Here is a 71,753-nt window from a genome sequence, read left to right on the forward strand (position 1 = left end):
GAGGTCAAATTTACTTTTATTCAGGCAGTTTCTAAAAAAAAAAAACAAGCTGACAAATGTTTAGACTTTGTTTAGACTTTAGTTTATTCAAAGGTCACTAATTATTCTTTTTAAAATGCAAATTTGTTTAACATGTCCAATAGGCAAATCAGTAAACAATAATGCAAATCTACAAAGCTGTAATGCCCAAATAGGACGACAGAGGGCGACCTTTTCACCACGTTTTCATTTGATCCTGGAATAAAATGATTATCAGTGGAGGATTTTATTCTCTCGGGTCATAAATTACGTCACAAATGCTCACAAAGATAAAAGCAAAACCTGTAACTTTATTTTCAGTTTGAATTTGTACACGTCACTGAAGACACAAATCGTGTTTACAAAAGACCATTTCTCATTAAGTCTAAGAAGTTAGAACTAGGAAATTGGTGCGACACAAAACACCAGAGGGTTGGAGTTTAGCCCACACAGGAACATCATTAACGGGGTTTAAGAACTCCCAAAAGGGTGACCCCCCCCCCTGAATGTTCCTCTAAAAGCCGAGCACACAGTCTGTGTGAGCAAATTCACTTGAGAAGAAACATGCTGCGACACGAATGACAGGGAGAGCGGCACACGCTGTGCAGGGAAATGTGCCGGATCTCCTGCATGCAGCGCAGACTGCAGACAACAAGACAGGATCCTCTACATTCTGGCTAAAAAGGTGGCTGGATTTCCACATGAATTTAAGGCAGCTTTACACAGTTCATTGTTAAAAATAAAACTATTAGACAACAGCAGCAAAGTGCTTCAGTGCCCCAGAGGCTGACAGGATCCTGATGCCCTCAACACCTTCAGCAGGTAAAAATGTGCGTCCTCCGTGGTGGGGGTGAGGGGGGGGGGGGGGGTGCAGAAGCTCAGGCGCACGTCGGGACCAAACCAGGTGTCGGTCCTTCAAAACTACAAAAATATATTGGTAACATTTCATTGTGAGAAAGTAAAAATAATGTATTTTGACTAATTTGCCTTTTACATCAAGGCAGATGAAAAGTTCAGATTAAAAGAAGGAAAAAAAAAAGTCTAATGCCGCGAGCGTCCTCCTTCAAAGGCGTGATGCTCCATGTGAGCTGAAAGAGTCCCACAGATTGGTTAGAGTCCAAACATATTTGACCGAATGAAATCACATTTTGTTGATGTATTGTGGAAAAAGTGAAGCATTAGGCAGCCTCCATGAGAGTCATAGTCCATAACAACCATCGGATTTTTGGAATGTCTGCAGTTGATAAATATTTGTACAGATTTTTGTGCCTCTGCCTTAAAGTAAGCTTTGAAATTCTCCCTAGCAACCAACATTTTTGTTTTGAAAAGTATAACACGACACTAAAACGGATTCAGTACAACTATGCCATCTTGTGCTGATTATACAATGGTTGCCACGGTAACAGGTTTCTGATAAGGTGATGGTCCATAGCAACAATATTTTTTTTTCATATTTGAGGCTGATAAATGCATAAAACATTTTTCTTCTTTCTCTAGTTTAAAGTCCATATATTAATTTTCCTCAGCAACTTAAACGCCTGTTAAAAAAGACGATTACTTTTACCTCCATTTTAAGCCGAATACAACACAATTTGTTTATTTTCTTGTTGTCATGATGTGCAGTGTGAGCGGGACTTTGGTGCCTAAAGTAGTGTCATGGTTCAACACTAGAGCTTTAGCTCCAATGTTGACGTTCTTTCCGTAACTCTTATTTACCCAAAATTTACGCAGTTAACATGATTCCACGCAGAGAAAAGCAGCTTTGTGCCGATATGCGACACTTTAGGTTAGCAATGTGTTGCAAACGGAGAACAGCGCCCTCTACTAAAGTGTAATCTAGTTCTAACAGTCGCTCTTTTTCATGTCAAATACAAAACTAGTATTTTTTCCACATCATAAACCCGATTCTAGCATGAAAACAAAATCATTTTAGCATATTCTTGTAGTGTTGGTGGCGTGCACTGATGTCACCTTTGTTCTACTAAAGCAGAAAAGGGCTCCTTACATTTATAAAAAACTGCTTTAAAGGATATGGACGGCAGCAGCTCATAGACTTTCCCCAGGATATTTGCTTCGTTGGCGAGCGACGCCTCGCTGTTCCAAATCTGTACGACATCCTCCCGATCTCGAACGCTGACGCTCACGCCGACGACCTCGTCGTCTAGGAAACCATACGGTTAGCAAAGGCATCACTTCCTATTAAATAAGGGTTTCTGTAGTCCATACCAATGGCGCAGTAATCTGCAAACTGCTCCCCGATGGTGGCGAGCAACAACTCCTTCCACACGGCGGCCTGGAGGAGACAGAAAGCGGTCAGTGGCTCCGCTGCACCTCCGTGTGATGGGATGGATGGTTGGAAGTGGAGGACTACACCTACGCTGCTTTCTTTAGGGATCTTCATCTTCCACACTCCTCCTCTTGCATTACTCTCCTCCTCCCTGCAGAACAGGTTCAGTCAAAAATCTAAATAAAGCATCATGAGCTATTCAAATATTTAACATGATGCCATCAGGTTAAGTTACAGACTTTTCTAGAAATCCTGATTCTTTACTGATAATATTTCTGCTTTGTTGTTGGTAAATATTAAACTGTATTGAATGGTTCAGCTGCACAGATCTACGTCTGGTTTTGAGATCATCTAGATCTGGTCTGGCTCCACCCAGCTGGTTTCCTGTATCAGGTGTGTTCAGACCATGAACTGGACTGAGTGACCCCTCCCCCTCCCCCTCGCTTTCCAAACAGGAAGTACCCAGAATCCCATAGAGAAACAAACAGCTTCACTCTGTCATTCTGTTTGTCAGAATAACCATTCTTACTCTGCTACATTTTTTAACACGTTCTTGCTAATCCTAATTTATTTTAATGAAGTCATTAAAGCAATAAACCGGCCAATCGGATGCCCCAATAAAGTTCTGTGGTCTCACGTCGGACTCTCCGATTCTCCCGAGCCTGCTTTCAAGTGTTGGGGGTGGGGCCTTCCAACAAGCTGGCTCCCGATTGGTGAGAGTGGTTGCCATAGAAACATGGACTCAAACGGACTCTATCAGTGATTACTGACTTCTGGTTCCAACATGGCAGCGTTCGTATCGGAGACTGAATTGACTGAATTTCAGTGAAGCTGGTTTCTCTGAGTGACGTCACTGACTCAGTCCGGTTCTCATATCCGGTCAAAGGTTCTGATCCTTCTGGAAAGCTGTAAATGTGCCGAACTTGGAGGATGTTTAAACACAAAGAAAAAAATCAGAACTTTATCTAAAAGGCAATGTGGTGTTTCTTTATTCAAAATTTTTTTTAAATGAAAGTTCCTTCTTAGTTCAGTTATGAAAAGAGTAAAAACTATGTTGGAACTTTTCATAACTTAACCGAAGTGGTTTTAGGATTTTTTTTAAATCCACATGAATAGTGAACCTGCACAGCGCTAACCAGCTCTTCAAACGTGCCAACAAAGGTTTTGGTTCAGATCAGACGGCGGGTAACGTGGATGGCGCCTCACCACAGCGGCCTGCGCTCCCCGCGCATCAGATGGTAGCTGCACCTCAGCGGCAGGGCGGTGACCGGAGGGATGTTGTTGTAGACGCTCCAGAACGTCTGCACACAAAACGCAAAACTTCACTCACTCCACCTGCTGGGCAGACCGTGCTCCCACGTGAGGCAGCCATCTTTGTGAGGTCAGAAAAGCTCCACGGATAACCACGTTTATAAAGTAATTACCCAAGATTCACAAACGAGATCAGAGAACAGATTTACAGCAGAATACAGCAAATTTCAGAGAAACTCAGAAGTCAATCAAAACTTTGTGCCTCAGAAAAATGTGGGAAAATGTTTTTGCTGATTTTTATGAAGCTTAAAAGAAAACAAGAAAAAAGAACACAAATGAGACAGGTGAAGTTGCCATAGCAACAGGTTACACTGGTGCTGTTATGTTTAAATGTGAAACAAAGCTTTTAAGAAGGTGATGGTCAATAGCAACAACATTTAAATCTAATAAATAAATAAAAACATTCATTTTACTCTAGTTTAAAGTCAATCTGTTAACTTTCCTTAACCAGAATAGACGCTAAATAGTAAAAACTTTCACTTTCCAAAAATTAAATGGAATTAGATTAAACATATCCTAGCATCTGTTCTAGGAGAGTCTGGGATGTGGACCTAAAATCTTCTCTTCTTGGACCGTTTCTTCAACGGCGTCTGTCAAAGAAGTGAAAACTGAATCCAGCTCCACAGCGCCTCCTCTGGACAGCTGCAGTCTGCGGCCTTCAAAAGACGTCCTAGCTTGTTTGCTTTCTCCTCACGTTTGTTTAACCTCCAAACACTCGTGATGCAACAGTCCAGTTCTGAAATGCTCTCCTGGTGGCTGCCTGATCAGAACCCTCCTTCAGACTCACCTGAACGGTCTGCACCGTGTAGATCTTCTTCAGGTTGGATTCGCACTCCGCTGCCGTCGTCCCCGGTAACGACCTGCAACACCAGGAGGACCATCGGTTCAGACTGGAGCAGATAAACGGTGTCCTGCTACATATGTTACATCATTTTAAATCATTCGTTCATCAGACAAGCAGAACGTTTAAAACAAACATGAGCTTTTGAAGGTTGCAGACAGATCTAATTCATGCATTCAACACATTTTGGATACATAGAAAAACTAATCATGTTTCAATCAAATAGGAGCATTTTTTTGTTTTTTTTATAGGTCACAATTGGATCATCTCCAAACTAGATCGGATGAAAGGTGAAGTCATCTTAAAACTTTCTGACTTTCTGATAAAAGTTGTTTCTGCAGAACAATCAAGTGAAGGTGCAGAGCTCAGGTGAGGAATTTATGAAGGATGTGCCACCGTCATCTGAAACCACAAGTGTTTGATCGATGCACAAAATCGCTCTTTTTTTTTTAAAGCGGCTTCCACACACAACTCATTTTCATTTGTAAATCAGCCGTGCTGCTGATGACATTAAACCGATCGTCATCACATGGTAAAAGGTCGACCAATCAGGGACTAAAACTAATAAAAGGTCGTACAATGTTTCTGAAAAAGGAAGAGCTGCTGATTTTTGAACTGGTGTGAACAACAGAACTTCATAGTCCTTATCGGATGACGTCACATTAAGATTATGTGAGAAACTTGACTCGAATGCTAAACTGTCTCCCTTAAAATAAAACATTTTTGATCCACAAAAATCATACTTTCTGGATTTTTTTTAATCTATGCATGAGTTTAAAGAAATGGATAATTGAAGGACGGGGAAAAGACCCCCCCTCCTATGATAATGGTGGTTTTGGTGTTAACATGTTCATTTGGCATTTTTTTTCTGATTATGGATATAAAGAAAATAAAGCTAAAAACTACATTTGATTACTTCTTTACTTGTTGCAAATCAGAAAAATGAGAAAAAATGTCATTTGAAAAAGAGGTGATGTAGACAATAAAACGCTCCCTGCTCCACAAAGGGAGGGGAAGGGGGGAGCGGGGTTCCTCGGTGCCATCAGTTCCACCCACAACTCAGTTTCTGATGAACAACTGCTGCTCTGCAGAAACTATGTCCTAGAAAACAACACAGGTCTTTGAACTTTGGCTAAAAACTGCATAATCAGAGTTAAAAGAATGAAAATAAAGTTAAGAGAGTATCGGAGTGGGACTTTACAGTTGCTGCTCCGCTGTTTGGGTTTTATTTAGGGTGTCCTTCGGCGCACCCATGATGTTTTCCTTTGCAGAACAGAATAAGATCTTGCAGCTGCAGACCTTCAATTCTCCCTCCAGCATTCACACTGAAGCGAAGACTCAACCTCAAGAGGACCAAAGTTTTCCTGTTTGCTTTCTACCTCCAAACCATGAGGAGGATCTGTTGACTCTCACATTCCAAACAGGAAGTGGCTCCAAAATCCATTGAGAAACAAACAGCTTTTACTCAATCATTACATTTGTCAGAATAACCATTCTTGCTCTGCTGGAATATAAGTTATTAAAATTATAAACTGACCAATCAGATCCCTCAAAAGTGACGTTTGATTTACTGATTTCTATCCAAGAAAATGCACCTGGTTCCGAATCAGACTCCGAGACCGCTACCTCTGACCTCAGAGGGGTTCTCAGGTTCAACGTGGCAAGAAGAGGTTTGAATTATTGGAAAGTTACATTCTTGCATTATGTAAACCTAGAAACATATAAGATTAATTAAAAAAAAAAAAAAAAAGCCTGAAATTGAACTATACGTTAACCCTTTAACAGTGAATATAACCCTGGTAACACACCAGGGCTCGACATAGCCATTTGTCCGCTGGCCCGGTCCTGTTTTTCGAGCAGTACGGACCACAAGACTTTATTTTTTACTTGTCCGCTCGGGCCACTAAAATATCTAACAATTAATACATTTTTCACCTTTTACAATAAAGTATATTTTGCGAAAACGTGTAGATTTACCTCGTCTTTATAATTCACTTTTTCTGCTAGTCCTGTGTTCAGACTTCAAGGGTTTCTATGGGAAACCTTTTATCACTCTTCTCCTCCTCTCCCGCCTGCGCGTGCGGCTGTCACTGCCGAGCACCACGCGGCACGCGCTCACTCAATTTTTTTTTCAAACTTTATTGAATGTAACAATTCAATACTAAACAATGTTAAACAGCAACAACGAAGGAACAAGCCAGTGGGTTATTATTACATTTTAGGCAGATATATTTAAACTGACACACATATCAGCGCGCCCCCTGGTGGTTTTTCACCGCGATGATCATAAATCCAACACCGTCACTGAAGAGAGACTGAAGCATGTCAGAGATGTGGAAGACATGGCAGGAATAGATAGGAATATGTTAGATGGAGTGACGGGTGGAATTAGTGCTATGGACAGCAAGATATTTAATGAATGCATTGAAGATGAAACTGTATGCACTAAGCTTTAAGCTGAATGTCAAAGAATCAAAGGCAACTCAAGTATAAGGTCAAACTACTTAATTTTGTTTTTCTTTACAACACTGTAAGCAGTAAGTATTTCTAGTTAACAGTAACAAAAAGCAGAACTTTAAGGCAGTCAGGGCAAAAAAGTCAATAAAACTTCTTAACTATTGATTAGGAACAAATGTGAAATAGCAGTGATTAGAAGCAGCATGAAAACTTCTTAACTAGTGTTAACTACTACACTGCAGCGCTCTCTTCAAAACATCTGAAACAGACTAGAGCAGATTTAAGTTTGATATGCTCTATTTTTAGTCATTAAAAAGTGTATAAATAAGTGCTAGATGTCACCAGAATGCACCAAATTGCACCATATTAAAATTTTCCGGGGGGGCATGCCCCCGGACCCCCCTAAAGTTGCAAGCACCTGCGGAGCGGCGGGTCTCGCTGTGCGCGGTGTCGGGCCAGTAACTTTCAAAAACTACTGGCCCTGTGGGCCAGTGCAAATTTCTGGGCTATGTCAACCCCTGCACACTCTCCTCCACCGTTCATGATCAAAGTGAATCCACCGATTCTGACGCGGAGAAAATAGCAGCTTTTCATATCGATTTACGGTGATTGCGTAAACGACTGAGTTACAGTAGTTGGAAGCATGTAGAGAACTGGGACCAAAGCTACAGTGTAAAAAGGCTAACCACAATCTGCTCTTCCTTCTTGTTTTTGACTAGGCAAGTTCAGGCAAAATTAAGTAGTGACAATACAATCGTTTATAATTTTTACAGTCTAAATTGTTGATTATGATAAACTACTGGGAGTTGTAATGTCAAATGTAATTGTCATTTTTTTAATCATTCGACCCATTTTTGTAAACATGCGAACAAGATCAGTCTTTTAGACTTGAAATGAGGATGTTTTTTCCCCCAAAATATTCACTTACTGCAAAAAATTCATAGCAATGGTGTACGTTTACACAAAAAAAAAAAAACGAAAAACAAAACCCTGGGAGTTCCTCAGGGATCAATCATAGAGGCACTTCAGTTTTATATCTTGAATTTTATTTATTTATTTTTTTTATTTTAAAAATAAATTTATAACAACTGACTAACTTCGAGTACTTGAAAGAGTATCAACTCCTATAGGTAAAACTTTTATGTTGTTTAAAGTTTCATTTTATTTTTATTTTTGAGTCATTGGTGATTTTGTTCTAACAAATGTCTGTTCCAACTTTATCACATAAGTTTCCATGGATGTCCTCTAGAGACAGTTGGGTCCTAAACACTTACTGAACATTCAGTATTTGCTGCCTCAAACTATTTTCTAAATGTGAAGAAAAATCTGTGTGCCGACGTCATGACCATCAATATCACGTGACATAATGGCCCTGAATTTGATTTATTTTTATTATTTTATACCCTGCAAATTTTATGTGCGTGTGTGTAAAATCTAAGCAGCTATTTCTAGAAGTTTCCAAAAACTGAAGTATGTATGTGATGCATTCACTGAACCTCGAAGAATAACTTTAATCCAAGTAAACCCTAAAAAGCGGCATGGAATTATAAAAAATAAAAATAAAAAATAATAATAAAAACATTTAAAGTCTGTCAAAAGTGAGCCCCTCTCCCTGCTTGATGGTGGCGTGTCATCGGACAGTTCGGGTTAAACCGGGGTGAGACGTTCGTGGACGGATCGTTTGGTCTTTCCTCGACAGAAGGTCAAGCGAAACGCAACGGGTCCCTGAGGCCTTCAGAGGAGCCCTGGCCTCAGATGATGTCTGCTCCCCAACACCCCTCCCACAATGCCCCGACTCTTTGAACCCGGAGACGAGGCGGAAGAAGGCGAAGAAGGGAACAAAGTACCTGTCCAGCCAAAACGTCCAGGGAGAGTGCAGCGGCAGCGCCGTCGCGTCGTCCTCGCGGTGCTTCTTTGTGATGTTTTCCAACTCTTTCTCGTCGATGTCAATGTTGTTTTCGCAGGGAACGCTGTGGCCGCTCGGGGCGCCTCTGTTCGGCTGCAGGCCTGTCTGCCCGGCGGGAAGCGCCATGTTTCAGGCGCAGACGAACCTCGACGTTCGCCCCCCTCCTCCGGTTCTCCTGAAAAACACCGGTTCTGCGTTATCTCCAGTCCCCCCCAAACACAGCCGCTTTTCCGCCCACCGACTGATGACGTCATTGCGGACGTCGGCGTCGCTGTCGGTTCATAAAACAGATCGAGAGAAATACAGCGATGTCTCACTTTGATTTAAAAAAAAAGATGTCTCACTTTGATATTTTTTCTGACGTGTTCAGTGGTTCCTAAAGTAACCAATCTGCTGCGATAAACACTAGAATAATTTATTTAGGGAGCGTATTCACATCAAAATTCAAGAAGCAGTACAGTTATTCTTACAAGTTTTGTTTAAATGATTTTTTTCCTAAATATCATTATTGTTTTTAACGAATGCACTCCAGCAGGGGCAAAGCTAGGGTGACCCAAGGGGGGCTGCTGCCCCCCAACTTTTGAGTCAACATTAGAAAAATAATTTTCAAAGATTAAGAAATTCAAGCAATGGTAACAGCACCTCAGTTAAAAGTACTGTTGTTTTAATATTAACAAATTTAAAATGTTTGAAATATGTGTTTATGATCCTTTTACCTGTAAAGGCCTTCCAATCTGCTGTTCTTATTTGCCACCCTTTCAAAGTCTTCTGGCTGCCCTCCCTTCCCCAATATAAAATATTCTAGTTCAGCTACTGCACTCAGGTAAAAAATGTTATTTGAGTTGTCCACCTTTCAACCTATCCACAGCTTTCACTGATTTTCAGAGGTTTTTACGCCAGATGGCTTTCCTGACATAACCCTGAATTTTATCCAGGCTGGGGACCGGCACAGGAAAACCCAGACTTGGGCCTCCTTGTGGCTATATTGTAAAAGGGCCTATATCATGCTAATCTTAAGCATTTGAGAGTAAACAATATTTCTATATTATTTCTATATACAGGATCATGTATTGTTATCTTTGGCCTACCTGGTAGTAAGAAGAATCGATCTAAGGTACTGCCTTATGCTCCTTTTGGGTACCGCCCATTTAATGACATCAACCTGGAGCCAGGCTCGACAGCGTCTCCCCAACGAAAACAAACAACATCTGAACTTTCGCAAAGATGAAAGTTAATTTCAGTCTGTGCGCCCTGTGAGACAAGTCTTCTATGTATGCATATACTAAGAACCTGTAAATAGTTGTGTGCATACTATTTGTTGGTCTTATCGGTGTGTATGTGAGAACTAAGTCATGCAATATACTTGTGACACTCTTATGACTGTATTATTGTCCGCTCCCCCATAACCTCTATCTCCCCCATCTCTAACATCCCTCACTCTTCTTTTTTTCTGTCCAGTCCAAAAAAGAATGTATATAAACACAATTATTGTGAATAAAGCTTAGCCTAAAATACAAAAGGGGTTTTTACAAATATACACTTTGTTTTTCTGAAGAACCATAAACCCTTAGTGTCACGGTAAAATCTGTCCAACACAGGAGGCCTTCAGCCCTTATCTGCTTGGACAGAACAAGTTTTTAGGTAAAAAATAAAGTCAGAATTCGGACTTTATTCTCAGTCAGAATTTTCTATGCCCTTTTTTTTCTTTCTTTGTCCATGGCCCTAACCCTTTCTCCGTATTAGAGGGACTTACGTTCTTTTTATTAACATTTAGTGAGAGAAACTAGTGTTTTTGTATTGCTGAAAGAAGCTAACTAAATAAATGTTTTTTAAAAAAAATCTACTTTTTACCTTCTTTTTTTCCTTCAACTTCAACACAGGTAAAGCTGCAAAATCAAGGATGAGGAGCATTTCAAAGACATGTTTTTGATGATCAGAGACAGTCATAAGGGATAGCATGCTAGCAGTAATTATACTGGTTACTAACCAAAGGAGTACAGCAATTGTCAAAGATGTATCCCTCATCCGAGTCCACTTTTTGGGGGTTTGTGGGGTTGCTGGAGCCTAAAATAAATAAATACACAAAGAAATACTCAGAAGTTGAATTTTTAGCTTAATTTTCTAAATATATGTCCTCCGTTAGATAAAATGTCTTAAAAACAGATTAAAAAGCACTTTTTCTTTGGTATCAGACTGGGTCTTTAAACAGGTGTTGTGACCATAGATATTGGGGTTATCTATACCAGTGTTTTTCAACCTTTAATGAGCCACGGCACACTTTAACCTTAAACTGAGGCCGACTCAGTTTCTACATTCAAAGCTAGACTGAAAACATTCCTCTTTGGACAGGCTTATTGTCAGACTAGTTAGTATTCAGAGATTATTTAACTTAATGTTAGTTTGTTTAAATTAAACTTAATAATAACTATTTCTTTTAAAAGGCTGCTAGAAGTTGAAGCTGGGGTAACTATGGTACACTGGGGTTCTGTCCTCTTTCCTCTTTCCTTTTTTACTTCTACCCTTCCTCTCCTCTATTCTTGATCATAATTTATCATTTAGTTCTCCATGCCTCTGTTTGGTGCAGTGCGATTCATGTATTGTCCCTCTTTTCCTCTCCCCTCCTGGGGAGTGGGAGTGCTTCCAGACTCCAGTTGGCTCATCCGTGCTCCAGTTCCTGACCGTTTACCTCGCCTTTGCTCCTGCTCCTACACCTGGCTGTGGATCCTGCCTCTGGCTCATCTCTGGCTCGTCTCTGCTCTGTACCTGACCGAGTACCTCGTCTCTGCTCCTGCTCCTACACCTGGCTGTGGTTCCTGTCTCCGGCTCGACTCGCGCCTTTGACTGTCCCGATAACCACGGCTGGATGAAGCTCGTCTGCTGGACTTTTATATATGTAGTTGTAGATTTAGATAAGTTAATTCTTCTCTAAGATTTCTGGTAAATCGCCTGTCCGTCCTGGGGGAGGATCCCTCCTTCATGTGGGCACCCCTGAGGTTTCTTCGTTTTTTCCGGAATCCGGTTTTTTTGGGAGTTTTTCCTTACCGCGAAGGGGGGTCTAAGGGCAGGGATGCCAGTATAGCTTAGTCAGTTTGTTAGTTCATTTTAGTATTTTTCTATTGAACTCTTTGTATTCGTGATCCTTTTGATTTAATGTTTTACTTCGAAGCCCATCGAGACGACTGTTGTTGTGATTTTGGGCTATACAAATAAAATTGAATTGAATTGAATTGAATTGACAAAAATCCCGCGGCACACCAGCATCCAAAAACATAGATAAATAAAAAAAAAGAAAAAGCTCAGTCTGTATTGATCTACAGCCACTCTGCAATCTCACATGCATTTTTGTGATATTTGTTGCAGAAAACGCTGGAAGCTGCAGCTGTTTTTTCTAAAAGATGTATTAAAAATTGAGTCAAAAGATTCAAAAACTGTTTGATGTGTGTTCGTTGTTTTAAGACGTTAAGAGGAGAGACTCATTGTGCCCGTAATCCGCCGACCGCAGAAAGACCAGCATCTTTGAGCTTCATGGTTTTGTTCACTTGTTCCAGTCTGATACCAGATTCTGTGGAAAGCTACACCGCTAAAGACGAGCTTTAGCTGGTATTTTTGTTAGAACAGGGAGACTTTTTTGCGCTAAATCGAAACAAGGAAGTGAATACTTTAACCACTTCTGATTGGTCAGACTGATGACATGTGATTAAGTCTTCAAGAATGATTGGTGGAGACAGTTAAAGGGGCGGGACTTTTCCTTACACAGTTATAGCTGCAGCTAAATCGCGGTATCCTGTTATTCTTATCAAAATGTCTTTAATAGAATCATATAAACACAAAGAAAAAATAATTTTATGATATTTCATATTCTTAACTTCTCAGTGTTTTATCAGGGCTTGTTTGGATGAACAAAGAGCTGATTTCCTGGAGATGGTAATTGCTTTTAGATCAGTTAATGAGGGCAATTTCTCACGGCACACTTGACCATCTCCCACGGCACACTAGTGTGCCGTGGCACACTGGTTGAAAAACACTGATCTATATTACCAATATGGTGAACCAAGTTGAGCAAATGTGTCTTTATTGCTGTTCTGGTTTTATGTTTACTTGTAACTTCCTGTTACCATAAGGCCAAACAGGAACTTCAACAGTAGGTTTATTTCTTCATAATGGCCGATAGAGATGAGCATGACTCAGCGACTTTAGAGGTAAATAAATCCATTCGTTATCTGATGTTTGTGGAGCTCCACACCCCAAACTCCTCCACTCTTGTTGTTAGACTGAATAAACAACGTTAGTTTTTTTTGTTTGCTTTGCCTTGTGTGATTGGTCCAGTCTCAAATTACCCTTGTGCTGCTTCCACAAAAACATCCGCTCAGGAGACGCTTGGATATTAAAATAAAATATAAAAACCTCCTTTGCTTCTATTCTCAATATTTTTTGGTTGACTTATACAGGGAAAGTGGTTCTGAACTGTTCTTCAGTGGCAGAAGTGAATTTTTATCGCAGTCTTAATAGAACATCACCAGCATTATCCTTTTTTGTTGAAAAGTGTCTTATTTAAAATAAAATAAGTTAAATGGGTTCAGTTTTGTTTTTAATTGCTTTATGAAAGTATCTTTTGGCCTCTTATATGGCGTATATAGGTTCATGTAGGGGCTGCACGGTGGCGCAGTGGTCAGCGCTCTTACCTCACAGCAAGAAGGCCCCTGGTTTAAGTCCCAGGTGGGGGACCTGAAACAGAACATCAACCTTTCTGTGTGGGGTTTGCATGTTCTCCCCGTGCATGCATGGGTTTTGTCCGGGTACTCCGGCTTCCAAAAACATGCTCCATAGGTTTATTGGTTTCTCAAAGTTTTCCAGGTGTGAATGTGAGTGGGTGTGTGATTTGTGGCCCTTCGACAGGCTGGCAGCTCGTCCATGAGCGGCCGCGATGGGCTCCGGCAGACGCGTGACCTCAAAAAGGACAAAACGGGTTCAGAAGATGAACAGATTCATGTTCTTCTTCGTTCTCCCTTCACATCTGATTCTGGTAGAAGTAATCTGGTGTTTGAATATTTTACAAAAGTTTTAAGAACCCACTTTGATGAATTTGTGTTTTTAAAACGTGTGGCATTTTTCTCATGATGGAGGACGTGTTAAGAAATTAAGCTCAAATATTTCTTTTTTCAAATCGTTGTGAATCAGGACCAGATGAAAAAATGTCATTTGTAATTGTGTTGCACAAATACAATGGGCGGGCCACAAGCTCCCCGCTCTGAGCTCTCAGCAACAGGGACGGGAAGGGGGAAACGACTATAACAGCCTACCGTGTGCATCCCTTGCACACAGCCTGAATGCATGTTTTATTTTTCTCCCACATTTCAAAAGCGTGCTTTAAAAGTTGAGTGGTCTCTCTGAAAGGGGTTATTTTTATGGAGTCAGTGTTTCTGTGTGTGGCCCTGCAATGAACTGGCAAACTGTCCAGTGTATATCCTGCCATCCCCCTACAGGATAAGCTCCAGCAACCCTCCTGACCCTACACAGGATGAAACGAGAATAAAAGATGGATTGATGTCAGACCAAGGATACCATTAGCAGTTATATTAAGGCCATTATAGAAATTTCATTTTCCCTGTCAAGTGTTTGACAATTTATGCTCTTTACACAATTCAATACAAGCCAAGGTAAAGTCTTACTTATTTTGTACAAAAGCCAAAAACACATTTTCAACTGAAGGTTGAGTGGTTTCAGATACTTTCATCACACACCCTCCTGGCACTCTCTTCATTAGACTTATTCAGATGAAATAAGCTTTGAAAGCATGAAGTAAAATCATTACATTTATGTATAACAATAGTATTTAGGTGGGTATTCTGGTTTATACTCATTTTGGAGCTTAAAAATATCAATTTCTTAACAAGTGAATCAATTTTTTTAGATGTGAAACTGGTTAATATGTCTATGAAAGAAAAATGAAATTTTTCTTGAAACATCTGGTTTAATTTAGACAGAGGCATCATAAAGATTCATAATATATCTCTTCAATATGGAAACAAAATGCATTCAATTAAAAAATAAATAAATAAAAAGGGGATCTTTGTTCTAATTTTTCTGTATTAAAAAACAAAAACAAAAAAACAAGGGTTTTCTTTTGTTCAAAAGATTACCTGCAATTAAAAGTTGAAAAACCACAATGTATCCATGTCATAAACATGATCCGTGTCCGTTTTGTCTAGGAGTTCACGATATTGACCTTGTGAACTATTTATTATTGTTTGTGAGGCAATCCCGATGACAGTGTTGGGCACAAAGCTGTAGAGGTGACCAGTTGTGGGCGTGGCTAACTTTGTGGCACCCAGTCTGTTTTTCAAGATATTACTTTAATGATTTATGAAGGGTTTTTTTTTTTTAAATTTCTAACTATTTAATATAATTTTTTCGGATTTTCTATACGCCTTTTTTTTAGTTTTCAGCCAAAAATTAAAACAAAGATTACCCATTTTTCAAATGAATGCAGTACGCTTCCATACTTCAAAGTTACTATTTAAACCAAATAAACAGTTTTCTATGGAGAAGGAGTAAACGGTTGAGGTACAGGTGGACTAAAGCGGTGTTCTTCAGAGGAAGTAGTCGGGATACTTGTATGGAGAGAGACATTTAGAGTTGCCCTCTTCTACAGGAACGCATGACAGGTTAGGCAGGCATGGGCAGGTATGATGGAGTCTTTTCCCAAAGAAAGGAACCTACAGGTAGAAAATCATAACAAAATTAGTATGAAGTTTTACATTTTTTTCTCACAAAACAGATCCAGTAAAGTCCTGGCCACAAATGGATTATTTCGTAGTACTGTGTTTTCCGCATTAAAAAATACAGTTAAGACCCTTGATATCCCCCCCCCCCCCAACCATCAGTGCACCTCATGATCCAGAGCACCTTACATATATATAGACTCATTCTGGTTATGTTTGCTAAAGTTGGAGGGATTTTGAGAAGTACACGCCACTGTACTTATCTGCACTGTACTTGAAGAACTTATCTCTGACTCTTTTGTCTCACTTTTGTCTTATAGATTGATGCGCCTTATGTATGATATAAGGCATGATATAAGTTTGAACATAGACCATTAATTGATGTTGCGCCTATAATCCGTTTCACCCTAGGTGCCGAAAATATGATAAACGTTTTCCACACATCTTGTTTTTCTTTGAAATGATGGATTTATTGCTGCACTGAAGTTTGGTGATTGTCTCGCCTTTGGTGGCTTTTGGAAAATTTTAACCTTGTTTGTTTTTAAAGTCAAAAGAAGCATGAAAACCTCCTCAAGTCATCATTTTGAATTAGAAGTCGAAGCATTCGCCACCACCAAAGCACAAGGAATAAAAACCTTAAACTTGCGGTGATTAAACTCATTTTACCAACTTTAGCAGATGAGGCAATAAAAATAAACATGTTTGGAGTTTTTTGCCAATATTCCAAATATTAAAAATTATTTCAATTTCCAAGTGAATTATAAAGAAGCAGGAGGTGACTTTAAGTAACCCTTTAACACCAGAGATTTTGTTGGGGACACCCTATATCGTAGCTCATATCGTAGCTCAGACTCTTTACAGGATTGACGTGAGTCAGCTGATTCTGATGTGGAGAAAAGCTGCTTTTGCATCGATATGCAACACTTCACAAACAAAGTGTTGCATGACGACACAAAGCTGCTTCTCTCAGCGACAGAATCCTCAGATTTACATTGATTGTGTAAGCACTTCGCTACAGTAAAGTGCTGCTTATTATCAGTGTAAAGGCCCGTACACACCGGGACGAATTTCGCGCCCGATACTTGCCAACGTTTAACACCTCGTGACTAAACAAAGGGCACCAATGTGAGTGTGCACACCGATGCAAAAAACGCCACGCGTCAAAGCGTCATTTTTTTAAAAACGCCTCGGGTTCTTTTTTTTGGTTTGACGCGCCGCGTCAAAAACTATACGACCAATGAGAATGGCGCTTTTGCACACGTGTCTGGAGCTTCTGAAGTTACAGTAAAGCACAACTTGGGGGCGCTCAAACACAAAACTGCCTTTCTGAGCACATACCAGCGAAGAAGATAGACGCCAAGTAGCATCTACACTGCCGCAAAGAAATAATGACGGACATTCTAAAATATCCCCGAAAACGCTCATGATACATTTTCAGCTCTTGTACCAGTCGATAAAACTCCCCATGTTCTTCTCTTCTCGTAACTATGTGATGTACCCAAAATCAGCGTCTTTTCCGGCGTCTTTCATCATTCAACAGAACAATAATTTCTTCATCGCTGGAACTGGAGCTGGAGCTACTGGTGCTTGAAATATTCATGTTTTCTTTGTATGATTCTGAGAAGCGCGTAAATACTTCTCTCTTCTTCTGAGTGAAAAGCGACTTTAAGAAGCGTAAAGTTGCGCAGCACCACCTTGTGTACAGGAGTATTTCTGTTTTACATTAAGCGCCATTTAATGTCAGGGAATGAAATTGCATGTTCGCTCGGCTCATCGTCAGTGAAAATCGCCTGGGTGTGAACACAAAAAACGTGTTAAAAAAAGGCTGGCGAATATTCGTCCCGGTGTGTACGGGCCTTAAGGCTGCTCTTCTCTGCTTCAGAATCCACTTGAATCATATTTATTGTGTAAACAGTTTAAGAGTTACTGTTTTCAAAAGAATGTCAACACTGAAGATAAAGCTCTGGTGTTAAAGGGTTAACATACTTGTCCGGGTCTTAAACATTATATGAATAAAGGTTTACAAACACTATTTTTGAGTGGTTGGCACACAAAAAATAGTTAAATAAAAGTAACACTTTCATAACTCTAAATTGTTTGTTGATAAATTGGGCACAGGATTAGTCTGTAGTTATGATCCTTTGAGTCAACTTTACAAATAACATTGAAAAGGACATTTTACTGTAATGTCATGACGCTCTACACGTGGATAAACTTTTTTATCTGACTATGAAAAACAGGCTGTGATTTTCAAAAAATTTAAAAGAAATATATGGGGAATATATTTCTCTTAACTTTTTTTAACGGAAATTGCTCAACTTAGCCTGGTTGCCATGACAACCTTCTGCAACAGGTTAGAATCTAACAGATCATTTCTACGAAGCGTGTCGTGTTTTTATGAGCTAAAGCAGCGGTCCCGATTGACCCCGGGCCGATGGGGACCGGTACCGGCCCGTGGGTCATTTGGTACCGGACCGCACAGAAAGAATAAATAACTGACATTACTTCCGTTTTATTTATTTTGGAATTTGATAGATGTAACGATTGTAACGATTCTCTGTTACAATCGTCGCAGGCCAAGGCGCTCTTCTCGGTTGGTGATAGGTTACCGCAAGAATAAAACCCAGGAGCTACCAAAATGAGTAAAAAACAAACGTCTTTGGAAAGTTTCTTTGCCAAGAGGAAAACAGCCAGCCAGGAGACAGAAAAGGAGCCTTCGAATTCCACAAAAAGAAAGCTACATTTAACAGACAGTACTCTTTTTTGCACCATGAGTGTGGGAAGGGGAGAGGATGATCACACCTGTGCGATGTACGATGTCATGCGTGTCAAAATAAAAGTTCAAAGTACGTTTTGTCAGGTCTCTGTTCCTCCTTCATCGTAGCTACATCAATTGTTTGGCACGTCTTAAATACTGGTCCGTGTAAACTTTGAATGACATCAAACCGGCCCGTGGCATTCAAAATATTGGGGAACACTGAGCTACTGTACATGGGATTGCTTTAAAAAAAAAATTTTTTTCATGTTTGGGTCTGCAATGGACTGGGATAGCAGGGATAGGCTCCAGCAATGCAGTTACCCTAAAAATGGTATGGAGGGAGGGAGGGAAATTCATGTTTAAGAGAGACCCTCACCTTGTGGCTCAGTGGATGGCAGTTGTCTCCCTCCTGCCCCATGGGGGTGCACATTCGCAAGCTGGGGATCCACAAGCTGACGGCGCAACACATCCCTCCTCCACACTGAGAGTCCCTCACACAGGCCTGAACATAAAATACACAAAAAAATACACAAATACACGAAAAAAACATTCTCAACCCAATTCACTCGCATGCGACATCCTGAATACTTTTGGTACTGTGTTTAGGGTGGGCAGCCCCCTGAGACCATTTGGAAATTATGCTGCCAAAAAATAACTGCAGCGGTCCTCTGCAACCCCACCCACCACCTATTTGACCTGCAGCCCCCAGGACGTTGCTACAGGTCAGATTACACATTTCCATACTCCCTAACAAATACTTCCCCTGAGCTTTACAGACTCTAAACACCCTTTGATCATCCATCTGCTGATAGGGAACAGAGTATCTGGATGCTACACTTTATATTTATTTTCTGTTTTTAACCTACTACTGTGTGATCTTGAATGTTCTTGTATTTTATTGCCCTGTGCGTTGATGCTGGTTGACCACCTCCAATTTAATTGCCCCTGCAATTGCAATAAAGACTTCCAAGACGGGAATTGAAAAACCCTGCACTGACTTTGAACGACTGGTCCTGGGGGTGACTTAAGGTCAGAATGTGAGTGACATTGGCTATGATTTGGAGAGACGGACGCTGATGATGCATCTCTGCGTTTTGATCAGAGTAGACTGATCTGTCAGTATGAAACGGTATACATATCAAAGAGCATAACAAGATAAAAACTATCAGTATTTACTGATATTTCCTAAAGAAACTGTTTCCTTTTTTAATTTGTATTTATTGCAGTGATTACACATCTAATACTTTGACCAATAAGGTACACTATGGAGAAAATTCTGCAGTTGAGTTTTTATGCTCCAGGTTTTTTGAGGCGCTTGAACAGAAACCAACGTGTTGCCTGTTGGCGTGCACTCACCCCTGTGATGACAGCTGAAGATCCACGAGAAACCAGCAGCAAGAAGAAGAGCAGGGGGTAGAAGGACTTCATGGTGAAGGTTTGAGTTCCGGAGCCCTCCGGCGTGCAAAGCAGGGACGCTGATGGACCCGTCCGCGTGTGCATCCGTGAACAGAGCGGCGAGCAAAGTGGCCTCCAAACTGCTGGGGACTGGCGAGGGTTTTTATAAACCCACCCTCCATTCAGAAATGACTCACTCAATCTTCTAAAAAAGAAAACAAGGTAAACTTTGACACAGCAATGACCCTGCGTCATTCACAACCCGAAACAAAGAACTCAAAAACACTAAAGCTGGCCAGGGATTATTTCAGAAAAATTTCGTATCGTACTACTTCCTTCTTCCTCCCTGGCCTCCCTGGCAATACCTTTTGTGGATCCAAGGCCAGAATTTTGAAATATCTTTTCAAAGCTACGCACAGGGATGTTTGCAGTGAAAGCAGCTGGAAGGACGCAGATTTGTGCAGTCAGTTCAGTCCTGAAGATAGAGTTGCTGTGAAGTGACTCTTCACTTTTGACTGTAAGATTGATAACAGCTGTTTACAGATCAGGGATTTCTTTTAAATCATGCCACCTTTAGACATCAACTCTTTTTATTACAAAATTCATTTCAGGCTAATCAGGTTTGGTTTAACCCAATCTGTTTTTTGCTCCATTTTAGGTCCATTTCAGGCGATACCGCTCCTCATTTTAGTGAAGGGGTCTTCTTAGACAGGTAACATCGCTCAAGCTGGATTTACACCGCCATCGGCAATGCACATTTCACCACTTCCAATGAAAAGTCTGTGTAAAGGCACGTAAATTTTGGGGCTACTGCATCTACAACGCCCACATTCACGCATTGTTTCTAAAATTGTTTTCGGGCTCTGCAAACAAAGCGCTTGGCCATTAAAAAAGCATTCAAAGTTAAACCAAGCTGAACTTTTAACAATCAAGGACTCTGTTTTGTTTGTGACGTATGAATGGCGTCCCTTTTAATTCACATAAGTATTCACATAAGTGCCAACTGTTTAAAAATGTATCACGGAGGGGATATTAATAATTGCGATTTGTGTCCAGCTGGAATTATATGACATAGCTCCCTTCAGCATATTAGACACAAGAATCAAGGACTGATAACCAACCCTACCTCCCCTGTCTTCTGCTTGACTTATAATAGTCCAAGCTTTTATGACATCAGAGGTAATTGACGTCTACGCTTAAGAAACTGGAAAACTTAGACAAGGCCACATCAGAAGAGTGGTAGGGTAAGAATAACTGCCGTAAAGTCTTATTAAGTGATGCTGATTTAAACATTTAAATCATGTTTATGTTGGTAGCTAACATTTTGTGAATCTTTTTACTGAAAACGTGCAAAAATCTGAAAAGGTGTCCTCTAGAGCAGTGTTTTTCAACCGATGTGCCGCTAGTAGAGGTGAGATCGGGTCTAAAAAATCCAGCCCGACCCGACCCAGGCCCGCGGGCATTAAAGCCGAACCCTGCCCGAACCCGACCAATTAACTTGATTTGCAGGCCCGAGCCCGAAGCAAACCCGAAATTTCAATTTATCCAATAGTATTTTTGGCAGAAAAAAACGCAAGATTTCTTAAGGTTAAAAATAATCTACATATTTTTTAGATCATGATAAATGCGTTTGCACAATGAAATAACGCTGGAACACAGAATAAGAGGCCAGACCAAGAGAGTGAAAGAGAGATCTTGATGATGCGCCCTCGCTTAATTACGCGGAGAAATACTGCAGCCGCGCTAGTGCGTGTTTGCCTTTTCAGTTCCCCTGTCTTAAGTTTATCCTTGACTTCTTGCTGCTCCATACCGGGAATACCTAAACAAAATAGATGCGGACTTGCAGAGGGAAGATTACATTCACGACACATGGGCAAAGCGTGCCCTGGCTCTGCGTCTGCGCTTGCTGTTTAGTAGTAGTTCTATAGCAATTACCTTACAGCGCCTTCTCTGTTTTAACCAAATTGTTTATTTATAACAAGTATTCCTTAGTTTAGTATCCACACTTCGTTTTAGTATACATTTTTATAAACATATTGTAACGACCCAGAGTTTGGACAGAGCTGCGGGTGGCCGGCACCCCCCTCTTTCTGCCAGTTGCTGGACCACAGTGTATGTCAAGCAACGGTGGGCTGGTGACTGGTGGGATAGAGAGGGCGGGGTCTACCCGTGTGAGTGTGTGTGCGTTCGGTGAACGTTCTCCCTCTGAGCAAGAAGAAGCTGGCTGTGCCTTTCGGTTTGTGCGGTAACCGTTCTGACGTACAGGATTAATAAAGAGCTGTTTGACAACTTCCCGCCTAAGGAGCTTCTTTGCAGCCATTAAAATATATTTATCAAAAAAGTCATTGAGAGAGAAGCCCGACCCGAACATAATGATTGTCATTTTAGACCCAACCCGGCCCGAAATTCGGGTCGGGTCGGGTTCTGACTCTGGCTCGGGCTCGGGCTTAAGATCTTACCTCTAGCCGCTAGTAGGAGATGGTCAGGTGTGGCATGGGAAAGTACCCATTCACGGATCTGAAAAGATTTTCCATCTCCAGGATATCAGCTCTGCGTTCATCCAAACAGGCCCTGATAAAACACTGAGTAGTTAGGAATATGAAAGATCATAAAATACTTTTTTCTTTGTGTTTATTTGATTCCATTAAAGACACTTTGATAAGAATGACAGTACCACAGTTTAGCCGCAGCTCCAGCTGTTTTCGGAAAAGTCCCGCCCCTTTAACTGTCTCCACCAATCATTCTTGGAGGCTTAATCATACGTCATCAGCGTACCAATCAGAAGTGGTTAAAGTCTTCACTTCCTTGTTCCGATTCTGCTCATAAAGTTGCTCAGTTCTAACAAAAATACCAGCTGAAGCTCGTCTTTAGCGGTGTAGCTTTCCTCAGAATCCGGTGTCAGACCGTGGACAAAAGTGGACAAAAGAATGAAGCTCAGAGACATGAGTCTGTCCGCCATCTGCAGCAGTTTTTAGCACTAAATCTCCCAAATGCATCTGGTTAAAGTGACAGCGTCTCAGCGCTGCAACGAGTCTTCCCTGTTAAACGTCTTGGAAACCACAACAAACACACATAAAATCTTCTTGATGAAATCAGAGGTCAACAGTTTAGTTCTCCTTCAAGGTTTGTGTTTATTAACAGCCAAAGATCTCTGTGTTTGGTCCAAGTCATCTTTTAACTGAAACACTTTTCTAATAACATCTGGATTATTTCATACATTAAGCTTAAGAAGTAATAATATTTAAAAAACAGGATAAAGGTGAAGTGGCCAACAGACACAATTAAACTAAAATGAAAAAATTTAATCATCTAAAAAGAAATAAAATATTTTTGTTAAAGTTTTCAAAGACTTCATCTTTGATTAAGACGAGAGAAAAACTAATAAAACTTCAACATGTTCACGTTTTGTGTAGCTACAGAAAACATAAATATTATGTTAATCTTTTTGTGTAAATTTTATGAAACATACTGTATTGTGATCATTTTGCTCAAAAATTACAGTTGCCTTTGCACTAAAATTGAAATAAATAAATAAAATAATACATCACTACTTAGAAAGAATACATTTGGTTTTTGTGAGGTTACATAAAATTGCATGTTAATAAACTGGAGGAATTTCAAATAATTCAGTTGAAAATTATTACTAAAAACTAACGTCTTTGAGAAAAAACAGCTGCAACTTCCAGCTTTTTCTGCCACAATTATCACAAAAATGCATGTGAGATTGCAGAGGGACTGTACATCAATACAGACTATGAGTTTCTCCTTTTTTAATTTTTGGATGCCGGTGATTTTTGTCAAGGATGAAGTGTGCCTTGGCTCAAAAAAGGTTGAAAAACACTGCACTAGAGAAACTAGAAGCTTACAGACTAACGATGCATCTTTGTTGTGGCACGAGGGCACTGAACGACAGCATCACCTGTACGTCATAATTTACATCATCATCACGAAGACTTCATGTTACACTTTGCACAAAAATCGCATGCTCCATTTTCCACGACATCTACAAGACGCAAATGTGCCCCCTCGTGTCTATGACCCTCCACCCAAAAACCTTCAGCACCCACACAGGTCAAACCCATGTGACTAAAGCCGTAACTACAGGGCAATGAGACATAAGGGAGTTTACACAGACCTTGTAAGATCAAACATACTTTTACACTTGGTGGTTCGGTCTGTGAAAAGCTCACCTGATCTCAAGTGTGGATCAAACAGGACAATTCTGGTCTCTCTAAAGAAGTAGGTCTCAGTTTCCTTGTTAGTCTAGTCTGCTAAATTAACATTTACATCAACTCTGGCTGTGTTGTAGGGATAAGCACGATCAGAGATGGAGACGGAGATAAATATTGTTAATGTCAGCTTCAACTGTTTGGTATCAGTCATGAATTTATCCAGCTATAAAATTGAGACAGTGGTGTGTCAGTGATATTTGCCTAAATATTTGCATGAGAAAAAAAGATGCGTTCACTCACTGGTTTCTGACTGGCTAAGGCTCATGAATCCATCAACTCTTTACAGTTGGGAAGTATTCACACAATCCGTGTGAATCAGCTGATAGTGTTGCATTTGCTTTGCGCCATTATGCAACTGGTCAGAGGCGGTCAACCTCTAATCAGAACATTGCAAAAACTGAACCCCACATTGCTCCTGGTTGTTATAGGTTGGCGGTGGTGTTCAGCAGTGGAGCTGCTGTCAGTGTGTGAATGGGATTTTGACTGTAAAGTGCTTTAGGCTTTCAAACGAAGGTAGAAAAGCGCCATATAAGTAAACGCAATTTACCTCTTTTTTTATGTTTCTAATGTGTTGTATGTTGGTAAAAGGTCGACATAAAAAGCCGCTTTTCTCCGCATCACAATCAGTGATTGTAAATCAACAGATTTACGTTGACTGTGTAAACGGTTGAAGAATTACGAGCCTCTGTTATTTAGTTGTCGCCAGCAACATTACAGGTGTTAAAGAGTAACAAAAACTTTTCAAACATTTTCCCTTGGTAGTAAATCAGAGAAAAATACAAAACACCAAAAGAAAATGTACAAATTTTGTTCTTTGGGTTATTGTGAGCCCTATGGTCACCGGCGGGACCCGTCTCCAGAGTTCTAGACTCACTACATCTCCCAGCAACCCCAGCGTGCAGTTTCTGAGTGCTGCACTCCCGACTCTTGCCCAGTCAATCACAGTCCACGTAAACACTGCTCTGAGCCTCACTCAGTGCGATATATTGTTTGTGCCACTCTGCCTGCATTACAGAGCGTTATATCCTGATCTGATATTTCTGATTTCCTGACCCTGTTTTGTCTCTGATTAATTTTGCCTGCCGCCTGCCCCAAATCTCGCCTGGATCCTGACTACTCGGGTTTGTTTTCTGATTCTCCCATGCTCGTTATTGACCCCTGCCTGACCCTGATTTAGCTTTGTAGACTTGTAGCTGTGCTAATAAAACCCGCTGCAAGTGGAACCAGCCGTCTGCCCATTTGGTGATAATGGCATCCATATTAGAAATAAAATGGAAAAAGTTTGCACAAGTGTGGAGTTCCTCCCACTTACACTGGTTACAAAAGTTGTGGTTAAAATACACATTGTTTTGATAAAATGGAAAAATCGATGCTATGCACCTAAATAAACATTTTTAAATGTAAGTTTTTACTTAAAAAACTATAAAGTTTCTTCCTCCTCCTAATAGGCACTTTCTTCTGTCCACAAGTAACTATGGTGTTCCACATGGTTCTAAACTTGGCCCACTTCTATATTTACATCAATATTTTCTTTTGGAGAAGGTAATTAAAGACCCACTCCAATCATCTTTTGATCTAGTTTTTAAATGTTCCCAGGGGTCTTTAAATTATGATTGTCTTTTTTCAGCCAAAATCCAAAAACCTGTGTTGTTTTCAAGGATATAGGGGACAACCCCCTCTGTCCTGCTAGCCCACAGCCCCTCACACCGCCAACTAAACATTACTGGTGTAACAAAATATAGCGAGCAATGTTGGAGCCATCCCGCCGTCCAGTTTTGATCCAGATTCCAGCTCAGACAGGGAAAACAAAGGCATACATGGATTTAGTCGTCTGCAAGTGGATACATCAGAACGGAGCTAGGGAGCTTGTGTTTGCTGCGTCACAAATAGGATCTTTTACAAACGGTATGTTTTCATCTTCTCCTGAAAAAAGCAGAGGAAATAAAGAAATACTCAGAGATACTATTTACGGTTAATTTTCTTTAAATATGTCCTCCACAATTAGAAAAATGCTACAGAAACATGTTAAAAATATGATTATCATTGGAGTGGGTTTTTAAAACTTCAGTAAAAAGCAGATAATAACTTGTAAATTCCTGCAAAAACCAGAATTCAATATGAATCTGGGCAACATAACCCTGTGGGTGTCTGATTTTTTTTTTAATTTGTTTGAAGCGTCAGATGTATCTTCATAACCTTCCAGCATGATGTTAGACAACAACAGCTGCAACGCAGAGTAGATATTTCATGTGCTTGAGGATTTTTGGAGAGCGTGCCCTCCATGGATAGTTTTATGTCTATTGCTCATGCATGACCCAGCGAGGCTTTCTTTCGTCCTTTCCTTATGTTCTGGAGCAGCTGATGAAGGTAATAACCTCACACTTGTCACGTAAATGGAATGCGTGGTGAAAGCAATTTAAGTTTGAATTTTAGAGCCTTTGTTCTGAATGAACCACTCAGTTTTTCTTCCCTCATGCAGTGACATACATGTAGTGCATAAATGTCCTTGGCTGGTAAAACTGGGTGTTCAGGGCAGCATGTGCGCAATCACTGAAGGACAAACAGACACAGGTGCTGATTGAATATCAGGTCGTTCATAATTGCTTTTTCAAGGTACTGACGTTCAGCGTGACAGATTTTGCCTCTTCACCAAAGAGTCATTTTAGAACAACCATTCATAGCAAAATAAATATCTGAAAGTTCCCTAAATAATGAAGCCTGCCCAAATTTATATGATTCTGAATGAACCCTTTAATGGAAAGCCCATTTTTGGAAATAAATGCAAACATTGTCAAATTTGACATCTGTGACAAACTCAGTGAAACTTGCTAAAAAGTTTAGAATTGGTATAATAAGGTTTGCTTTTCTGCCCTTTTTGACTCCATAACATGATGAAATCATAACAAACACAAAAAACCCTTCATATTTATTAAATGAATGCCAAATGTCGTGAAAATCGACACACCTGTCGCACAAAGAGCTCTAAAAAAGCCTTTTGTAGAAACCATCTTGCGTCAAAGTGTGGCGCAGATAACGCATTCCCAAGAGTTGCTGTTTTTTCTTTTCATTTTACATTCTTCGCTCATGGGTGGACAGTATATTGTTTTGAATTTCATCATTACCAGTTTCCATGGTGATGCCGCCATGATAGGTATATTACATTCATTCGCTTTGAAATCACACAATGCTGGTGTGACCAGAGGAAAAATGATTGGAAATCATGCCTGACATGTCATGTGACCTCCAATCATACAATGGAGGTCAAGAATTATTTTACTTACATTATAGATCAGGAGTGGGCAAACTATGGCACATATGCGCGGCCCAGTAAACCAGTAAAAGTAAACCCATTTAAGCGTGCCCCCCAAACTGAAATAAATTGTTTTGATAATCCTTAATGTTTTATTTTCCTTGTAATTCTGGTGTCTACCCATAGATGGTGCACTATAAATACATTGACCTTTTTGTAGGTGAAGAAGGTTATTAGTTATTATTAGTACGGAGCCCTTGAGCTGACATGGGTTAAAAAAATAATAATAATAATTCATTCCCACCAAATAATAATTCACATGATAAGTGAAGTCATTCATAAACACAGATGTGAGCAACTTGGATTTACAGCGGATACCTTCACATTTCTGTCTGTGTATATTCTATTACAATGCATGGAAGACACTGAGAATGTATAGAGATTGGATTAATTTATTTTTTTAAAAAGCATTGGTATTCACGTATCCGTATCTGGGTTTATTCGCACTCCGTCCTGCCGCGAAAGCCGCTTTCTTCCGTGTCTCTGCGACCCACATTAATTCAAGAGGGGAAAAGTAAAAACAAGAATCAAACTAGGGGATCTACTTTCTTATTGTCTCGATGAAAATAAGAAAAATATCATAAGATTTAGGATGCCCGAGCTTGCTGCTTCCCCCTACTGTCGCTGCGGTATGGGATGTTATAGCTCAGAGTCAAACAGGAATAATAATACTCAGTTAACACTGAGTTAACTTGTTAGCGGTCGCTCTACATCCAAAGACTATATGCTACACATGCCATTATGCATCACACCTATCCCATAATGCATATTGACCAATCAACGTGTCACTGTAACTGAGGTGCATTCAAATGCAACAGGATAAATGTATATCAGAATATTATTGTTTCATGGGAACGAATTAATTATTTTGTGGGAATTAATAAATTTTCTTTTTTTTTACTCATGTCAGGTCACGGGCTCCGTAATTCTGCATTCATGTAGTGTCTGAAGATTTGTTGCTTTTTTGGGTTCATGTTTGTTTTCTGAGTAGGAAAGTCATTTTTCGACCATACGCACACCACATGAATGCAGCATTTCTCTGATATCTGTTTTTTTGCATTTGGTGCAATTGGCTGTGAAATGAGAACAAAACCTAAAGTTTTAAAATAAAAAAAATCCCAAATGTTCCGTTTTAAAAAATAAATTAATTTTCAATCAAAATAAAAGCTGTTTTCTTTTTCAAATTCCATGTTATTTCTTCTTCTGATAACCAAAAGACCTTTTCCAGCCCTTCTGTAAGTTTTTAGAACCTTTTGTGACCCATGAGTTAGCGTTTTCCCACCCCTATTCTAGACGTTTAAAGTACTATTCATGACTTACAGATTAACTTTTACACTTTAAGCTTTTATTTTTAAGGGTGATGCTGCTCTTACTTCAGCTCAATTTTTGGAGCTACTAATCAAATGTAAAACATTTTATTAAAGGAAGTTTGACATAAAAGTTTTGTTTCAGTTCCTGCACAGGATAACTGACCCCTTTTAAAAAAAAAAATCAGTCACCAGTTTCAAAAGCAGCTTTTTGTGACGGATTGACTCCTAACTGTTTAGTTCTGACTCGATCCGTCTTCCTCTCGTCTGCCAGTGACAGCAGCCGGAGATGGATCAGAGGACAAACTCTGTGGTTTCATCTTGTATTCCTGTTGCTGCCACGCTGAGGATTGTCAGAACAACAGCAGCAGCAGAACCCTTCACTCTTCGCTCGGTAAAAAGCGTGCCTGAGGGGGAAACGGCTGCATTATGTTTCCTGGTTTTGGAGCCGGCGTGGCAGCTGAGCCAGTGTGACAGATGGGCTTATGGATGTAGACGGAAGAGGAAAAAAACAAGAGCGCTTTGTCTTCACACTTTGCAGTTTAACTCAGAAGGACTCAAAATAAAATGCAACACTTTGTGACACATGTCCCAAAATCTGACACGAGAGAACATCTCACATACAGACAGCTGAACACATCATTCTTTAAATGTCCTTCAGATGACTTTTAAAAGGGATCCAAGTCCACAATTTTTCAAAAAAGAGATATTATATGTTCTATGGTTTCCAAGGGAAAAGCTATCTGATTATGTGCAAAAAAAGTCTGTTGTAATGTATTGACTATGCTTGACATTTAAAATGCATTAAGTGCAAAATTCCTGACTTGGGCCTCTCTTGCATGGGTTTTGCTTTGATGGCAGCACTAGTTATCCAATATGGCAGTGCCCCTGTTTAATTCATGAAGGGCCCAAGTCCAGAGACTTTAGTTTGCTTTTCCTCTGAAATTCTAAATGGGAGGTGCTTCAAATTATAGTATTTGTAAGCTATGAACTGATGCTAAATCTGGGTAAAGTATTAATCATTTGGTGTAACCTCCCTTTAACCCTTGTGCTGTCTTAGATGACCCCACCCTTACATTGACGTGTTCTCCCTACCATGACAAAGGTGGATAAAGGTGGAAAGACTTTATGTAATACATGGACAGCAGTGAGGTTCACAAATCATCTGAGAAAAAAGGTTCAGCGCACTGTCTAGTGGGTCTAGATGACCCAACTCCCAATGTTGAAGTGCCTAAGATAGCACAAAGGTTAAGCTATTTAATTCAAATCATTTCCTGGAAAAACAAACCTCTTGTTTTGGGCCCCTTTAGTACTAACCGATTCAATTATACTGTGGCATTTTTCTGTTGATGAACGACATATATTAGGAAACTCGAAATTGCATTTCTGATTATTTCTTTAGGAATCGGGCGCAGATAAAAAGATGACATCTAAAAAAAGATTGTACTTGTGCCATAGAACATGCATTGGATTGGGCACAAGCGCGCTTCTCCGGTCCATTCTGATGCATGGGCTTGTAGACGACTAGAGTTTTTGTTGTAACAGTGATGTTTGTTTGGGGGGTACGACCAGAGGCAAGTCCTAAAAGGGAAATGGCAAATGAGAACAACAGAGTGGAAAGCCATTACAAGAGAAAGGATCAAAGGTACACGTTTCAAAATGTTTTATTACATTTTTTTAGCTGAGATCCCATTTCTAATGGTTATAGAAGCTTTAAGGGATGATTATTTTTATCCTTTGTCAATAGAGACACAATTAATTACTCCAAAAATTGGGGGCAGGGGCAAAGCTTTTTGCTGGAAGGCCCCCTTCGTCTCCCCGTATCTCCACCTCTGCCTGTAACATATTGCATTTATTGCAGTCTCTGTAATAAATATCATTGTCTAATGCTTCTGTTTTTTTTTAATTCTTTTTTTTATTTAGTTCCTTCTTGATCTGTCTTTTATTCAAAAATTGAGATATAAATGTGTTTGAAAGGTCAAAGTTTAATTCCACATGAACTTGGATATAAGCTGGACACATAATTTAACCCTTGTGCTATCCTAGGCACTTTAACATTGGGAGTTGGGTCATCTACACCCACTAGACAGTGCTCTGAACCTTTTTTCTTCAATGATTTGGGATCTTCACTGGTGTCCATGGATTACATGAAATCTTTCCACCTTTATCCACCTTTGTCATGGTAGGGAGAACACGTCAATGTAAGGGTGGGGTCATCTAAGATAGCACAAGGGATGACAGTGAACGATAGAAAAAAGATTGTTTGTATTTTTTGTCACTCCAAATTTTTCAGACACTTTCTCAAATCTGAAGGATTGTTCCTGCTCAAACAAGCTGAATAAAACCGCCTTCTCACCAGATTATCATCCGCCCTGCAACCTGTCAGAGCTCCACCCCCAAGGCAGCATCCACCGACAGCTTCAGAGCCCGCTGGTGCGCGTTTCAGCACACAACGATGCACACATCACCTATGATTCCTGGAGGGGCCGAGAACATCATTGTGATCCCAGCTGTAATATATAATTACACACGGATCAATTAGTAACCTCCTCTGTTGGCTCATCCGGTGCACGTCTGATTAATGCTGTTAGAGGACATCAGTCTAATGATTGGATTGGACAGTAGGTAAATTCACTTTTAATGCAAGCTCTGCTTCTAATTAAGCAGTTAATTAAGCTTGGCTTTATTGAATTATTGGATGTGATGGGCCTGCATTTAATTAGCTCAGCCATGCTGTTAATGTAGTGCAGCTGAAGAACAGGGAGCCTGAGGTCATTGACAGGAAGCGTACAAGCAACTGCTGGATCTCATCGTCTTCATTCTAAATCTGCTACTCAAAGTTCGGTTTCAATCCAATTAGCTGTGGGTTCTGTTTTGTTGCTTTTGAGTGAGTCTCACTCTGGATCCAGTAGACACATGCAATGACGGTGGCTCCTCCCCCCTTGTATTCCAAGCAGGAAGTGCCCGCTGCCTTCAAAAAGCCAAAATCCCATCGACTTCTATAGAGAAAGAAACAGTTATTACTCAGTCTGTTACCTTCTTTTTTTTAATTAATTTTTTTACATGTTCTTGCTAATCTGAATTTGTTTTTCAGACTTTTTTTTCTCTGTATTGCAAATTATTCAAGTTATAAACTGGCCAGACGCCTCAATAAAAGTATGTGGTCTCATATAATCAAAGCCCGGTGTGGGTACCGGATGTTCTCGGGTTGCCGGATGTTCTCGGGGTCCTTCGACCAATGATGACGTCACACTATTTGATTGGCTGTAAGTTGCCACGACCAATGAGTTAATGTCGCTAAGTTTAAAAAAAAAACTTTATTGACAATTGCGGTATCATACATTAACAATGACATTAACGTTAACAACGAACAATAACGATGTAATCAATATTGCCTCGAAGATCAGTCACCATTGCCAAATATAAAATATTGACATAGAAAATAAAAAATAGAGGGGGAAAAAAGAAACAATGAACATAACACACAAATAAATAAAAACATAAGTAAAATAAAATAAAGGAACATAGAAATAAATCTAAGTAGTCTAATACTAGTTAAGTTAGGGGTACTCGTGAAGTTTGTATTTCTGAACAAAACTAAGCAATTTCAAGCCATTCTTCTTTTTCATATAATGAAGTGATTGAAAGCAAAAACAGAGCTCTTTATTAAATGTTATAAAAGTGATTTGGGCTTCAAAACTTGACCTCACCAAGATGGCGGTGCTCTCCTCCCATGAGGAACCACGTGATGTCTCCTCTAGTGATATAACTCATTTGAAGGACCCTGAAGGACCCCGAGAACATCCGGTACCTACACCGGCAATTATTAATTTCTCCTCCATAATCAAATTCAAATTGTATTTGTCATATGCATGAACATAACATAATGTGCTGTCAAATGTTTTCTATGACTGTCCGACAGTATGAGAAATGATAAAGATAGGAGTCAGGCGACCTAGTAGAAAAAGACATTTCAATAAATATGTGAAATTACAGCCTTACAGGAAGTGCACATGTAGACCTTGTTTTGTTTTTGTTTTATTGTGTTGTTTATGTGTTGATGTTGGTGATTTATTCATAGAAGAAGGCGGCTCATGATCCAGACTTTAGAAAATGGTGTTGGTCTCCACGGATTTGCCGTGTAAAGAAAGGAAACGGCAGTGGGTTATCAAAAACGTGATGCAACCCAGCGACAGACTCTGTGCCTCCATCTCTCTCTCTGACAGGTTAAGGATGTGTAAAAGATGTCACCCCTTCAACGCTTCACAGTCATGCTTTTAGTCTGTGATCAAGGTTTATGTTTATATGAGAAGACAGGGTTTTTTATGTTTTATCAACATCTACACTTATTGTGTTATTTGCAACTTTTTTTTATATGTTTTCATTTGTGTCGTATGTTATTTTACAAAGAAATTATCACTTCCAAATCATTTATCACTGGAGGTTTTACAGAATTGCAGTGAAATTTAGAATATAGCTACAAAGTAGGAAATTATTTACTGTCTTTTAAGCTGTAATATGCTATTGTTTGTTAAATTTCAAGCTAAATGAACATGTTTATTACTGTTGATATTTGCTGCACTTAAAGGCCTTTTTATATATATATATATATATATATATATATATATATATATATATATATATATATATATATATATATATATATATATATATATATATATATGGATTAATTCTAGTTATACCATGGTCCGGGTGAATACTCGATTCTGATTGGCTGCTGCGTGTACATTAAAAAGTGATATACCACAGGATAACTGCATGTTGAAAAAAGAAGTTACGGTCACCGAGCTTAAATGTTTTGTATCACTGCGCCGACTTCTGTAAAACAACCTTTTGCTTCATCATTGGACTAAAACAACCGATAAGAGGTGAACTTTCTCTCTGAACTGATGCTTTATTCAGCCCATCGGAAAGATCAGCATATAAAAATATCGCTTTAAATAGACGAATCTTGACTGCAGTGGTGGTGCGGCGCGGTGCGGACTCTTTGTTACGACGCGCCGCACCACGTAACAATTAGTCCGCTTTTTGTGACCCAACTCCCAATGTTAAAGTGCCTAGGATAGCACAAGGGTTACAAGTGATATTGCACACTTCGTCGGCCATTAACTTTTACTCTTGGGATTCATGGAAGGGGAGTGAAACATAGAGGTAAATTTGATGTAGTTAATTAAGTTAATTCAGTAGAGAAATACTATAAGACCAAATTCGGCTGTTTTTTTTTAAACCCCTTAAAGCCCTCTACATCCTCTTCATCTTTAGCAAAATCATTTGTTTTTGAGGTCTAACATCAATTATGATGTGTTGGGTGATTTGTTAAATTTTTGCTCACAGCAAAAAATGTATTTTGTCAACAAAAATTTTTGTTGTGTTAAAAAATAAAAATGTTTGTTGTGTTCTGTTGTGTTATTGTAAGATGCATAAATGTTGACATGTTTATGAATTTTTTTTTACTTACCCACTGTTTCAAATTTGATACCCATATTTTTTTGTAAAGAAATAATTGACAAGTTTTCAATACAGCAAGTAGTCATTTCGAAAGAAAGAATAAAAATAGATGAGTTATTCTCACCATAAAGTGTTGAAAATTAGCTCAACGTTTCCTGCCAAAAGATGACATTGAGGCAGCTCTTTTGAAATGAGCAGGAAAGCCCTTATACTGCCCCTAGTGGACTGATAATGCACTACAGGGCAGAAAAGTGCAAGAGGTTTTTAAGGGAAGTTTTGGTTATGCTAATGAAATCTCAGAAATGCATGTGTCAAATATGATAAGAATGGTGATATAGGGTTAAATTAGGCATTCGTCGTGGCGTTCTATACGGTTAGGATCTTGCGCCTTTCATTTTTTATTCACTTTTTTATGTCACAAATAGACCTCAACAACAGATGAAGAAGGATGTCACGTTGCCTCAGTGCATGACAGCGTTCTCATCCCCCCACACCAGTCAAAGTGGCAGTAGAAAGGAGTGAGCTTTCCCTCTGCTGGTTCATCTATTCAAAAGGATGACAGGATGCAGAACAATGGCCGGGTGTTACCACAGTGGAAATGTATTTCCACAAGGAGAGATCTTAGGAATGAGAATAAAGAATGATATATTTGTAAAACCAAAAGATGTGCATGAAATAAATTCATAATCTTTGGCAGTTAGGCTCTGGGCCGATGACGTCCTGCATGCTGGTGGGAAGAAGCTTGGACTATAGATGAACAAACCCCAGAGCCTAGAAGCTGATGGTGGTTGAGGGCCAGTCCATGACAAAGCGTTGTTCCAGGAGGAGGACTGTCTAGAATGTAGAGAGACAAACATCATTACTAAGCTAACTTATTTCATTGACGCCATTTTCTAGGGGTGACATCACACTCACTTAGTCAATGGATTGACTGTCATTGGGAACTGGACCGTTTACAGTGAGGAGGGAATGAAACCGACTGCCCCATTAGTGTAGTTTACATGAGGGTTTTGCTGTTTGCTGTTTTCAGGCTTTTTTTTCCCCACATTTTTTTGACCTTGTCTTTACTTTTTCTTTGTGAATTTATGCTTTTTATGTGATCTCTACATGTCAATATTTTGCCATAAAACATTTGCCATAAAACAATTTTTTGTGCCTTTTGCAGCAAGACAATGAACAAAACAACCACTCAGACTTAAAATTTTGGACAGTTTGTGGTTTATTATGGGATTATTGTGTAATATAAAAACAATTGGGTTGTACTAACAAGATGTATGTCAAGCAATGAAAAAAAACAGTTTTAAGGATAAATTGAACAAATTGTAGTAAAAAAAAAAGCCACCGACTAAAGATTAATTTGCAATTATTGAACACCTGTAAAATATTACCGAGAATTCAATAAAACTTTTTTTATGTTACTGTAATACATTACTTTTCTGATGAGTCACTCTAAAAATTGATGATAGCTAATGTTTGAAGATTGCTGGGAGCAGATGAAGAAGCTTCTCTAAAAATCACATAGGATTTCTTAATCTTCATCTTTACTCTCTGTCACAGTGAGTATCAGTCTCCGGCAGTGATCCTCAGGTGACCTCTGCAGCAGCAGCAGCAGCCTTCACAAGTTCCTGCTGGATCCAAGAAAATGCTCAGCTCGGTAAAAATCTTGAATATCACAAAATGGGACTGTTAACTAACTTTGCACAGCATCAAGTGGGTCGCAAATTTTCGTCACGGCAACACTTTCACAAACTCTGTGTTTGCACACACATAGAGCAGGGATGATCTGACTGACTCCAGGAAGCAGATGCCCAATTACCATATCCTAATGATGAGGAGGAGGATGAAGATGTGAGGATGCAGCTGGCTGCTGTTGACAGTCTCAGGCGGCACAGAGACGTCTGAATATTCATGTGACATTTTCATGGCTTTTCCTTCCATGTTTTTTTTTAAATGTTTTTAACTGCGGTTCCTCAGTCAGACGTTCATTTGAAGCCCAAAGTGTTCATTTAGAACAAAATGAAAGTGTTGCCTGGAGTCTGCATGAGCGATTACTGTAGTAGAAGGAGTGGAGATGCTCCAGATGTCCACCACATTCACGCTGAAGGAAGCAGCTCCTTTCTTCTCCTTTTAGCTCGATTACACTGGATTCACCCACACGTGTAATTTGACCGTTGAAATAAAAGTCATTGACTCAAGTTTATCAATGACTAAGTTCAAAGTTAGTTCAGTGGAACAGAATAGCTTTAATGTCCCTGAAAAGGTGCAACAAAATTTAGCAGTAACTAGTTTGTGCAAAAAGGCAGCAAGAACAAAATATGTAAAACAGCAAAAAGTCAAAATGAAGTGCTAATTTCTTCTGCTTTCTCTGCATCTACATTACGCTCAGTCGCCGGCTCTACGTACAAGCCGGGCACTGAAAGTTCAACCAGTTGAACTTCTGGTAAATGGCGTATACTTGTATAGCGCTTTTCTACCATCCTTGAAGGCCTGAAGCGCTTTACAGGCACAAACCCATTCACCCATTAACACACTGATGGCGAACACTGGTGCTAACCTTCCACCAGAGGCAAGGTGGGGTTCAGTGTCTTGCCCAAGGACACTTTGACACATGCGTGCAAGACAGGATTCGAACCTGCAATATTATTATCAGGGGCCGACCGCCCTACCGCTGCTCCACAGCCGCCCCTTTTGACTGCTAAATCGTGCAAACCCTGAACTTTCACCAGTCAGGGACCAGATTTTGTGTTGACGCACTGATGGTGTCCCCTGTCACCCTTGTGCTATCCTAGGCACTTTAATGTTGGGAGTTGGGTCATCTAGACCCACTAGACATTGCTCTGAACCTTTTTTCTTCAATGATTTGTGATCTTCACTGGTGTCCATGAATTCCATGAAATCTTTCCACCTTCATCCACCTTTGTCATGGTAGGGAGAACACGTCAATGTAAGGGGGGGGGTCATCTAAGATAGCACAACGGTTAAGGTGCCAACTGTTTGGGAATTGATCACGGAGAAGAAATGAATACGTAATGTTTGTTCCCGACTGGATTTCTATGTCACCAAGTCTTCAGATATATCGGAATAGAGCTGGGAAAGCTTTGCGACATTTCGCACCAATCCCCTTCCAAATAGGTGGTGGGCATCCACTAGTTAACAGTAGAAACAGAAGAAGCCCCTCCCTGCTTGTCCGTTGTGAACACCATATGCTTATGAGCGTGTTCAAGAAAGTGTGTTTTACTTGGACGCGCTCACAAACCTGGAGCAAAGTTTGCGAGATTTGCACCGCTTTGACATTTCGCAGTGATTCTTTTAGGTGCAAGCGCTCGTGTCAGGTGACGAACCCGTTCAACAATGCGCATTTCGGTCACATGCCCGATGTGAATGTAGCATTAGAGAACAATTGAAGTTGTCTATTAAACTAAGTATGAGATCACAAACAGGTACGCGCAGAGTTTTTATTGAAATGGGTCCGATCTGCAGAATGACGCAGAGTAAACTGTCAGAAAAGTTGTTGAAAAGTTCTGTCATCCTGCACCAACTGTGCATCTAGTGAAGGCCACAGTGATGATCCGAAAATCCTTCAAAGGCTGGGAAAGGGCCCCACCAGGGAATATGCTTCAGTCATTAGGTCAAACGTGTGTTAGTGCTGAACCTCAATGAATATTCATTAAAAATTGAGTTAGATATGTGACATGTGTGTTACCACCAATGTCCTCCAAACCATGATCAACATCCACCAACTCTACAGAGAGTTTGCTGCTCAACAGGAAGGACTATTCAGGAAGAAAACACAATCCACCGCTGAGGAAGTAAAAACAAATGTTTTAACTATTTTTCTTCACTTAAGAACATATGACCCTTTGTTAGATTAGAAGGAGAGGCCATAGATGTACATCTATTTTACTATGCTGTTAAATTATCTTTGCATGCCAGCAACCAGGGATGGGTTTTTTCAAGGCTAAAAAGATTATTTATAAAAAAAAGGGAAGAAAAAAAAAAGAAGAGAGTATGGCTTACTCAGTTTCAATGCAGATCAAAATTAATTTAAAAATAAAAGTCCTGCAATTGAATGTTGTTTTGGGAAGTTTTGTCTTAGATAAAATATTTTATGCTATTAATTTTTAGCGAACAGACACACCTGATTCATGTTTACGATGAAAGCAGCAACCACAAATATTTACTCTTTCCATAGCAAAAAATAAAAACAATAATATGACCGTTCTAGAATGTACTAAAATGTCTCAAATAAGAACACTAAGATGAATAAAGTGGTGAGAGACGCTCTATAATGGCAAAATGCGTTAAAAAAGGCAATTTCATGATGAACAATATGACCTTTTTGCATTTACAAGTAAGACATACATATTGTAGTGATCATGTCGATGTGGCTATCCTGCCCATGGCAGGAGTGCATTATGGGAGTTTTCTGTTTGCTTTGTTGAAACCATGGGGTATCTCCAAAGACATTTACAATGTTGGTCTGTTCTGTTTAGTTCTGAAAAGGCCTTATAAATGGTTAAATCTGAGGACATTGGACTCTGCCATTTTATTTGTGCCTCCTGAAACAACAGCTGCCTGGGGTCGTGCGGTGTAAGGGGCACGGGTCAGCTCACTTATTAGCCTGCTAAAACAGTTTAGACCACAGGCACTAGCACCTTGCTAGTTAGCATAGCTGAGTTCTGCTCCATCCTGACCTACGTGAGAGAGCAGCCGCCGCAATATATTTTACTCATTTTTACCCTTGTGCTATCTTAGATGACCCCACCCTTACATTGACGTGTTCTCCTTACCATGACAAAGGTGGATAAAGGTGGAAAGATTTCATGTAATCCATGGACACTAGTGAAGATCACAAAACATTGAAGAAAAAAGGTTCAGAGCACTGTCTAGTGCAGGGGTCGGGAACCTATGGCTCGCGAGCCATATATGGCTCTTTTGATGGTCACATGTGGCTCGCAGACGAATCTTTAATTATACTTTTTTTTCCATTAGACCAGTTCTTCTCGGGCGCGATGCGATGCCAGAGGCGCGCAGTAGTAGCGGTGCTTGGAGAAAAAATCTACGCCAGCGCTATCAGTTTACTATTATCTATTATTTCACAGAGTTTGTACCAGCTGGAAACCTGTGAATTGCCGTGCCTAAAACTGCGCTCCCGTCTCTGAGAAAGAGCGCGCAGTAGCGGGGACGGGATGTTAGAGGAAGAAAGCGGGGGGGAGGGGGGGCACAGGCAGCAGGTGAATCGCACAGGGATTGTAAAAACATAAAACCTGCTGCCCGTCACTCACTGCAGCGTGTGAGTGTGTGTTTGGCTCCGCGTCTGCATGTGATCAGTCTGTCTCACATCTACAGAACATTCAGGCCTATGATCACGTTTAAAGTCTCAACGCCTGCATGAAGCAGAAACTCCACGTAAACCAGACTAGACCATCAGCAGAACTAACACAAGAAATACTCATCATTTATCAGCAACAACATAACAATGTTGTTGCGGACTGAGTTTAACTTGGCTGTTGGGCCGCGTTATAAGTTCTGGAGTTCATTAAACGCATCAAGCAGAGATTTGATTGGCTCTCAGTTCTGTCGCTCAGCCTGTTGTTAGGTAGTTTGGACCAATGGGGTTCAGCCATGGGCCGAATAAGGGAAATGGGAGGGCTGGAGCGGCAGTGAGCGAATATAAAGTTGGGAGACGCGCGCTCGTCTCGGCGGGAGAGATTGAGGAGTTGCTGAATTAATTGTTTGGCGTTTGTTGTGGTCTGTAGTAATCGGAATAAAGAACTTTAAAAGAGGTTAAGTCTCCGTGCCTCAGTGTGGGAAAGGGACACTACATTATTGTATGGCTCTTTAAAAATTACATTTAAAAATATGTGGCGTTTATGGCTCTCTCGGCCAAAAAGGTTCCCGACCCCTGGTCTAGTGGGTCTAGATGACCCAACTCCCAATGTTAAAGTGTCTAGGATAGCACAAGGGTTACACTGGCAGGATAGGCTGTCACCTGCAGAGACCTATTTATCTGTTTTAGACTTTTATCAACAAATTTCGTCCTCAGTGTTAGACAATTGAGTTTTGTGCGTTAGCATCATGCAATGCATTGTGGTCTGTATTCGCTTATCTAGTGAGTATCAATGGACAATGGTTTTTCGCAGAGATACACTGAGACATTTTCAGGGCTATGGAGTTTGGAACTGTAGACACACTGATGAAATGGCGAACGACCGAAATTTGCCCCTGTCTTCGGATTATGGGAGCTGAATAATTTGTTGGTTACTCCAATCAACATTGCTTTTACTGTTTTTAAGTGATGACAGATCACAGATGGGTTTAAAATAGAAGAAGCTTTTGTAAAAGATTTAAACATTTTCACAGGTCGTAACTCAACTGTCATATTATGAGCATGCGCTGTGTTGATGTGGAGAGGAAGAGGGGCGGACCCTCCACCTTATTGTCTTATTGACCATCAAGTTGAACAGGGACGTCCAGCAGAGCCAGAGAGTCTGAACCCACTGTGTTTGTGTTCATGGAGGCTGACTCAAGATCAGGAAGCAGAAAGAAGCAGGAGAACCATGAATGCCATCATCTACTGACTCCTCCAACTGAGCACAGAAAAACTCTTCCCAAAAAACATTCACCACAAGGTGGCGCTGCTAGATCATAAAAGGTAAAACAGCCAGTCTTTGTCCATCTTTCAACACTGAAATTGACCCTTTAAGTCCTCATTTTAAGAGTTTATCTTCAGGTGTGGCTTTGGATTTGCTTCAGTTTAAAATAAAAGTTAAATTAATGTTTAATTGTTAGAATAAAAACAGTGAGAATCATCTGCTGCTGGAGCCAGTTTCTTTTCTATCCCACCACACATACACACATACATAAACACACACAAACACACACAAGCTGCTGCGCAGCTGAAACTAAGCCAAGATCATCAACTGGTTGGCTGTGAAACAGTGAGAAGGTCTTTAACAGACTGACTGCTTCTCCTGCTCGCCCTCCTCCTCTTTAGCAGCTCGATGGACAAAGATCTGTTGTTTCAGCAGATCGGAGGCGTTTCTCTTCTTGGGGTTTATTGTGGGCAGAATCAAAGACAAGTGGAAACCATCTGAAACTGCCATTATTAATATTCTTTTTAAAGACCCTTTTTGCTCCTCAGAACTGCACAGGTTAGATTCAAAAACCCAAACCCAGATCTGGGAAAACTAGATTGATCCAAGTTGGTCTGTCTAACTTTCAGTCAAATAACAATATTGCGATGAAAAAAAACCTGAACTTTTTGCTGAGGAAAAACAGGTTTTTCTCACCTAAAATTTAGTCCATTTCCTTTCAAAACATCTAGTAATAAAAATCATGCCAATTAATCTACTGCTCATCAGAAGTTAAAATTATTATCTTTTTAGGAATAAAAATCCACATACAATAATAAAATGTTAGGAATTTCTTTTTAGTCCAAAAGGTCAGTTTGAATGGAAAGATTTTGAGATTTGCTGTAAAGTGCCTCAATTTGAAATATTTCATTCAATTTTTTCTTTATATTGTAAACCTAAAGAGTAAAATTACTGTGAATTCTCTAAATTGGTCATTTTATTACTTCTATCTTGTGAAAATGTTATAAATTGAAGTGATTAACACAACTGCAGCCAAGTCAATGTGTTAAAGAGATTTTAAGTTTTATCTTCAAATCTGTTTTTTAATGACAAAAAATCTGCATTTGTCCACTCTATGGTAAATTAAGAAGAAAAAAGTTAATTAACACAGGAATAAAAGTTTCTTTTTTCCAATCTGTGAATTTTAACGTCACATTACATTTACATTAGTGTTGGTTGACTCGTGATTTTTTTCTGCTTTTCATTTTAAGTCATGTTACATGAAATTAGATGAAAGTCTTTTGTCTTACAACAGACGTTCAAGTGTTGTTCCATGTCTGTCTCTTTCCTGTCTTCTCAGACATCATCCACCTTACTGAGTCAGGTCCTGCTGGAGGTTATTACTCGTCTTTTTAGAAGGAAATTCTTTGTCACCACTTTTGCTTTCTCAGTACAAGTTTGTGCTAGCAACCTTGATAAAGCTTCAGCTGGTGCTTTAAATAAACTGAATTTAATTAAACTGATGCAGTCCTAATCTGAGTGGATTAAAAACTAGAGAGCAGATTCTGTCAAATTAAAATCAATAATAATAATAATTTGTCTTTATGGGTCATAAATGAAGTGCCTGGTTTCCTATGAGACACCACATGTTTTAAAGACATTGGGAGGCTTAAGGTTGTGGTCACCTTAATTGACCTACACATGTATCTTAAAAGGAATATGATTGGGGCGCTAGTGCGCAGCTGTAAAATGTAGACGTGTTTTCCACGGCTCTCCACCGCAACTCAAACTTTTCCGTTATAAACCACCTTGAACTTTTCCTACTTTTTTTTGTAAGTAGACGCTGCCCATTGCGGTTTTTTTTCTTTTTTTTCTTGCAATGCCTCCGAAAATGAAGCCTGTAAGTAAGACGGGAACCTTCAAGGGATATGTTAGCAGCGCGGCTAGCGGTGCTAATGCTAACACTAGCATTCCAAATGAGTCCTCTCCCAAGACAGCGGCTGGGCCCCGTGAAGAGAAAAGCTACGCTTTGAGCAAAGAGATGTGTCGGGAGATGGCCACCTCTACACTCGGGAAAATTGATGGGCAGTCTGATGCTTTGGAGTCCAGATTTCAGTCTATTTGCTTGGAACAAGCGGACATAACAGCTCGTCTGGAAAATCAGGAGCATGCGACCAGCGTGTTGGATGAGAGACAGGAAGCATTAGAAGCCAAGTGTGCGCCATCGGCGGTTTCCCCGGCCGGTTGGCTGCCTCGGTCCCGTCGAGGCCTGACCAGAGCTCTTCTAGGGCCGGCGTTTGGGGGTGGGGGCCTGGGCTTGCTCCGGGGGGGGCCGGCGCTTTCTGGCTCCCCTCTCTCTGTGTGGGGGTGGTGGTGCTGGGCCTGGGGTGTCTGCGCCTCCGGGGGTGGGGCCCCGGGGCTGGGTGGGCCTGGCCCCCTTGCTGGGGGGGGGCGGGGGACGGCTGTTTGACCACCGGGGGATAGTCTATCATCTGTCCCCAACTTACCCCCTTCCTCATATAACCTCATAATAGGGTGAGGGGGTGGGGGGCTTAGCCTGCGATGAGCCTTGGGGGGGGGGTTTACTAGGCAGTGACCCCCCTCCTGTGGTTGCCGTATGGAGTGGGCCCCCCCCTCTTTCGGTTTTATTTGCACCTTAGACATGTAGGGCCCTTGGTAGGGGGGGTGCTTGGACATCACTGCCAGCAAGCAGCGGATGTCCTCCTAGCACCCTACCCGCCAATTTTAACCGCACCTTAGACATTTAGGGCCCCTTGGTGGGGAGGGTGAGGGGACGTCACTGTGAGTAATCAGGAGACGTCCCCTTAGTGCCCTACCCGCCAATTTTAACCGCACCCCCCTTAGTACACACACCCCTCCCCCCTCAATATATACATCCCAACATAAACACACACACATGCACACACACACTCTCTCAAACACACATACACGCACACACATTTTGCAAGGAAGGTGGGACCTAGGACCATCTGTCCCCTGCCTCTTCCCTGGTGGGGGGTACGGGCCCCTTTGCAACGGCGGCTGTGTCCCCGGGGTGCTGGCCTCCTGGGCCCGGCGGTGCTCTCTCCGCGCGGTGGGGGGGTTCACATTACATCTGAGCCGGGGGTGTTCGTGTCCCTGGGGGGTGGGTTCTGGTCCTTGCTCCTGAGTGCTGGGCCCCGCCAAATTTCCAACTGTGGCCGAGCCTGGTCGGGCCATATTTACAACACCCCTTGTGGGCCCTCTTTTTTTCCCCGGGGTTCCCCCCTTCTGGGCGGGGGCGGCGGGCCCCTGCCTCGCTCCTCCCTGGACCAACCGTGGGCCGGGCGGATGGCTGCCTGGAGTGCGGAGTGGGTCTCCCTTGGGGGGTCCTGGCTCGTACCTGGGGTTGGGGCGGGGGGATGCCCGGAACTCCTGGGTGGTGGTGGGGTGCTCGTCTGGGGCTGTGGGCGTCCTTCTCCGGTGGGGCCCTGCGTTGGGTTCTCCCGGCGCGGCGGGGGGGCTGCTCTCCTGGTTGGGCTGGGGCGGCGCCCTCTTTCCCTCCGTGCCTCCCTGCTCTCTGGCTCTGGGGGCCTTGCGGCGGCCCTGCTGGCCCTGGCCTGGGTGGCGGGCTTGGTCGCCCGGGCGGCGGTTGTTCCCTGCCGGTTCCTGTGTGGCGTTGGGGGGATTCCGGCTGCCGCTGCTGGTGCGGTGGGGGTCTTGGGGTGGGGATGGCTGGGCACTCTCCCTCCTTCTTTTCACGTTCCACCATCCATTTTAGAAGAACATAAACACTCACCTGAGCACAGGTGTTAGCTCAACAGACTGAATGACTGAAATATTTCACACTAGTTGGTTTTAAGGCATAAGTATGCGTGTGAACACTATCTGTTTTGTGTACATGTCGACAGGTGGACATTTTTGCAACTAACAGGTGTGTTTATAACTTTTGAGTGTGTGTGTGGACAGGCTCCGCCCTTTTTTTGTTTTGTTTTTTTTTTTCATTTGAACCTTACCATAATGATTAACAACCAGTAAACTTGCTGCTTTATGCTGCTTCATGGTCTTATCCCCCTTCCCCTCCTATTATCACCCCCTACCCCCCCCTCTCTCTAACGTCCCTCTCTCTTCTTCCCCTCTTTCCTTTTCCGTCCGGTCCAACACCAAAGATTTTCAGACATGTTTGAAATTAATAAAGTTTGGCCTCAATTACAAAAGGGGTTTATTCAGACATACCTTTGGTTTGTCTGAAGATTAATAACCCCTCTTGTTAAAGTAAAATATGTCCAACCCAAGAGGCCCTCAGCTCTCATCTGTCTGCCTAGCTGTTGGACAGGACAAGTTAGAAAAAAAAAAAAAAAAAAAAAAAAAAAAAAAAAAGAAGCCAAGTGTGCGGGTTTAATGGAGTACTCATATCTGCTTCAAACCAAACTTCACCACCTGGAGGCATGTTCTCGCAGGAACAACATTAAAATTGTCGGCACTCTGAAAGATGCAGAAGAAGGCAAGATTACGGAGTTTGTTTCCAGGCTTATCCCAGAACTACTGGGAAAAGTTAATTTCCCACACCCAGTAAAGATTGACCACGCACATCGCTCTTTTTGCAACCAAAACCTGCTGCGGGACCTAAACCAGAAGGGACTTCCGTTTTTGACTTTTATTATCCACCCTGACCAGACAGGATTCATCCCAGGCAGACTTTCCTTTTCCAATGTTAGGCATCTTCTAAACACCATCCATGCCCACCACAATGGCTCTGGTGGAGCTGTGGTTTTGACTCTTGACACGCATAAAGCCTTTGACCAGGTTGAATGGCTTTGTTTGAATCACTGCGAGGGTTAGGGTTTGGTGAAACATTTATATCTTGGGTGAAACTAATATATGCAGGTTCATTGTGTTCAATTCTGAACCGGCACAGGGGTTGCAAGCCAGTTGCCTCTGTGCCGGTCCCAAGCCCGGATAAATAGAGAGGGTTGCGTCAGGAAGGGCATCCGGCGTAAAAATTGCCAAAATAACCATGCGAATCATCCACAACACTTTAGACATACCGGATCGGTCGAGGCCCGGGTTAACAACGACCGCCACCGATGCTGTTAACCTACAGGGTGTCGGTGGAAATTTGACTACTGTTGGTCGAAGAAAGAGGGGAGGCAGAAGGCTCCGTGGCCAGAGAGAGAAGGGAAAAGGCAGGAACATAGGTTTGAGAATAGGGACTCTTAACGTTGGCACAATGACAGGGAAAGGCAGAGAGCTGGCAGACATGATGGAGAGAAGGAAGGTAGATGTACTGTGTGTGCAGGAGACAAGGTGGAAGGGCAGCAAGGCACGTAGTATTGGAGGAGGATACAAACTGTTCTATCATGGTGTTGATAGGAAGAGAAACGGGGTAGGAGTGATTCTGAAGGGGGAGTTTGTAAACAGTGTTCTAGAGGTGAAAAGAGTCTCAGACAGGATGATGAGCTTAAAGTTAGAAATCGAAGGGGTGATGGTGAATGTAGTCAGTGGGTATGCGCCACAGGTTGGCTGTGAGTTAGAAGTGAAGGAGAGATTCTGGAGTGAGTTGGATGAGGTCATAGAGAGTATCCCCAGAGGAGAGAGAGTTGTTATTGGAGCAGACTTTAATGGGCATGTTGGTGAGGGCAACAGAGGTGATGAGGAGGTGATGGGCAGGTTTGGTGTGAAGGAAAGGAATCTGGAGGGACAGATGGTGGTGGACTTTGCGAAGAGGATGGAAATGGCTGTAGTCAACACTTACTTCCAGAAGAGAGAGGAACATAGAGTGACATACAGAAGTGGAGGTAGGAGTACTCAGGTGGACTACATCCTATGTAGACGAGGTCATTTGAGAGAGGTTATTGACTGCAAAGTGGTGGTAGGAGAGAGTGTAGCCAGACAGCACTGCATGGTGGTGTGTAAGATGACTCTGGAGGTCAGGAAGAAGAAGAGAGGGAAAACAGAAAAGAAGACCAAGTGGTGGAAGCTACAGAATGAAGAAACTTGTGAGGAATTTAGGCAGAAGTTGAGACAGGGTCTGGGTGGTCAGGATGAGCTTCCAGATGACTGGGAAACTACAGCAGAGATTATCAGGGAAACAGGTAGGAAGGTGCTAGGTGTGTCATCTGGAAAGAGGAAAGACGGTAAAGAGACTTGGTGGTGGAATGAGGAAGTACAGGAATGCGTCCAGAGGAAGAGGTTGGCTAAAAAGAAGTGGGATGTAGAAAGGACTGAGGAAGGTAGACAGGAGTACAAGGAAGCGCAGCGTAGAGTGAAGAGAGAGGTGGCAAAGGCCAAACAGAAAGCTTACGATGAGCTATATGACAGGTTAGACACAAAGGAAGGAGAGAAGGACTTGTACAGGCTAGCCAGACAGAGAGACAGAGATGGGAAGGACGTGCAACAGATAAGGGTGATTAAGGACAGAGATGGAAAGGTGCTAACAACCCAGGAGAGTGTACAGAAAAGATGGAAGGAGTATTTTGAGGAGCTGATGAACGTGGAAAATGACAGGGAAAGAAGGGAGGAAGATGTGGTTGTTGTGGAGCAGGAAGTAGCAGAGATTGGAAAGGATGAGGTTAGGAAGGCTCTGAAAAGGATGAAGAGCGGAAAGGCCGTTGGTCCTGATGACGTTCCTGTGGAGGTATGGAAGTGCTTAGGAGAGGCAGCAGTGGAATTTCTAACAAGGTTGTTCAATAGGATTCTAGAGAGTGAGAAGATGCCTGAGGAATGGAGGAGAAGCGTTCTGGTTCCGATCTTTAAGAACAAGGGTGACACGCAGAACTGCAGCAACTATAGAGGAATAAAGTTGATGAGCCACACAATGAAGCTGTGGGAAAGAGTAGTGGAAGCCAGGCTTAGGAAGAAGGTGGAGATCTGTGAGCAGCAGTATGGTTTCATGCCCCGTAAGAGCACCACTGATGCCATTTTTGCTTTGAGAATGTTGATGGAAAAGTACAGAGAAGGTCAGAAGGAGCTGCATTGTGTGTTCGTAGATTTAGAGAAGGCGTATGACAGGGTGCCGAGGGAGGAGCTGTGGTACTGTATGAGGTCGTCTGGAGTGGCAGAGAAGTATGTCAGAGTAGTTCAGGACATGTATGAGAGAAGTATGACGGTGGTGAGATGTGCTGTAGGTCAGACAGAGGAGTTCAAGGTGGAGGTGGGACTACACCAAGGATCAGCTTTGAGTCCTTTTTTGTTTGCTATGCTGATGGACAGGCTGACAGACGAGGTAAGACAGGAATCTCCCTGGACAATGATGTTTGCGGATGACATTGTAATTTGCAGTGAGAGTAGAGAGCAGGTGGAGGAACAGCTAGAGAGGTGGAGGTTTGCTCTGGAAAGAAGAGGCATGAAGGTCAGTCGTAGTAAGACAGAATACATGTGTCTGAACGAGAGGGATCAAGGTAGAAGCGTTAGGTTACAGGGGGCTGAGGTGAAGAAGGTGCAGGAGTTTAAGTACTTGGGGTCAACAGTTCAGTGTGATGGGGAGTGTGGAAAAGAGGTGAAGAGGCGAGTGCAGGCAGGTTGGAGCGGTTGGAGGAAAGTGTCAGGAGTGTTGTGTGACAGAAGAGTGCCAGCAAGACTCAAAGGAAAGGTGTACAAGACAGTGGTGAGACCAGCTCTGCTCTATGGGTTAGAGACGGTAGCAGTGAGACAGAGACAAGAGGCTGAGATGGAGGTAGCGGAGATGAAGATGTTGAGGTTCTCCTTAGGAGTGACCAGGTTAGACAGGATAAGGAACGAGTACATCAGAGGGACGGCTCATGTTGCCTGTGTTAGCGACAAAGTCAGAGAAGCCAGACTGAGATGGTTTGGACATGTTCAGAGGAGGGATAGTGGATATATTGGTAGAAGGATGTTGGAGATGGAGCTGCCTGGCAGGAGGGCAAGAGGACGGCCAAAGAGGAGATACATGGATGTCTTAACAGAGGACATGAAGTTGGCTAATGTTAGGGTAGAAGATGTCCATGATAGAGTGAGGTGGAAAAGGATGATTCGCTGTGGCGACCCCTGATGGGAAAAGCCGAAAGAGAAAGAAGATTGTGTTCAATTCTGACTAATGGGGAGAGATCAACGCCATTACCGTTGCAGCATTCTATCCAGCAGGGCTGCCCTCTTTCTCCTGCCCTGTTCGCCTTAGCTTTGGAACCTCAGCTGTTAAAATAAGAGCATATCCACATATCCAGTTCCTTGTGGTTGGAGGAACAGAAACTGTTATTAGCTTGTATGCAGACGATGTATTACTATACTTGGGGAATGCTGGGGAGTCTGTGCCCCTCCTTATTGATTTGATTACATCTTTCAGCACAATTTCAGGGTACACAATAAATTGAACTAAAAGGGAATTACTGCCATTATCTATAGCGTATCTGCCAAATTCTCTTCAAAATGTTCCTTTTAAAATATCATATGACCATTTCACATACCTGGGCCTAACTATTCCCAAAGACCCTAAATTAATCTTTACCTTAAATTTCACAACATCATCATCAGAGCATTTATTTTTTTTGGCAGCAGGGACCGCCAGACACCATTGGTCCCACCACTCCTCTATGGGTTAAGACGGAGGCCGGCGGAGTGGGAGATTTCTCATGTTTACAGCCTTTGCTCTCCTCCAAACTAGAGAGGGCGGAATCTCTAAGAAAACTGTTTTTTTTCCCAAAAAAAAAAATCGGTGCGCATTTTAACGCTTGTGCTATCCTAGGCACTTTGACATTGGGAGTTGGGTCATCTAGACCCACTAGACAGAGCGCTGAACCTTTTTTCTTCAATGATTTGTGATCTTCACTGGTGTCCATGGATTACATGAAATCTTTCCACCTTTGTTATGGTAGGTTTAACACATCAATGCAAAGGGTGGGGGTCATCTAAAATAGCACAAGGTTTAAAACAAGTTAGAAGATTTCTTTCTTTGCCGAACATTTCTGTTCAGTCACCAATATGTCATAATCACTCTTTTTTGCCTCCTTGGGATGATAAATTGTATCAGGAATGGAATGAGAGGGGTTGGACTAAACTTGAAGATTTGATAATAATGGATTGAAGTTATCAGCGCTTTTCCTGACACTCAAAGCACTTACATTGCGTCCATTTTTCCCTCACTCTTCATTTATACTTGGTGATGGTAGAGGCGTGGCTGCCAGTTTGCGCTTACAGTCCCTCTGACCATCACCGGGAGCATTCATGCACATTCATGCTGGTAGGCATTGGCGTTAAGGGTCTTGGCCAAGGGCCCTAACTGGGTGGTGTTAACTGCTCACCAATTCAATTGCTCGCATGTTCATTCCCCCCCGGGAATCGAACCCTGGTTTCCTGCATGTCAGTCCTTCACCTTACCAACCGAATAGATAACAAATTTGCATCATTTAATCAACTTAAACAAAACTTTAACTTTACCAATTCACACTTCAAAAGGTACTTACAAATTAGACATTACTTGCAGTCAAGATTAAACAATTTCAAGATTTTTCAGCTGAATATGATCTTTATGATATTTTAGAAAGTCCCCCTAGTATAGGGCATTTATTTGATGACATCACCAGGGTGAAATCGACAAAAATGAAAGATGCTTGGAGCGAGGAGTTGGGCATAGAAATGTCAGAATCAATGTGGGAAAAGCGTTCATCCAAGATTCACTCTTGCTCCGTTACCAGCAGACAACAACTGATACAATTTAAATTCATCCATCGGCTCCACTACTCCAAAGTACGATTGCACAAAACGTATCCTTCAATTACTCCCATTTGTGATAAATGTTAAATATCTGAAGGCACATTGGCTTGTGATTTTTGGTCTTGTCCCTCATTGGCTGGCTTTTGGAACAGAATATTTGACTGGTATTCCAAAGCCTATGGTTGCTTTATTCCACCCGATGCAGAGCTTGCCATTTTTGGCTGGATACGTACCAGAACTATCCCGACTGTAATGCAGCAGCCACTAGAACTTTGGTTGATGACTGCAATAAGACAAATTTTGCGAGAGTGGAAATCTACGGCTTCTCCCTACTTTTACAGTGTAGCTCACTGACATGCTATCTGTCACTCACATGAAAACAATTCGCCATGCCAGGACCGCCTCAGTTAATGTTCACAATAAACCCTGGACACCATTTCTTAATCACTTTCAGAAAGTTAAAATTATTTAGCTCTGTAGTGAGACTGCATTTTTTTCTTTCTTCTCTTTATGCCCTATTTGGACTGCCTGTAAATGTTTTTGAATAGAGTGTAACTGGCAATTATTTATTTACATGTATTTTTTCATTCTGTTCTGTAATGGTCAAAAGAGCACCTGTACTGTTTATTTTGCTTGTTTGGGATTTTGTCTATTTGAAAACGAAAATAAAATGTAAAAGAAAAGGGATATGATTTTACTTATTATACCCAGTGTTGCCAGATTTGGCTTTTTCGACAAACATGAGTTTTGTTATTTTTACTAAAAAGAAGCTCATGGGCTACAAAAAATCTCTGTTTGTTTTGTTGTTATTTTATAATATGTGTGTCAATGAATATATTTTATAGTACAGCGTTGTACAGTTTTTCATTGGGTTTATAAATAGGCTGTGGTTTGGGGTGCAGATGGGCAGAATTTAAGTGGTTTATAGGCTGAAAATTGTCAGTCAAATCTGGCAACCTTGGACCAACCATGTAAATCAGTGTTTTGTTTTTTTAATGATCTGGTATCCAAAGTAAATATAATCATTTGATTTTTCACTATTAATAAAATTAATACTGACAAAAACATTGTGGCTGATTGATAAACGGGATAACAAAGACAAATAAAATGTCTGGCTATGCAAACAAAAAAAATCTTTTAGCTTAAATTTTCCCTCAAGGATCAACCTTTCCAGGGTCGGTTGGAGGAGGAGATCCTGCAGAGACCAGGAATTATTAAATGCTGCTGCAAACATCTTGGCCTTTTACCCCGACCCTTGTACTCACTAATGTAATGCATGTATGGATAATTCCTGTGGGACGCCATAAGAGCAGGGTCAACAAGAAAGGGGGAGGGGTGGAAGAGGCGGCGTTTCTATCCGCCTTCTCTCGCCGCAGGTCAAAGGTTGACTTAGAACATGGAGAAATATTGATCAGAGTTTTGTCATTTTTATTTTCCACAATATTTTTCAGGCAATGACTTTCTGTTTTCCATATTTGTGGAAAATGTTGCTTTTTTTTCTTTATACCCTGGAAGATCATGTGCACCTGCACATCCTGAAAAATTTGCTTTAAACTCTTTCTTGGCACCAATTTGGTTTCCTCTGTCAGATTTTTTAAATTTCTAATTATTTGGTCTTCAGATTTTAGATAGCAATACAAACCTACAATGCTCCAGATGATGAATTATTCTTTTTACATTATGGTAAATGACGTATAGGACTTTACCACCTTCTTAGAAGGCCCAAAGCGCTTAAAAGTCATTCACACACACTAATGGCGGACCCCGAACACTGGCGCCAACCTATAACCACCAGGAGCAAATGGGGTCCAGTGTCTTGCACAAGGACACATGGGTGCACAGAGCAGGAGCCGAACATGCAATCTTCCAATTAAAGATCTACCTCGGTACCATGGCCGCCCCAAAGGGTGTTTTTCCAAGGGACTAGAGATCAAACTGCATGAAATTACTAATGAGGCTCCCCAAGGCGCTAAACTAGAGCCTGTGCTTTTTAGAAGTAAAGACCCACTCAAAAAGTAGTGTTATTGTTTTTTTAGCATGGATTTTTCTGATGGTGGAAGACGTGTATAGAGAGGATTAAGCTTAAGTTTGCATTACTGAGAATATTTTTATTTAAATTGTTAAACAGGAGCAAAAGAAAAAATGTGGTTTGAAGAAGAGTACTTTATTTTTTTTTTGCACTATAGAGCGCACCATCAATGACTGGTCTATTATCACACTTTTGCCACATATAAGGTGTACTGAGCATTAATGGGGACAAAATATTCAAAGATACATTAGCGTATTCACAGTAACACCCAACCTTATTTGCAACACGTAAAAAAAAAAACAGACCAACATTTTGACATTTGTACCTATAAAAACTGCTTCGACATCAGTAAGAATAACCAGAATTAATCTAAAATATAAGGTGTTCCGGTTTAACCCTTGTGCTATCCTAGGCACTTTAACATTGGGTGTTGGGTCATCTAGACCCACTAGACAGTGCTCTGAACCTTTTTTCTTCAATGATTTGTGATCCTCACTGGTGTCCATGGATATACATGAAATCTTTCCACCTTTATCCACCTTTGTCATGGTAGGGAGAACACGTCAATGTAAGGGTGGGGTCATAGGATAGCACAAGGGTTAAAGGAGTTTTGTTTTTAGAAAAAAAAAATGAAGGTGACCCTGCTACTGCTACTGCACCTGCGGCTGTCATGAAGAACCCTGACTTTGCCTCAACTGTGACGTTAAAAATACAATGAGTGAGCCACAGGCTCCTTGCTCTGAACTGTAAGTAATTCAAATTTCAACAAAGAATTTTTTTTTTCAAAAAAGTCTTTATTTGGTACTTATTGACCATGTTTCTGTGGACTTTCTTTGGTTTTTCCTTTCTAAAAATATTTATCTATTTGATTATGATTGGTAGAACATTGATCTAGTAAACTGTGTTACTATTCATTTCCTTTAGAAAATATAAAATATCACAATTGCTTGTTTTGGGGGATTTTTTTTCTTGAATTCAGACAATTATCATGATTATCTAAATATTCTATTGATGTAATGAACTCCAGATAATAACACAAGAGGCTCTTTATACTAAAAGAAAAATCATTTTTTAATAGTGTGAAAACCACAGTGGGGTCAGAGTGGACTCCCTGAGTCTGTGAAAGGAGACTAACAATTTTTGGGTTAGGGGGCCGTCTGTGTGCCGTTTCCACGGCAGCAAGAAGCAGCAGAGCCGCATAAAAGCACAGTCGCCTTCTTTCGCATTCATAGAAATTCCAGCCATTAATTCACAAAAATGGAGGCGAGCTTCGAAGCTGATGAAACATTTGAGAGGAGCAGTGAAAATTTCGATCTTTAACCCAGCAGACACCACCTTCACTGTAGTCTGTAGACAGGGAGATGTGACCAGTTTAAAAGATTCATATCTTTTTTTTGGTGTACATTTCTTTTCTTTGTGCTAATATGATCTTAATGTAGTGGATTGCATATCGGTTTGATTTTGGTTTATACATGCTACAGGGATTGTGAAGGCATCATTAGACGCATTTCCTTTACCTATGAAATTGCGCAAATCGGATTTGGGATGATAAATTCACTTATTGGAAACACCACAATTTCGAAAAAAACTCGCATTTATCGGACAAAGTTTTTGCGCTTAGAGGAGGTGGTTTTTGGGTCGTACTGAAATGGACATAGTTAGAAAAACTGCTATGAAAGCACTTTTTTTTAATTAAATGGGCTTTTTATTTTTTTATTTTGCCTTTATTTACCTGGGAAATGTCCCATTGAGATTAAGAGTCTCTTTTTCAAGGGAGTCCTGCGCTTCTTGGTAGGAACTGGCTGCCCTGAGCCCCGCACGGCCAGCACCACAAGAGGTTCCACAGTGTCACACAGCTCATTAAAAGCTGCGTGTCATGTGGACTCACAGCTCCTTTTTACTTCTTTACTTTACTTCTTCTTTACTTCTCCTCTTTACCTCTTCTCCTCTTGACTTCTGCTATAAAATATTTTGTAAAGTTAAAAAAGGTTGTTTCAATAGAAATACAGTATTGCTTGGAATAAGATGTTTTCTAGATCAAATGACTCAATAAGACACTCAAAAGTCATTGTCTTAACCCTTGGGCTTTTCCTATGACCCCACCCTTACATTGACGTGTTCTCCCTACCATGACAAAGGTGGATAAAGGTGGAAAGATTTCATGTAATCCATGGACACCAGTGAAGATCACAAATCATTGAAGAAAAAAGGTTCAGCGCACTGTCTAGTGGGTCTAGATCAGTGTTTTTCAACCAGTGTGCCACGGCACACTAGTGTAGATGGTCAAGTGTGCCGTGAGAAATTGCCCTCATTAACTGATCTAAAAGCAATTACCATCTCCAGGAAATCAGCTCTTTGTTCATCCAAACAGGCCCTGATAAAACACTGAGAAGTTAAGAATATGAAATAACATAAAATTATTTTTTCTTTGTGTTTATATGATTCTATTAAAGACATTTTGATAAGAATAACGGGATACCGCGATTTAGCTGCAGCTATAACTGTGCAAGGAAAAGTCCCACCCCTTTAACTGTCTCCACCAATCATTCTTGAAGGCTTAATCACATGTCATCAGTCTGACCAATCAGAAGTGGTTAAAGTATTCACTTCCTTGTTTCGATTTAGCGCAAAAAAGTCTCTCTGTTCTAACAAAAATACCAGCTAAAGCTCGTCTTTAGCGGTGTAGCTTTCCACAGAATCTGGTATCAGACTGGAACAAGTGAACAAAACCATGAAGCTCAAAGACGCTGGTCTTTCTGCGGTTGGTGGATTACGGGCACTACATCTCCCATGATGCAGTAAAGTGACTGTCTTAGCGCACAATGAGTATCTTCTCTTAACGTCTTAAAACAACGAACACACATCAAACAGTTGTTGAATCTTTTGACTTAATTTTTAATACATCTTTTAGAAAAAACAGCTGCAGCTTCCAGCGTTTTCTGCAACAATTATCACAAAAATGCATGTGAGATTGCAGAGCGGCTGTAGATCAATACAGACTGAGCTTTTTCTTTTTTTTTATTTATCTATTTTTTTGGATGCTGGTGTGCCGCGGGATTTTTGTCAAGGTTAAAGTGAGCCGTGGCTCAAAAAAGGTTGAAAAACACTGGTCTAGATAACCCAACTCCCAATGTTAAAGTGCCTAGGATAGCACAAGGGTTAAAAATCACCAACCAAGATTTCCCCAATTCGCTTCATCCATAGCTTGTCGCTCCACGGCCTGAAAAAGACGCCAATATCTCCTTTGTTAGATGATGATGAGCGCTTGTGCCGTGGCAGAAATCTGAAAGTATCTTGTCATGTTATCAAACAGGAAAAAGGGTCCAACTGCTACCTTGTTAGACTGTTTCTTTTTCAATACCGCTGAACAGGCTTCTGCTTTGTCTGGCTCATTATAGAGACTGTTGACAGTCCAGCTGAGCGGCACGTAAATGCCACTGCTGTGACGTCATCCACATGCTCCCTTTCTGAGCATCAACTTCAAACCATACTTGTTCTTATCCATCGCCATGTTTTTGAATGACTTTTCGCGTGAGTGGGTTTTTGTTTATTCACATAATAACCCTTGTGCTATCCTAGGCACTTTAACAGTTGGGTCATCTACACCCACTAGACAGTGCGCTGAACCTTTTTTCTTCAATGATTTGTGATCTTCACTGGTGTCCATGGATTCCATGAAATCTTTCCACCTTTATCCACTTTTGTCATGGTAGGGAGAACACGTCAATGTAAGGGTGGGGTCATCTAAGATAGCACAAGGGATAAGGAAACAGTGTAATTGTGAAATGCAGCTAGCGAGCAGCGAACTTCCACATGCACAGTAGCTCTTGTAGAGCAGTTTTAAATCTCAGACAGTAAGTAAAGCTAGTGTTTGTACAGCAGAGGGGATCCATAGGGAGGACAAAAATGCACTAATGACTCTGAAACCTAAAACCACACAGATTCCAAAGAAAAAGAGAAAAAGTGCGTGTTTGTGGGTCATCAAGTAAGGCGGGATTTGCAATAGTCAACAGGTGCAAACTATCAACTGTACAGGACAGGGGTCACCAACCAATGGACAGAGGTGAGGATCCAGACGCTGGGTCATGCGGACCCAGACCTGGCTCCGAACTTGACACAAAAATAACACGATGGGTATTAATGGGATTTTAAATGGTGCAGCTCTTGTCGCGTTGCAACCAGACCTTCTAACTCCCTACTCGTCCTAAAGAAGTGTTTTTGGCGCCCCCTCCACGTCACTTTTTGACATTTTGGGTGTCCCCAACTGGTTGTTTTTCGACGTGCTACCTGTTCCCACTAAATCAGGGGTCCCCAACCCCCACAGACTAGTGGGAAAAAAATGCATTCGCTGACTTAGATTCTTTACAATTTGTTATTTTCTGGTTCAAAGGGAAATTTGATTACTACATCTGCCTGTCTCGCTGCGTCACGTAACATAAAGCGGCTGCTTTGTTGGAGCGCTAGCTAAGTTATAAGCCCAAAGCTAAAAGTGAACGCAAACCAAACAAAACGACGTGTCTGGAAAGTTTCTTTGAAGATAAAGAGTCAGTGAGGAAACAAAAGAAGAGCCTTCAACTTCAAAGAAACATAAAGCTGCTGTTTACCGACAAAAACAAAAGCCTCCCTAGGGGGTTGAACAGCTCGTCCAATGATTGAAGGGTCAGCAGCTCGATCCCCACTCCCCCCCAGTCAACTGTCGTTGTGTCCTTGGGCGAGACACTTCACACACCACCCTTCCTGCCTCCAGCGTTCCTCCACTGTTGTGTGAATGTCCCGGTGATGGTCAGAGGGGCCATAGGCGTGTCCTGGCAGCCACGCCTCTGTCAGTCTGCCCCAGGGCAGCTGTGGCTACATCAGTCCTTTACCATCACCAAGCATGAATGAATAATGGACACATTGTGGGTGCTTTGAGTTTCTGGAAAAGCGCAGATAAATCTAATCCATTATTATTTTTAACATTATTATTGTTATTATTAGCGTATGGACTTGGAGACGCTTGTTTCCATGTACCAAGTTGCTCTGCATAATAAGCGACGACTGATCCTTGAATGTTTCTCATAGTCTCACAATAATAAAGATGCAGACACAATGGATTTGCGTTTGTTTTCTAAAATATTTTCTAACTGGGCCCCTTTAAATTTTTGTTGAAGACCCCAGGTATAGGAAGACTGGACTAAGAGACCCCCCACCCCACCTCACGTTCCAAGCAGGAAGTACCCTCAGGTCCCAAGAAGCCAAAAGGGACTGGAGATTTGCACCACTTTGACATTTCCCACCAAGCCTGTAGGTGGTGGACATGCGATAGTACACAGTAGAAAAAGAAGAAGCCCCTCCCTGCTGGTCCAGTGTGAACAGCATGGGTTGCGAGCGCCTTTGACATGTTCTTAACGTGTCTATTGTGAACGTAGCTTTAGTAGAGACAGTTGAGGAGGTGCCAAAAATCCCCAAACTCAAAGTTCCTTTTTCACAGCTTTGTTTTCCGTTTAAGGCTTAGACAGTAAATGAAACACACTTGTTAAACTAAACAGCCAGAAAACTGGAGAGAGAAAAAAAGCCCAGCAGATCTGTTTGTTTTACTCCTAAATCTTCTCAGGAAATGACAAAACAAAACAAAAAAAAGGGTGTCAAACAGGCGCTGGCAGGTTGATCCACAAACATAAATGATTCACGGCTCTCTGACTCTGAGAGGTGCGGCGGCGCTCTGTGAGCGCTGCAGGAGACACTCTCAATATGCTGCGCTCGGCGTGCCAGTTGGCAGCAGGGATCCGGCGCTTGGCACGTCTCGCAGCTCCTGTAGATACTGACATCTTTAGCAGAATGGTAACAAGCCATGCCCCCACCCCCACACGCATTCCTTCACTCTTACCCCTGACAAGCATCCCCAGCAGAGCCTGAAATGAAGCTGAGCCTACAGTCTGCACCCCCCCCCCCCTCTCTCTCATTGTGCTCCCTGCTGCAGAAAATAAAGCTCCAGAGCGACTGGGGGGGGGGGGGGGGGTCAGCTGCGGTGATGCTCTTCAATCACACCAGTGCATTATTAACCCCGTATTTGTGAATTAAAGATCTCAGCGGAGACTCCTTCAGTTTCCCTCCTGTGGGATTTCTAATCCCTAATCTGAGCTGCTTCCACTATCTGCAGCAGCAGCAGCCTGGGGGGGAAAACGTTGACATCTCAGCTCTGAAACATCTGGATTTTAACTGTGACAGAAATCTCTGCTAATCCCAGATTTTCTCTGAGGTGATAGCGTTGCATTTCTGTTGACATCACAGCTGGATGAGATCTTCTGGAGTGTAAAATCTCACCATAGCGAAGCAGTTTTTATTGGTTTGTTTGTTTTTTGTTTTTTTTCCAGCAGCGTTGGGTGGGAATGTATGCGGTGGAGGTTGTTGCCCCCCCCCCCCCCCGTAAAGTTGTCGGGATCGATGCCGGTGGGTAGTTTTAGCAGGGTCCTGGTTTCAGATCCACCTCCAACGCTGAATACCAAAGTAATTATGTCACAGTTCATGGTTTCATGCTGGCCTGGATTTCACCAGAGCCACTTTGGGGTGGAGGTAGACTTTTGGGGGAGGTTTTTTGAGGGGGGGTGAGGGGGTGTCGTATTCCTCGAAGCTCCTTAACCCTTGTGCTATCCTAGGCACTTTAACGTTGGGAGTTGGGTCATCTAGACCCACTAAACAGTGCTCTGAACCTTTTTTCTTCAATGATTTGTGATCTTCACTGGTGTCCATGGATTACATGAAATCTTTCCACCTTTATCCACCTTTGTCATGGTAGGGAGAACACGTCAATGGTCACCTTGACTCCATAGGATAGCACAAAGGTTAAATGCAGAGAAAACAATGTTATCATCAGTTCATCTATTCATAGAGATGTGTGTTAAAAGTCTTATGTGGAATTCTCTTCCTGACAATCCTCTCTGCATGTACCGGGCTGGGGACAGGCACAGGAGCCCTGCTGAGACTATATTCATCATTTTTATGTCTGTCTATTTGTCCATTCAATTGTCTGTCCATCCTCCAGTTTTTTTTGTTTTTTTCTTTTATTTAATTTTAGGCTGTGCAGTGCTTAGCACTCTCGCCACACAGCAAGAAGGCCCTGGTTCAAATCCCAGTTGGGACCTTTCTGTGAGGAGTTTGCATGTTCCCCTCGTGCACGCGTTGGTTTTCTCCTGGCACTCTGGCTTCCTCCAAAAATCCCCAAACATGCTTTGTTGGTTAACTGGTGCCTCTAAAGTAGACACGAGTGTGTGGGAGTGATTGTGTGCCCTGCCACAGATTGGCGACCTGTCCACGGTGTACCCCACCTTGGGTTGGGTGTTTTTAAGCTTTTTGTGGGTTTTTTTTTTTGTCTTGTTTATTTCTTTAGCTAGCTGTGGGTGGAAACAGTTCCCCCCATACTGGATTTATTTCTTAGACATCTCCTGGGGTTGAAGGGCGACAAACCCAGCAGAAGGAGTTTGGGTCAGTTTAACAGCAGCTCCCTGGATCTTTTTGTTGGAGCTTGGCTGAGTTGGAAGGTTTGCTTTGGATGGCTCCCAAATCAAAACACGAGTCTGGTGTGATGCCAAAGCCGTGCAGGAGCAGAAGCGTGAATGATGGCCACGAATTGGAGCCGAGCATACCGCCCAGAGCTGCCAGAGGCATATTTTTGTCCAAATGAGCAGTGAGACCCAGGTCAGCAGTAGAATCGTGTAGATTGTTAGGGTTCTAGATGCTGGCGTCACATTTAAGCGCCAGGCTGCTCGTGCAGCTGATGCTAGCATTTGTTGTACAGACACTGACACAGTCTTTCAATTCCAAAAACGTCCTCGTTTTCGCCATCGGTGCAAGGCGGCTTCGGACCACCACCAGCAGCTAGCGTGCCTTTGTTTGGCACGAAACACCTCAAATGAGTTTTGCATCTCACCCCTCATCTACGTAAATACGCTGGTTTTCTCCAAGCAAAGCAACTTAGACAAACCTGTATAGGTCATTCAGGTGGCCCACATGAAATATCAAAGTCTTTGACCATTCAGTCAGCCTACTGAGCTAAAATGTACATGCACATTATAGTAATACGCTAGATAGTGTTAAAGTAGCCTGTAGGCCAGAGAAAAGTTGAATGCATTTGGCCCACAGGCCAGACTTTGGACATGCCTGTCATAGAACAAAAATGTCCATGCACATATTTTCCACTGGTATGCTGCGAGCTACAGGTTATATCTTTATCACAGTTTGGACGAACATCCTTCTGATTTCCTGCTTCCTCATATGCAAACGTCATTGTCCAATCAGTGCTGTCCCATAGTATCTACCTGTGTCATTTTTTTAAACATTTTGATTCTTCAATTTACTTCTTTTTTTTTTACATTCTGTTTTTTGGAATTTTGTTTTGATTTCCAAAATGTAATGTTGTTTTCGTTTTTTTAAATTGTGACCTTTAATATATGCGTTTGCTTTATGAGATCTGTTGATGTGTTTTGCCCTTCAAGGCCACCGTAGACCTAAATAACTTGCAGGAAAAATAATAATATAGGGGGGGAAAAATCAAAGACAAAAAGTTTTTGCTCTGTTGCTGCTGCTCTGCTCTCCTTTGCAGGTTTGCAGCTGCTCTAGCGGACACAAATGAAATGCGTGGAGCGTCCCTCACTGTTTGATCCTATCAATAATGGAGCAGAGCGTGTGTTAAACAGATCACACACTTGAAAGTGGAGTTCAGTGAAGAGGTCAACAATGATTACGCAGTGCTGGTGGACGGCCTGCGATTAGCTTAAATCGTTAGTACAGAAAGAGGAGCCATGATTTAAAAAATAAAAAAAAAAGAAATAAAGAAAAACCTCGTCTGAAATCCTGAAAGGACCCGCAGCGGCATTCATGTTTAATGAATCTCCAGGGTGAGCGTGTAAGCGGTGTGAGGAAGCAGCCAGCATGGCCCTCAGGGCCCTTCCCTAACACCAATCACAGGTGAGGCTCCTTTACAAGCCTCCCACAGCTCATCAATAATTCACCGCAGCCGCAGTCATGTTAACACCGTCCTTCAGGCGACTCATTATCACACTCCGCTGTTTTCATTCACAAATAGTCCTCTAAGATTACAAAATGCTCCTCGTTTTCTCGCGACGCCATCGGTGCTAGGCGGCTCCAGACCGCCAGCAGCAGCTAGCATTCCTTTGTTTGGCACAAAACAGAAAAGAAAAGAGAAAAAAAAAGTCATCTGCAGAGACGAGAATGCACTTCTGCAAATCCATTTTTGCCTTTATGGGGAGATTTGAGAGGGGATGAAATAATTTTAGCAAACAAATTAGCGGCCGTATGTGGAGGAAACAGTCATCATGCTGGCTTTATCAGTTCTCGCGGTGAGCAAACTAAAAAATAAACAAAACGCAAACCCCGAAGCTCAAAGGTTTGACCAAAAAAAAAAAAAAAAGAGAGAGATCAGATGCAGGAACTGATCATCTGCAAAGATGTTCTCCTTCGTTTAACCTTTGTGCTATCTTAGATGACCCCACCCTTACTTTGATGTGTTCTCCCTACCATGACAAAGGTGGATAAAGGTGGAAAGATTTCATGTAATCCATGGACACCAGTGAAGATCACAAAGCATTGAAGAAGAAAGGTTCAGCGCACTGTCTAGTGGGTCTAGATGACCCAACTCCTAATGTTAAAGTGCCTAGGATAGCACAAGGGTTGAAGTCCTTCTCCGATCCTCTTTTGATCTATTGCAAAAGCATCCGAAGTGGTTTGATCTAGAACATAGTTTCTGCAGAAGGACAGTAGTTAATCGGAAATTTGCCCCTGAGTTGTGGGAGGGACCATTGGCACCAAGGAAACCTGCCCCCTATCTGTTTACCCACTCACCTGCTAGCTTACAGCTCCTCACACCCCCAACATAACATTACCCGTACAATATAAATACCTACATGGCCCTAGTGGAGCAGAGCAGCAAGCCTTTGGCACGCCCAGTGTATTTGTGACATCACAGATACAATATTTTTCAAATATGAACCGGATTCACAATGATTTCAATTAATAAATACTCAGAAGTGCAGTTTTGGGCTTAAGTATCTTTCCATTTGTCCTCCATTGTCAGAAAAATGCCACAAAAAATATTAAAAACACCATTTTCACCATTGTGTGTCTTTACAGTTTAACAAAGTCTGCAGGCTGCTGCTAACAGGTTCGGTTGCGTCTGCACAGTTTGAAGCTGCACGCTTCTTATCGACCCGACTTGACTGCTCTCCGTGATTGCGTGGCGCTGTGAAGGCCCTAGATGTGATCTGCAGTGTCGTCAACCTCATGAGGAGAACTCTTAGCGTTGTGCACTCAAAAGGAAACACAATGTGATTCATGAGATTCAAGCGACTTTTCCAAACTACAGAGGAGTTACAGAAGGGAAACGCTGCTGATTTGTCCTCACTGTGATGCCCGTTTTCCTCAAATTCATTTGGTTTGAAAGAATTAAAAATAAAGCATAAATTTAAGAAGTTTATACCTGAGTCGTGGAACTAAAGCTTTTTTTTTGGTGTGTGTGTGTGGGGGGGGGGGGGGGGGGGGGCACATTACCAGAATGTCTCATCTGTAATCTGATAGATTTTTCCATCTTTCCTTGGCTTCTTTATGCACAATAATACATATAATACAATATAAGTTTGGGCATCTGGGGTACCCAAACTTTCAATCCATCCCACTGAATACCAGAGGGAAAAAAAAGATGTCAAAAGATGTCCATCAAAAACTACAATTCCCAGAGCCCCACCCCCGCCACATTTACTGAAATGCCCCAAATGTTCTCCGTAGATACTAAAAGGAGTTCAGCCGAATTCAAGGGTTGAAGGATATTCAGGTTAACCCTTGTGCTATCCTAGGCACTTTACCATTGGGAGTTGGGTCATCTAGACCCACCAGACAGTGATCTGAACCTTTTTTCTTCAATGATTTGTGATCTTCACTGGTGTCCATGGATTACATGAAATCTTTCCACCTTTATCCACCTTTGTCATGGTAGAGAGAACACGTCAATGTAAGGATGGGGTCATCTGGACCCCATAGGATAAAACAATGGTTAGGGTGCATTTATATTTTAATGCTTACACAAACATTCAGGTGTATGGTAGATTTGCACACACAAGAACAAACATGCAAAAATGTTTGCATCAAATTTCTGGGGTTTTTTGTAAGAAAACCTTAGAAATAATTTAAATATCATCGGTTTGCATTTGCTATCCTCATTTTTGTTTTGTTTTTCCTTTTGTTACAAGAGTTTCATCTGTTGCAGCAAAAAAAAAAAAAAAACAGAACACGAAGGACACCAGACAGCCAGAAAAAAGTACAACTTTGACAGTTTTATTTGTGAAAAACTACAAGCAAAATTCATAAATAGACATTTCTATTTGAAGCGGAGGGGGCCGGGCCAAAAAAAAAATAAAAATAAAAATATCGAGTTAGCCATTGAGCGCATTAAGTCGTGCACATGCCAAAAACATGTATTGATCAACACCGTTTTAAGCGAGACAGGGAGCTGTGACCTGCAGAAAACGCAGCATACATTTCCACAACAAAAACAATGACACCTTTTTGAAAAAAAAAAAAGGTAAAAACAGGATAAAACAAAGAATGGAGTTTTTGTCTTCTACATATTTTTGCCATTTTCTTTTTTCTAAAACCGAGCAATAACTTCAAAAGCATTATACAACACATTGTTATAGGAAGAAATGAGTCTGTATAATACACTTAATTGGAAGTTCACGTTAAAGATTATACAGAAAGTAAACAAGCATTTCTATATTTGGACCTCTGACAAACAAAGCTAAAGTATGTAACCATCTTTACACAGTAAATTAAGGTTACTGGTCGCACACAAGAACAGAACTGCTTGCGCGGGAAGGAAACGGGTGGGGTGGGGTGGGGGGGACAAAGTCTTCAGCTCTGACGCCATTGTTTATAGTGTTTGCTTTTGCAGTTTTAATTTTTTTTAAAAACTCTATGTACATCGGTTCATATGGTCAGCAAATGGCCAATAATTGAAGAAAGAATGCTCCGTGGGAGTGGGGAGCGTGCTGACGGGTAAGGCAGGTGAGAAGATGGCTCGTGAGGCCCAGTTCAGAGCAGGTTTGTCTTCTCGGGAAGAAAAAAAAACAAAGTCTTTGTGTCCCGACTTGTATGTCTGAACGCAGTGAAGTGCATCGATCCGCGTTCGCTCGAAACGCTAAGAATAAAAATGTGACATGAAATGTCGGGTTTAACGTGATTATTGTGTGTGAAACAGCAAAGGTAGCACCCCCCCCAACAGGGGTATGCCCCTAGATGGGGTGCTTCCACAACCAGGATGCGCTTCTGACTGGGGTTAGGCCACCCCAACTGGGGTGTTTCCTTAAATCGGGGTGAACCACCCAACCAGGGTACGTTCTTCACCCCCAAACCCCCACCCCACTACCTTTACCATGTGTGAAGTTTGCAGTTTTTCTCAATTTAGAGATGAGCGGACAATAAAAGACCATTTCCATGGATTATATTAGTCTTTATTTAAACTGTTATTCATCTCACACATTAGATAATTGCATTTCAAATTGTTACTCATCTGTCTATGCATCGCGTCAATATGAAATTCCTTTGGTCCTTCAATAAATAAAACTAAGATATCATATACACATTTATTCTTTGTACAGTTTCATACAGTTTAAAGGACACCAGCTTGGTCTAACATGGGCTAAAGTGAATTCAGACTCTTGAACCTCGCCGCTATAAAAAAAACAACAACAAACAGAACAGAGGATTCTGGGAGGAACTGCAGCGAGTTTAGCCTTCAACCACAGGAGTCGGACACAAAAACGGCTCTGCCCGCTCTCCGCCTTTGTTCGTTTTTGTGTTTGGGTGTAAAAACAGTCACAGCTGGCGTTTGGTTTCACCAACAAGAACTGCGTCCTTCAGGGGGAAACGGAACGAAAACGCACGAGCAAAAGTCTGCTGAAGGAAGGCTTCAGCCCTCAAACCATCCACAGCTTTTAGTGTTTCACACGTCGGCCCGTCTGAACAGTTCGGGGGCAGAAGATCTGTGGGGGGGCTGAAGGGACGGACGGGCAGGGGGGATGGGGGGGGGGGCACGGAGGAGGGCCCACAGTCATGGAGGGCAGGAGAATGTGTCAGATGGAGTGAACGGGCAGTCTCAAATCTGCCAAACCGCTTCACAGTGTGTCTAGCACCAGTGTGTGTGTGTGTGTGTGGTGTGTGTACTTAAAAAAACACTGAGGGGGGGGGGGGGGTCAGTGAGCAGAGCTGGATCATAGAAATAAATAAAGTCCTCTGTTTCTCAGACAATGCTGGATTTTCTTTTTTTCTTTTTTCTGTGCCCAAAGCAGAACGGTTTACAAAAAAACAAACCAACAAAAGTCGCCTCACGTCCACAAACAAATAGAAAACAATACGTACTAGAGTCTGGATGCTACTGCTGGGGGGGGGCGGGGGCGGGGCCAAAACTCCTCAGTGAAGGGCGTTGGATTCCTGAAAGGTGAACTGGTCCTCTCAGCACCTGGTGGGGGTGGAGGTGGGGGGTGGGGTGGGGTGGAATGGTTGTTGGGAATGGAGGGCAGCGATGGGGACCGCCCCCCCCCTCCTTCTCCTCTCCTGTGGGATCCACTTTGTCCATAAACTTGAGGGGCTGGGGGGAGGGGGGCTGGTCAGCGAGAGCGGCCCCTCTAGAAGGACTCGTCGTGTCCCACAGACAGGTCCCCTTTGGGGGTGGAGGCGCGCGACGAGCCCTTGTCCACGCTCTCCGAGCCCGAGCTCTGGTGCTGCTGCTCCGAGCCGGCGCTGGACGTGATGGTGGACGAGGACGTGGACGAGGAGCGCGTCTTCTCCTTAAAGTCCGTTATGATCACCGTCACGTTGCCGACGGTGATGGCCAGCTGTTGCGCCGTACTCCGGTCGATGTTCTTCAGCTTGGGCCTGGTGGGTGTGGGATGGGGGTGGGGGGTGGCAGGACAGGACACAGTGAGAGCCTGAATTGGAGGCCAAAATACTTACTGTGTTTGCTCAGAGATCCACGATGGAGAAGTGGAGAACAAAACTCTGCAGCAGCATCACTCTATGATCATTAAGAACACCGTTAAAAACTCTGTGTTCAACACAAGCAGGAAAACAAACCGGCCTGTCCCGTCTGACTCAACGGGAGCCACCCTGTTTCATTTCAACGTTTTTCTCCTTTTGATTGTTTGCAAAGTTTTTATTTTTACCTTTACAGCGAAAAGAGGCAGATTTGAAATCTAAACTTTACAAGATTTCAACTTCTTCAGAAGCTATTCGTTTGTTTGTTTGTTTGTTTTTTACTTAAAAAAAACAAACGACAGACTCCTTGAGAGCTTTGCTTCTTCCTCTGCTTTCGTCTTCAGGATTCCACACTTCATCTTTGTGTCACACGCTCACTTCACGGTGAAAATCAGACGGAGGAAGAGAAGAAAACACCGGCATTTAAACCAGAGATCCTCGATGCGTCAATAGTGATCGATCACAAAGGATGTGTGGGTAGATAAATCAAAAAGAAATGCATGTGTGCATATAAATACATAAGCACATTTCTTTTAAAGTGCCGTCAGCCAATCATCATAGTCATTGTTAAGTATGTCACTTGACTGACATGCAGAACGGCCATTCAAGAACCCGCTGAGGCATGCTCCACTAGCAGGTATGGCGCTCAGAAAGGTGCCAGACTTGGCAGCGTTCAGAAGAAAGTCATTTGGGGCAGAAAAAAACCACCGCATTTGGAGAGTTTTCTTTTTCTGCTGCTGCAAATGTCTGGTTGTCTTTTCCAAGGACCCTAACAGGAAATCTCAGGGCTGAAGAGCTTCATCTAAGAGAACTTTGTTCTTGTGGCTCTGCATGCCAGAACAAATGTCTTGTTCTGACAGACCATGAACCCGTCAAAGTTCTGCTCCAAACTGCTTCTCTTCATCACTTAGAAATTCTGCTGGATTCCTATATAAAGATGCTTTAATGTTTACTTTTCTAAACTGAGGATTTAATTTGCTTCAACAGATGCAAACATTTGAAAGTAAAAGTTCGCTTTTTCAATACACGAAAAGGAGAATCAAAAGAAATCAGACATTGAAAAAGTCACTTTTCCTACCTGAAAAAGCAGAAACAGAATCATCCACATGAACAGAGAATGATAGACAGTCTGCACGTGCTCTAAATTTTGAGAGTTTCTACCGTTTCTCATCTTCTCATTGGCGCACACACACACATCAGGCAGACAGTTCAGAAACAAACGTCAACCGCTCTACGTCACACATACACACACACACACGCTGCGTGTCGTCAGAGTGTGTTGCCCACCTGGAAATGTGAGAGTTCTTGTTGGTCTTGGTTGCTGATTTCCCAGACTGTATGCTCTGTTTGTCGCTGGGGGGGCTCTGATGGCTGTCTGATTTGGGTCTGGGGACGGCGTTGGAGAGGGAGACAGGTGAGGATGTCAGCAGCAGACAGCTATGGACGGTCCTGGCAGAGAAACTCACCTGATCTTTTTACTGCTGGGCTTCTTGGGGAGCGCCGGACTGATGTCTTTCTCTCTGTCGGGTTTGTCTTTGAGGGGGGGCTCCTTGTCACCTTTGTCCTTCTCGGGGGTGTCTCCCTCTGGTTTGACGCTCTCGGGGCGCTCCAAACCCGGGCGTCCTTCGCCACAGGCCTGCTCTCCTTCCCCGTCCAGCCGCTCCTTGTCTGGCCGTTCGCTCCTCTCTCTGCGGTCCTTCTTGGCTGGGGGGGGCATCGTGTACTGCTGAGCCACCTGCTGGGCCACCAGCTGGGAGTTTATCCTGGGTTTCCTGAGGAAAAGAAACAAAACGCAGACATGGAGTAGTCCATCAAAAGACTCGGGGGGGGGCTAGCACAGCAGAGATGACTGCTGTGCTAGTTCTGACTTAAGGCCCGTACACACCGGGACGAATATTCGCCAGGCGTTATTCGCCAGCGTTTTTCGCCACGTTTCTTGTGTTCACACCCAGGCAATTTTCGCTGACGATGAGCCGAGCGGACATGCAATTTCATTCCCTGACATTAAATGGCGCTTAATGTAAACAGAAATACTCCTGTACACAAGGTGGCGCTGCGCAACTTTACGCTTCTTAAAGTCGCTTTTCCCTCAGAAGAAGAGAGCAAGTATTTACGCGCTTGTCAGAATCAAACAAAGAAAACATGAATATTTCAAGCACCAGTTGCTCCAACTGGTGCTTGGTTCGGGGATATTTTAGAATGTCCGTCATTATTTCTTCGCGGCTGTGTAGACGCTACTCGGCGTCCATCTTCTTCGCTGGTATGTGTGCTCAGTAAGGCAGTTTTGTGTTTGAGCGCCCCCAAGTTGTGTTTTACTGTAACTTCAGAGGCTCCAGACACGTGTGCAAAAGCGCCATTCTCATTGGTCGAATAGATTTCGACGCGACGCGTCAAAAAAAAAAAAAACGAACCCGAGGCGTTTTTTTTTTTGACGCTTTGACGCGTGGCGTTTTTTCGCGTCGGTGTGCACACTCTCATTGGTGCCCTTTGTTTAGTCACTAAGCGTTAAACGTCGGCGAAAATTGCGCGCAAAATTCGTCCCGGTGTGTACGGGCCTTAAGATAGCGAGGGGGGAGGGGGGTTCCAAAGGTGAGCTGCTGCTCGGCCGGGCGCATCAGTTTTAAGGGATAATCTCATTAAGTGACGGCTGTAATAAAACAAATGCACCAGATCACAGGGGGAAACATTTGCAGCCGCTCTAATCTGATTACTTTAGGGCTGGACACATTCGACACACACACACACACACACACACACAGAGCCAGCAGACAGAGTGCAATCTGACAACACATTCTAATCCCTAACAAAGCAACTACTTTGAACAGTAGAGTCTGTGCATCATCGTTCATGCAAACATCCATCACCACTGAAGGTTATGGTCCATAGCAACCACAGCTGTTTTCATGACATACATGGTCAGCCACTTTTGAGTCCTAACCTTAAGATTTTTTCTCATCTTTCTTTAGCAAACATTCCTTAATTTAGAAAAGAGTCTGACACCCAAGTGAAACGTTGACTCCACACAACTGGGATTAAGGTCGTTGTCAATAATAACATTTTGCGTGTGTTGTAGAAATGGAAGCTGTGATGCTTTTATAATTATGGACATTCATTTTGCAAAAATGACCAAAAGTTCAACATTCAGGAGTTGAATTATTTGGGCATTAATAATAAAAAATAACGATCAATTTGCCCAGGTCATTTGAAGGGCTGTTTTGGCAGGAAGTGATGCGGCATTCTTAAAGGTTCTGATTAATCCATGAGGGCTTCAGGGCAACAAGTAGAAAATCTGAAAATCTCAGAGACTTGAGGAGTGAAAGCAACACTGCATGAGCGTCTGCAGAAAGCACAGATTTCAGAGAGCGGTTTCCAGAAAGCTGCTCGAGTGGTTAACCACAGCATTTCAATCACAGTCAGAGCTCAGCTCCTCTCTCTCAAAGGGCTTTTCTCTATAACCTGTGAACCATAACAGAGTGAGGTGGGCTCTTAATGTTGGAAGGGTGATGACCTCTAATAATCTTTAGTTAATGTTCTTTGGCCTGTTTACTAACCAATTCAATTGAAATTGTAAATTGAATTTAAAGTCAAATGTCTGGGAAAGCTATTTTCCCTTTTAGTAGCTTTGATTGTTGTAAATGTGAACACAATCAAAGCAGTTTGCCGTTTTCCACCTCCTCATCAAAAATCCGCACAGCAGCAACACTGCACTTGTCGGAACAAACTAAGGCTTGTTTTTAAGGATTTGCTCTAAGATATTTTAGTTTGAAAATTTGGTTTTTAAACTTGTGTGCCAGTATTTCTCAGACAAACATGCCTGGAAAGAAGCGAATTCATCACCCACTGCACAGAATGTGGCAAAGTTCTAATAAAATAACGCTAAAACAGAGAGGATCATGGTCAATGGCGTGTCCTTGTGGCGCTACTACCTTCAGTGACGGCCAAAGCACTTTCCAGTAGGGATATAATTTTTTCCAGACGATATTTCCCCTGCAACTGTGGCCGATACCGATACTAAAGTATCTACAGTAACAAAATTTAGATTTCCTTTTTGTTTCTTCTCTTAGAGATTCTGACATTTTCTTATACTGGACAATCTCATTGTACCTGAACTTTTTAACATACAGCAAAGCATCTCATAGGAACGAGTATAACATTAAAACGTTCGTATAAATATATCTGATGCCTTCAGACCATTAATTGAATATTGGACATAACTGTAAACCATAAGCTCCCCATTGCCAGGGATCTATTAGGATCAACATGTATCTTTATCAAAAATTACATTTACCTGAAAACAGTCAAGTACTGACTATGACTGTAAACAAAAGCCTCTCAATCTTCTTTCACTTTCGGCTTTTCCCATCAGAGCGAAACAACCTCTCTTTCGAGGATGAGTCGCATGGTAAACTTGGCAATGTTTTACGCCGGATGCCCTTCCTGACGCAATATTATCCGGGCTTGGGACCGGCACAGAAGCAGAGAAGGGAATAGGGAGCAGCCCGGATTCGAACCCTGGTTTCACGGACGGAAGGCGCCGCAAACCAGCACGAGCTAAACCGGCTCCACCTGTTAGGAACACGTATACATGTCAAAAATAAAGTGTTGCTGAAAACAGTCAGAAGAATATCAGTAGATTTTTTTTTTAATCAGACCAATACCGATAAACTCAAATAATGCAAACATCGGCTGATTCCATTCCTACTTTACAATCAAAGTCCCATTCACTCATGCACACACACATCCACACACTGATGGAGGCTCCAGTGTTAACATTCTTTCAACTATCGTAACTATTCAACCGTTTACGCAATTCATTCTGAAGAGGAGAAAAGCAGCTTTGCAGTGGTGAACCAACGTAAATCAGCTGATTCAGAGGCAGAGAGAAGCAGATTTGCATATTGATTTTGTGCAAAATCTGCTTTTCTCAGCGACAGAATTTAGCCGACTTGTGTTGATCGCCTAAACGGTTGTCGGTCACAGAGCGTGTGTCATTTAGGTGTTGCTGGTGACATCTCTGATGTTAAAGGGTTAACTCTCCTATGTCAGAGATTATCTGTCCTGTTATGTTTGGACTACATTTTGGCGCACAGTCTCCTATAAAACATTTTTTTTAAAAACAGCTCAGAACATGGTCAAAGTTCAAGAACCTCATGGGAAATCATCAAATCTTTTGGGTGGGGTTGATTAGAAATCCCACTGAAGCTGGTTTAATCGTCCAGGTCAGGAGGAAGAAATATAACTTTATTGACCGGCTAAACACACGGAGTCCGACAACGCAGCAGGGGGAATGACGGACAGATGGACTGAACAGCCACGCATCTCCTCTGCAGAGCGCAGAGGCTGAGATTTGTGTCAGCAGAATCCAGGTCAGCGCCTGCAGCTCAGCTCTGGGTCGCCGCCAGTCAGCTGCCAACGGGACGACGCCGCTGCTTGCTGCTCATAAACATCAGCTTTCCTCATGAAACAACA

At 41.9% G+C, this 71,753-nt stretch overlaps 3 protein-coding genes across 3 annotated transcripts in view; all 3 read right to left on the reverse strand.

Moving 5' to 3' along the window:
- Nucleotides 1-309: 309 nt before the first annotated feature.
- LOC101161551 (eukaryotic translation initiation factor 4E type 3) lies at nt 310-9,072 on the reverse strand. The gene is made up of 7 exons (XM_004068927.4): nt 8,762-9,072; nt 4,404-4,476; nt 3,512-3,606; nt 2,396-2,456; nt 2,245-2,311; nt 2,024-2,179; nt 310-1,106 (listed from the first exon to the last, which is right to left on the reverse strand). Exons 1-7 carry the CDS (start codon nt 8,944-8,946, stop codon nt 1,060-1,062), a joined length of 684 nt encoding a protein of 227 aa, XP_004068975.1. The 5' UTR covers nt 8,947-9,072; the 3' UTR covers nt 310-1,059.
- A 5,319-nt stretch (nt 9,073-14,391) lies between these two features.
- Nucleotides 14,392-19,895, reverse strand: prok2 (prokineticin 2). The gene is made up of 3 exons (XM_023954661.1): nt 19,657-19,895; nt 18,677-18,802; nt 14,392-15,536 (listed from the first exon to the last, which is right to left on the reverse strand). Exons 1-3 carry the CDS (start codon nt 19,798-19,800, stop codon nt 15,411-15,413), a joined length of 396 nt encoding a protein of 131 aa, XP_023810429.1. The 5' UTR covers nt 19,801-19,895; the 3' UTR covers nt 14,392-15,410.
- A 45,683-nt stretch (nt 19,896-65,578) lies between these two features.
- rybp (RING1 and YY1 binding protein) overlaps nt 65,579-71,753 on the reverse strand; it is a 17,561-nt gene continuing 11,386 nt past the window's right edge. The window contains exons 3-5 of the mRNA XM_023955091.1: nt 67,751-68,056; nt 67,572-67,670; nt 65,579-66,185 (exon numbers count right to left, since the gene is read on the reverse strand). Coding sequence (XP_023810859.1) covers nt 65,936-66,185; nt 67,572-67,670; nt 67,751-68,056 — 655 coding nt within the window. The 3' untranslated portion in view covers nt 65,579-65,935. The remainder of the gene's footprint in view (nt 66,186-67,571; nt 67,671-67,750; nt 68,057-71,753) is intronic.

The sequence above is a fragment of the Oryzias latipes genome, chromosome 5 (genome assembly GCF_002234675.1).
Source record: "Oryzias latipes chromosome 5, ASM223467v1".
Taxonomy (NCBI): domain Eukaryota; kingdom Metazoa; phylum Chordata; class Actinopteri; order Beloniformes; family Adrianichthyidae; genus Oryzias; species Oryzias latipes.

What these genes read in the sequence shown, in the direction of transcription:
- LOC101161551 (XM_004068927.4), bottom strand. Translation starts at nt 8,946, where the DNA reads ATGGCGCTTCCCGCCGGGCAGACAGGCCTGCAGCCGAACAGAGGCGCC. An exon ending in ACACGGTGCAGACCGTTCAG is followed by an intron (nt 3,607 to 4,403) that starts GTGAGTCTGAAG and finishes TTTTGTGTGCAG; the next exon opens with ACGTTCTGGAGCGTCTACAA. An exon ending in AGATCCCTAAAGAAAGCAGC is followed by an intron (nt 2,312 to 2,395) that starts GTAGGTGTAGTC and finishes TGTCTCCTCCAG; the next exon opens with GCCGCCGTGTGGAAGGAGTT.
- prok2 (XM_023954661.1), bottom strand. Translation starts at nt 19,800, where the DNA reads ATGCACACGCGGACGGGTCCATCAGCGTCCCTGCTTTGCACGCCGGAG. An exon ending in CTTCAGCTGTCATCACAGGG is followed by an intron (nt 18,803 to 19,656) that starts GTGAGTGCACGC and finishes TTTTATGTTCAG; the next exon opens with GCCTGTGTGAGGGACTCTCA. An exon ending in GCCATCCACTGAGCCACAAG is followed by an intron (nt 15,537 to 18,676) that starts GTGAGGGTCTCT and finishes TTCTACCTGTAG; the next exon opens with GTTCCTTTCTTTGGGAAAAG.